General features: G+C 42.5%; 1 protein-coding gene and 1 long non-coding RNA gene across 2 annotated transcripts; one reads left to right on the top strand and one right to left on the bottom strand.

The window, feature by feature from the left end:
- The first annotated feature begins 21,006 nt into the window (after nt 1–21,006).
- Nucleotides 21,007–53,089, top strand: SRD5A2 (steroid 5 alpha-reductase 2). Its single transcript, XM_054062071.1, has 5 exons — nt 21,007–21,311; nt 47,906–48,069; nt 49,930–50,031; nt 51,047–51,197; nt 51,778–53,089. Exons 1-5 carry the CDS (start codon nt 21,028–21,030, stop codon nt 51,842–51,844), a joined length of 768 nt encoding a protein of 255 aa, XP_053918046.1. The 5' UTR covers nt 21,007–21,027; the 3' UTR covers nt 51,845–53,089.
- On the bottom strand, nt 24,323–37,626 carry LOC128851663 (uncharacterized). Its single transcript, XR_008449075.1, has 4 exons — nt 37,509–37,626; nt 37,006–37,074; nt 27,485–27,622; nt 24,323–25,913 (listed from the first exon to the last, which is right to left on the bottom strand). It is a non-coding gene; the product is annotated as an uncharacterized LOC128851663 (long non-coding RNA).
- Nucleotides 53,090–72,089: the final 19,000 nt, after the last annotated feature.

Genomic DNA, 72,089 nt, shown 5'->3' with positions numbered 1-72,089 from the left:
AAATATTGCCTGGATGAAACAAACCCCGTGGAAGTAATTGATTTGAATTGAGCAAATTCCTGATCTTGCGAGCTGAAGCCATAATTTGGGTCAGATGTCTGGGCAATTCACAGCTAGAAATAGATGAGGAATTGTTGAGATTTGTTTTGAAACACACGATGGGGTGAATTTCAATTGTCAAATTTCTTGTAAAGCTGAAGCAGGGTAGGTTCCTGCTGACTAGATATTCATAAAAAATAGCTAGCAGCAGAAGAATGGAAAAAATGAGTGGCAAAATGCAAACCAAGGAATATAGCACAAGACTGAAGAGGAAGCCGAGTCCTTGAGAAACATTTTGACACCCAGAATACGAAGCTATCTTCAGTGGCATCTGCTGTCCTCAGGCCACAGGCACTTTCACAGCAGCAAGGGGTTTACTTTGTAATGCACCAGGAACATGTTGTTGTTCCTTGAAGCAGCACTGTTCCCATGCTAAAAAGAGAGACATATATTGTTAAAGACAATCTGGAGCCCGCAAATGAGAGACATACAGCCTTTGCTGGAATACGTGATGACAGCTGATTGTTGCTTGATTTTGTAATTGTTTGGGACTTTCCAAGGCACCTTGAGTGATTAGATACCTGCTTCTCGCTGGCATCCAAGTGGGATCATGGCGTGTTGCTTTCCTGCACTCTTTTCAACATCTCTAATACTGATGACCAGAAAGAGGCACTTGATTTTTTTAGTGGGAGACCTGTTTCCTTCTGACATGGGAAGGAATATTGACTTAAAAATATTCTCTTCCAAAGGTAGTAAAGCCACATGGGTGTAGGACAACTCAACTGCCATGGATCCCCACTCTCTACTGGTCAGTATGGAGGGCTGTGGTCACTGCATTATCCCGTGTTTGTTCCGGGAACTCAGGCTTGGACAGCCCTGGGACCCCACAGCCCACTGGCAAGGCCACCCACTGAGGGGCTTTGAGGGAAGGGACTAAGCAGGTTTTCCACAGGAGCCAACATGTTGTATCCGTGTTTCCTGAGTCACTGCTCCAGGCCCCCGGAACACAAAGCCAAAGTACCCTGACGCCTCCTCCCACACAGGTATTCCAGCTGGACTCAGGTCAGATTTTCTCATAATTTTCTGAGAATCCAAAAGAAAACACTTTTAAAAGCATTGTAATATCAGAAACAGACAAAAGATGTAAAGTCACCCTATGTTTTACATCTGCTTGTGCTAGGAAGTCTTTCTGAACCTTGCTTGAGCATCCTACCAGCCACATCACAGAAATTACTGAAATTAGAAAAATTAAACTTCTATAAGGAGGAGTTTCTTTAACATTTGACTTGAAACAGTGACCACTAGATGCCAGTCTCTCAAGGAATGACAGTTTCTTTGATGCTTTTCGAAAGAGCATGGAAAAATACAAATGAAACTCTATTCAGCCCATACTGACAGTGCTATAGTAAGGAAAATGTCTTAAAAAACCCAAAGTAAACCCAAGTTTGCTTTCCAAAGTAAAATTCACTATTACTACCCACTGTTACATAAAGAAAAGAAATTCTGCCCTGAAATTGCAATTACATTTAAAACATATTTAAAATTTGAAATTAAACCAATTTAGATTACTTCTTTTTGGCACAATGACAGCCCTGGGTTTCAGTCATCTCTTATTACCTTGTGAAACTTTCTGCTGCAACATTCCTTACTGCCAAACTTGCTTTTCTTTCTTCCACAAAGAAAAAATGCAAAAATGTGGTGATGTTTCAATTGACTGTGCTAATGACAGAAAGGCAAATTCAGAGACACCATGTCTGAATGTGTGTATAACTTCATCTTTAGGAAACAAAGACAAAGCTTTGAATGTAATTGTGCTAAAAACCAAAACACAGCAGGTGTTTAGATATACTATAATTTATTCTTATTAAGTTTTGCACCAAAAAAATTTGGCAACTGGTCCACATTTTTAAATTAGTAAATCAATGGCAATATGTTTATCCATAATGTGCTTAGTGTACTTTTTGATCTCCAAAAAACTTGTAGCATAAAATCAACAACCCACATTGGCTGAATTTATCCGCTACAATAATGTGTTATGGAATAGACTACTGTGTTTTTAAAACTTGGGTTTTGGTAATGTAGAATTAATTTTCAATGCCTAATTTTATGCTGCTTATTTTACACAGAACTCTGTGTCAAGAACTGTTAAGGATCATAGCTGAAAATGTTATCTCTGTTTTCGAAACAAACACACACACATCTGTATAAAATACCTTTTTCTCATTATCTTTCAAGGGTTCACAGGTAAATTCAAAGGAAGTAAAAAAATTCAATCTTTTAATCTAAAAGTTGCAGAATGAGATGGAGGTAATAAGATGGAGTGTACAAGAGTACAAAAAAGGTGTTAAAACTGAAACAAAGGGAACAGGAAATATTATACTGCAGACAGCCTTAAGCAAAGCTATCAAATGATTGATTAGTGTCTATTCTTTTTCAATAAAAAACAGGCAAAATATGTTTTTTTTTTAAAAAAAGAATGATGTATTAGCTATGCTTTGTAAATTTAAGCAGCTGTAGTATTAAAACTATTTTTTTTCAGTTTTTAAATGAAAACATTCTTTTGACATATTTAATTTACTTGACTAATTTTTTCTTTTCATCTGCTTCTTCTTTGTTGAAATACTGAACTGAACCTGGAAATACTAAATGGTATGTTAACAGCACTGTTATTTTGAGAAATCTGATTTTATCTGCTCTCAGGGTGATAGGCTTTTCAGTAAGTGAAAATGTAAGAAAAATATCTTCTGAGATACTGTACCAATGCCTGAAGAATAACCATGAATTCTGGAAGAGAGAAAGAAAAATGGAAACATGTCAGGACATGGCTGCAAGCATTTGAGAAATTTCTGCCTTGTGTTTCCAATGCATATTGTGTTTTAGAAGTTTCTAAAGACAACTGCCTACTCAGAGGGTGGCTGAATAGCAGAAAGCTCTTCCTAGCAGAGTACAGAAGGAAAGAAAGAGAGGTAACTGCTCAGTACCTCCGTCAAGTGTATGGGGATACTTTTATCTTCAAGGACAGGGTGTAGGGGCATTAAATGTACCCATGTACTTCTTCATGCATCAATTGCTGTCTTCAATAGATTGTTATGGCACATTATCAATTTTGAAGCTGCTATGCATATGTTGTTAATATGCTATGGTATTTGTAGTTGAATATGACCTCCTATGACATTGAAAATTTGACTGTCCATCCCAAAAGACATTCACAAATTTTATGAAGGATGAGTGTGCCTCAATAAACTTTTAAATGAAGAACATATGTTCTATAAACAAAAAGCTTTTATTGATTTCATAAACAGCAAGACACTGTCAACCCTGAGCCAAGGAAGCCATTGCACAGCTTACTAAAGTGCTATGGTACGTGTGTAATGGAGAATGGTAGGTATTCGCGAGGTGGGCTAATACTGGTCTCCTTGTCTTGGGGCTGGGGTCAGTGAGACAACTGTCTTCCTCCTCAGCTCTGTGCAAGTTTGCAAGTGTCTCCCTGCATAGGAGTAGGTGCTATCAAGGAATAGGAGCAAAATGGTGCTGTGATCATGTTCTGCATCTTCCCTTCATGTCCTTCTCCTTGCATAGTCACTGCGTAGATATCCTCTTGACAGCTTTTCAGTCATCCTCCAGTTCTTTTGGTTCTCATCCATCCACATGTGTTTCGTCTTCTAGTCTTTTAGTCATGTTCGCCTTCTCCTGGGAATGACTCATGAGATCAACAAGCATTTCTTTATAAGCCATGCCCAGGCAGGGGTTACCAGAAAAGAAAACCCACATAGTTGCATGGCATAACAATGTTAGGCAAGTGCCAGCATAGATAAAATGTTATTTTGCCTTATTTCTTTTTCAGTTTTGAATTTAATTTCTTTTTGCTCTTGCCATTGCGAGGAGTGCCTGAAAATGGAAATGCATTTTTTTCCAGATAGATCTCCCGTCAAACTTCTTGTACCATTGTTATGTGCTCTAGTTTAACACGCCTTTGTCAGATGAGTTCTTCTGAACATGTCATGATTCTATGATTCTATGACATTATCGCTAATTTTTTGCACAGATCTATTGCAATTCACTGATTTTGTCACACCACCTGGTGCATTTCAGGAGTGTTTTTTCCCCCACATATGATTTACTACTCTTCATACATTTTAGCATTCTGTGTTTGCTGGGAAGAAGCCAATGGGGAGGTACGTCTCCATGGAAAGACCCTTCAAAAAGTTGTTATGATAGAGTCTGATCCTCCATAAGTTCCTCCGTGAGCTATTTGGCATATGTCAACAATGTTCAGAGAAAAGTGGGACATTCAGCCCAGCCTGTGCCAGAACAACATGACTAGACAGGCCAAGTCTAGTACGAGCTAAGGCCATGTGGGGTGGCAGAGACAGGAATAATTGCAGCAGCAGTTGTTTGAGCTCGCATATACATCAGCATGGTGTCTTTACATATTTTGCTTTCAACTCTGAACAAAGTAGCAAAGTTCTTTCCAATTATTTTGAGAAAAAATATGAGTTAATCTGGAAAAAAGGGAAAATATCAGTAGAAGTCTTGATTTTTCCTATAAGAAAAAACAAGCCACAGTTACTACTGTGCTCTGTTTCAGTTTCTTATAACATTTCAGCAGTATCCCTTCTATGTTCAGATATTCATATTATAACCTACACGAAGAAAAGTAATTTGCATAAATAAAATAAATAAGTATAGTGGAAAAGGGTATAAATAGACCCATCTTGTTTCCACTATTCCAGAAGACATTATAAGCAGTTACAATAATAACACCTCTGCTTAATTTTGCTGACACATCCTTGTTTTGTTCTTAACTGTATTTTCCCTGCTTGATATCTGCCTAAGACTGATTAAAAGAATAGGTGAAACGTTGAATATTTTTGGGGATATGCTCATATGGGAAGAAAACACACTTAATCCAGTTTTAGGAATGTAAAAATATTTTGGTTTAGTATGGTAATTTAAAGCAAAATCATTCAATAATCATTCTGAGAAAGATACCAGCCTTTCAGAGGATGAGGTGAAAGGAAAATGTATGCATTTTCCTCATCAAAAGTTCTTAAAACTAGTTTCTCAAACAGAGAAAAAAAAAACTCTGTGTTTTAGAGCTGACCATTTTCACCTGGCAGTGATTTATCCTGGTGCCAATCCCCACTGAAAAGTAGTGAAATACAGGAAATCTGAGAAGGGGCTCTTTATCAGGGAGTGCAGTGACTGGATTAGGGGTAATGACTTTAAGCTGAAAGGGGGAAGATTTAGATTAGATATTAGGAAGAAAATTTGTTTACTGTGAGGGTGATGAGACCCTGGAAGAGGTTGCCCAGGGAGGCTGTGGATTTCCCATCCCTGGAGGTGTTCAAGGCCAGGTTGGATGGGGCCTTGGGCAGCCTGATCCAGTGGAAAGTGTCCCTGCCCATGGCAGGGGGGTTGGAAGTGGATGGTCTGTTAAGGTCCCTTCCAACCCAAACCATTCTATGATTCTATGATTGAAATGTGTCCCAGTTTCACACTTTAGATGACTTACATGCTGTTTAGAAATATTTAAAAATTTGCCAGCTAATTCTTCAGACATCTGTCTGTAATGACTATGGCCTTGTCCCTTCCAGCAGGCTCCACACACTTGATCTCCACCAAATGGCTGAACAGCCTCCATCCCATGGCTGAACAGCCTCCATCCCATGGCTGAACAGCCTCCATCCCATGGCTGAAAATTCAGTAGGATCTTTCTCACCTTTCTCACGGAGTTTCCCAAACACCTACGGTGCGTGACAGCAGTGTGGCTGCCTCCATCCCTCCTCAGCAGGCAGCAGGTCAACAATAAGAGCAACCTTCTACTTCTAACGCCAGTCCCATCAACTCAAGCAACAAAGGCGCGTTCTGTTACTGTGCCTCTGCAGACACTGATTGTGCCTATCGCATTTGCAGAAGCTCAGTTAGTTCCACATATTTATCTTTTTCCGTGTTCAAGTTAGAATGTGATGTTTAAATATGATCTTTTTCCAAAGGCTTCCAATCATAGTCTTTTAATTCCGGGGTAATGAACCAGTTCAAGTTCATATTGTGTCCTGCGTGCAGATCAGTTCTCATTCAGTTCTTAATGCAGCCGGCAGCTATCTGTCAGCTGTGTGCATTAACTAAACTACAGCTGACATATGTAGTCAGACAGCTGGCTGGTGACGGAACAGCCAATCTGTGACTGTCCAAGACCAGCAGACATTTCTTTATCCAGTTCCCACCTATAGCAAGGAGAAGGTATGGTTTCCTCCTGACTCAATACAGCAAGTCCACAGCCACTCAATAATGCTAAACAACTATAAATTCAATTGGACTGATGAAATTTGTATTAAAAGAATAAAGCAGAAACACATACTTACAATTTCATATATGTTGGATTGCCTGAGTAGTTGTAAAAATACATGCTACTTTGATAGGTAATATAGGAATTCAGAATGTTTTTCTCGGAGAAACTAAAATTTGTCCTGAGTTGCTTCTGGGTATGCACTAGTTTAAGTGTTCATTCTAGTTTTAGAAACTTAATTTTAGTCCACTTGAACTCATATTCCACTTGTAATTACAATTAGACATTTTTAGAGTTTCTATAAAGCTGTAAGTAGACATTTGCTATGTTTTAAAAGTGTACCAGTCCTGTATGCTTGCCAATATGTAGAACTTCTAAGTTATGGGACTTGGCATATGGCTTAGCACAGGCTTTTTTTATTCCTGCCACTGACAACAAGTGAAAATATTCTCAATTTTTTTCTTTTTCTTTATGTAGGTCAACACTTCAGCTACAGTTGTAATCTAATTCTGTCAGAATCATGTTGATATTATTCTAATTCTCTCATTAAAAGCCATAAATTCTGATTTTAGCTCTAGTTAATAATACTCCTAACTTGAACAAATGTATGTGGAGCTTCAAGAGAATGACAAATGCCACATTTCTGAAACAGAGCCTAGATTCAAGTACTCCCAAACAGCAAGTCCCTGTCTCCAACCACAGAGGAGATACAACTTACAAGAAGAGGTCATGTCCCCTTCTCTTCCCCGAGCCCATGCCAAATCTCAGTGTGCTGTTGTGCTGTGTTGGATTTTGAACAGTCTTACAAGCTCACTGTGAGGGTGAGAGCAGCTGGTAGAGAGATGATGGAGGAAAGCCGCAGATCAGGCCACTGTGACCCGAGAGGAAGCTTGGGAGGAATGACATCCCTGCTCTGCTCAGGCATCCAAGCTAAGCCAGACCTCTGGGGATGGCTATCAGCAACTTTGTTTTACACGGAAGGAAATTTGCTTACAGGGAACAATGTGACTTTAAAGCTACTAGTCCAGAGATGCAATTTTTGGTTCACATGCTTCCTCCCTCCTATTCCTTTTCACTCACCCCACTTTTGCTACAAGTCCTTTGGAGTTAGTGAAAGGAATTGGGCAGTGAACCTTACCCAGGGCTCTGCAGCATGGTTGTGGGGAATATAGGACCCCAATGTGGGGTAAAAGGGCTCCTGCAAGAGTCAGGGCACTTTGTGATTTCCCAATACACAATGGATGGTGTTTCTGGACAATCTCATGAGACATACCAGGAGCCCATCAAACGAAATAGCAATCTAAACAGTAATAGCAATCTAAACACATCCCTTAGGTACAGCCAATTCTTTAGGTAAGCATGCTGAGCAGCTCCAGAAAGTGAGCAACCAGAAAATAATCAAATGCTTGATGTACCCAACATAGAGATTTCTACTTCCCCTATGATTGTCAGAGCAGGCGGGCAAAACAGAGGTAAACAGTATTATGACCCCTCCATCACCACTGTTTGTATAGCAGGCTGGCAAGCACACAAAAGGCAAATGCTGAAATAGAACAACCAGAGCTCCTTATGACATAAGTAAGAATCATGACAAACTATTCCTAAAAGAATACTGCCAGATAAAATAAAAGAATTACGTTTCAATAGTAGAGTCATAAAATCAGTGTGGCCCATGTTGTTTAAGGTCATGCCAACAATATGTCAGCCCCAGAGACTGTGAAGTCAGAAATGTTTCACCACCGGTACAGCTTGCTTTGTGCACTGAGGCACACGTACAGGCTGTGCCATGAAGCACTGCTGCTAACGATGAGGTCTTGCAGGGCTGGTGATGCACACTTCTTTCATTTTAGTTCCTTTGAGTCTATTTTAATTAAGTATCTCACAGTGTTGCACTGTTCAAGAAACCCGTAGTATTGAACACATCAGCCCTCTTACAAACCAGGGGACTGTGACTTTAAATAAAGTGCTGTAGTTACCATGTCACAAACCAGAGACCGAGGGAAAAAGTGATTGAATAACTTACTTAAAACTACCTAATGGGTTTCTGGTAGATCTGAGAAGTAAACACAGATCTTTCAAGTACTAGGTAAAATACTGGAACATTCCTTCTCTTGCTAAACTTCTATTGTCTGCTCAAGCATACAATTAGGACAACAGCGAAGTTTGAAGAAACAATGTGAGAAAATCCATGCCTCCAGGGTCTCTTGACAAATGGTATTGATTGAATCTAAGACAAAATGGTAGCCAATGACTAGTAAAATATTCCCTTGAAATCTAAGAAAAGGCCATATCCAACCTTTCTGAAGTCAAGATGAGTTGTTCCTAGTAATCTATCTAATTTATGGTGAATTTATGGGTTGGGGAGGAGGCACTTAGTAAACACAGATTAAGCGCATGTTAAACAGATGCTATACTGATTAAAATATGAAGACCACAGACGTACATAAAAAAAAAAGCCCTAGTGTTTGGTGTTAGTTTACAGTGCTGGAAACAGTCCTTTCAGCTGCATCATGTCACTTGATAATCCTGTGCTGAGAACTTTATATCAGATACTTCAAACGTTCTGCTTGAATGCACAAACATATTTAATCGTATGTTTAGAACACAAATGCTCTGCTCCCATGCCACACACCTTTCCTTCTTCACATTTGCCCCTTGCAGATCTAGTAGCCACTGCCTCTCTGATCAATCCATGACTAACCCTCATTGTGTCTCTCCTGTAGTTCCCGCTGGCACTTCAGATGCTGCACTGCAGATCTTGGCTGTAAAGACAGAAATCGAATGTAACACAAGGGTCTGAGTGCCTTTTATTAATCAGATTCTTATTACAACTGCCAGACACAACTGATTCTTGTTCTAGAGGGTATTTTCATAATGGTCTATCCACTGCTTATTATATTGACAGAAGTGAAAGTTAGTAGAAATTGGCGAGCAGTGATTCTCCAGCCAGGCTTTTAGAAGTCACAGCACAGCAACATGTGGTGTCCTGTTACTAGGTCAGTGCCAAATACTAACCAAGCCAAAACTAAAACAAATTGTGAGGGTAACAAAGTACACTAAGGAACAATTAGGAGTATAATCAAGAATACCAGCTTCCAGCCAATCAACTCAAATTAAGCTGTTTTTCCAGAATCTACATTGCACAATCATTGCTGTCACCACAGCCCTATTTAAATGAAACACATTCAATTATTTATGAGTAGGTAAATAGCCATAAGCATGCAACAATCCACCTAAGTACATGATCACACAACCTTTCTTAAATAATCTAATATCATGTGGGATGTATCATGGTGTGGGAGGTGTCCCTGCCTGTGGCAGAGGGTTTGGAACTAGAAGATCTTTAAGGTTCCTTCCAACTCAAACCATTCTATTTTCCGACTCTATATTAACTTTACTGTTGCTGCAAATCTAATCAAACAATTCCATGTAGTATGTGAAAAGCTGAACTCTAGAGGCTGGGCTGTTCAAGTGTATATGTTGGTATTATAGTTGCATTGGTGGCTTTGTGCCTGTATTTACTTTCTCTGGCTTCTGCTGGAGAAACTCATCTATGCTCCATATGACAGGCGGAAGTCGCTGTTTTTTGTTAGTGTGTCACACTGTTTTGGAGAGGTCTTTATTCCTAGGCTGTATCCTGACTTCTTGAATGGCCAAAGAAATGACGTCTCTAGTATGAGCAGTATAGCTACATAAGCTCACGCTCACAATCAGAACTGAAGTGGATTTAAGAGATCCAGCAGTGGCTTCTTCTTTCTTCTCATAGGCTTACTTATTTCGAGGCCAGAAAGAACTTAATTCACCTTATATGAATACCTAAGAGAGGTCACTTTATTTTACCCAACTACTAATGTGTTGAACACAGTAATCATACTCACTGGAAGAATACCTTCTGGAAATGCAGCCAGCCTTACTTGGAAAGCATTAAGCAAGGGAGAATCAACTGCTTCTCTTCGAAATTTTATGCTACAACAGCTACCTCCGGCTATAAAAATGCATGACTTTTTAATTGAAGTTGGCTAGTTTTCAATTGCAAATACTGTTTTTTGTTACAGATTTTTCTGATAAGCTAAGGAGTCATTTAGCACCAAGAATTTTACCACTGTGAAGGTACTTTCACATATATAAAGTCACCTCTCAATCTTAAAAAAAAAAAAATCTTAAAATACCACTGTATGATTTTTATATAATTTTATAGCTCATTTCAGCACTTTCGGGAATGTTCTTTACAATAATGTCAATGGCAAATTTGGAAACAGAACTCTCCTTGTAACTGGCACCATCGTCTGTAAATATCATACGGAATTAAAAGTATCCAAAGTACTTTCCAACCAAGGGAGGGTGGAGAGAGTTGAGAAGGTGAAAATAGAACTCCGCTCTGTTTCATGTGAAGTCAGGTAACAAAGGTCTTCATCTTACAGGGCATCCCACTAGGTGTCACCAAGAGAAAGCAGAATTATTTGAAACAGTTGTTTACACCTGCTTTAGAGAAATAAGCAAGATGCTGATTGTATGTGGTTTGTGAAGAAAAAACTTGCAGAAGATGGTAAGACAGAAATCAGCAAGGAGCTATCCTGCCAGGTAGGAGGGAGGATATCCAGGTTCTGAGAGTGGCTCTGCAGAAGCTGAGGCTGGAATGACAGGCACCTATAATTACTCTTTTTGCTCAGATGTAGCTTCAAGGAAAAATTTCTCTTTCACTATCACTGTGCTGATTTCACTTACTAAACTGTCAATTGTCTTGCCCCTTTAAAAACATAACAAACAATAACATGTTGATTTTGTGACTATCAAATTTGTTTTAGAAACTGTTAATGGTGTCAGACTGGTGTAGAGGAATCTAGTCTTTTATTAGAAATAAATACATTCTGGCAACCTTTGGCTGCATCTGCTCTGCTGAATTGGACAATTCCATGAATGGCATTAGTGGGCAACTGTTGAATCACTAGAATGATCCTCAGCATAATTTTGGCCTAAACCAAATAACTCTTGGCTGGGGTAGTAATGCCTGCTTTGGCAGTTAGTGTTGGCAAGGGTCTGTTCCCTACAGATGGCTTGCATGCAAAATAGTTCCAGGAGTCTGCAGACTGCTTGGAGTATCAGCACTGCAATGTATGACCTGTTCCATTCCTATCAATGGGACACATCATACTCTTAAGTGACACTTTGAGATTGCAATTCACGTGCCAGTATTCTCAGTTGCTTCAGTAATTGTTTTAGTCGTGGTTTAGGCAAGACTTATGTTCTTACTCAAATTAAACAACTTATACAAGTGATACAGAATTATCATCTTAATTTTACTAAAATTTTTACTTTAATTGAGGTTTGTCATAATACTCTAAGTATTGGGACTGAGAGACAGCTTTATTTAGCTCTTATAATTCTGGCAGAGAATCCTTCCAGTTACTGAAATAAATATGTTAGCGGCATTCAAGTAGCAAATGGTTCAGTTGGTAGCCTCCTTTCCATTCAAAAGAAATTGCCACAGAATTTAAGAGAGTCACAGAACAGTTGAGGTTAGAATGGATCTCTGGAGGTCATCTGGTCCAACACCCTTGCTTAAACAGGTCCTGTCACTAGGCATCACTTGGAAGTGCCCAGCTCCATCTTCTTTACATCCTCCCTGCAGGTATTTATATGTATTGATCAGATCTCTCCAAGCCTTTTCTTCTTCAGGTTTAATAGTCCCAGCTTTCTGAGCCTTTTCTCATAGAACGGGTGCTCCAGTCCCTTAATCTTCCCTGTGACTCTTTGCTGCGCTCTCTCCAGTAACTCCATCTCTCCATGACACTGGGGAGCCCAGACCTGGACCCAGCACTCTAGATGCAGCCTCACCAGTGCTGAGCAGAGGGGAAGGACCACCCGCCTCCACCTGCTGACAACATTCCTCTTAATGCAGTCCAGGATACCATCTGCCTTTTTTGCCAGAAAGACCCAATTTAGAGCTGACTTGCCACAAACTGCTGCCAGGCAGAATGCTAATGCTGCTGTGTTATCACAGTTCTGAGAGTTCGAGATACTATACAATACAAACAGATGATCATATAGTGACGTTCATGACAATGGTTTTGTGCATCACACTGAGTTACCCCAAGCAGCCCGTTCTGTCTTTCTGTAAGGGTTTGGGTTACCCTGATTTGTTACAGGTTACCTATGGTTTTCCAGCATCTAAAGATTGCAGTATTTCAGACTCCACCTGTGGAGGAGTGTCTTTAGATATGGAGAGCATTCACAAGGTAATCTGGATACTGGAGACAGTCAGAGAAGCCAAAGTGTGAGTGATGCCTCAGTGCAGTGCAAACAAGCAGAATGAAACTGCACAGCCAGCTAGGAAGGTGGTTGCTTGTTGGTGGGAAAAGAAAAGAAAAGAAAACTTTCCATGCCTCCCAGTCACACAAAACAATTGCTAAACATTTAGCAAGCCACAGACCTAAAGTATTCATGGTTTCTTGTTTCTGAACTTAATAACCATCATAAGAGCTCAGAACTGAAAGCCTCTCTAATTTACATGGTTGGAAACAGACCCTACACAGGCAAGTGAAGCATAAATATTTATCTGCAAGAACTGGGTATTCAGAATTTACCACTCAACCAATTCTACTCTGTCCAGGTCCTGCCCCATTCCTGGACTCTCTGTTTCCATGGAGGAGAAACCTGGTTGCATCAGCTGGAAGCTATGGCTCACTCCAGGCCAGTCTCTGTTTTTAACAGGGAAGAGCCTAAGACTCTCAGTGACTGCAATCCAGCATATCCTGAACTGCACTGCTGGCTCAAGAGCATCCACACCATTGAGCCATAGGCTGGGCAGGAAACAACAGTTCTACAGCTGTCAACTCTACTGCTGGGCTTCAGGCAGGAAAACACAGCAGTGTAGGGGCTGCTCTAGCTCATTTCTTACTTCCATACATATCATCTAGGGGGGAAAATACAAGAAATTATTAATTATGTAAGGCATTTCTTATTCATAGAAACATAAAATAGTTTGGGTTGGAAGGGACCTTAAAGATCATCCAGTTCCAACCCCCCTGCCATGGGCAGCGACACCTCCCACCAGACCAGGCTGCCCAGGGCCCCATCCAACCTGGCCTTGAACACCTCCAGGGATGGGGCAGCCACAGCTTCCCTGGGCAACCTGTGCCAGTGCCTCACCACTCTCATGGTGAAGAAATTCTTCCTAATGTCTAGTCTAAAACTGCCCCTTTTCAGTTTGTACCCGTTCCCCCTGGTCCTATCCCCACAAGCCTTTGTGAACAGTCCCTCTCCAGCTTTCCTGCAGGCCCCCTTCAGGTACTGAAAGGTCGCTATAAGATCTCCTCTGAGCCTTTTCTTCTCCAGGCTGAACAAGCCCAACTCTCTCAGCCTGCCCTCATAGGGAAGGTGCTCCAGCCTTCTGACCATCTTTGTAGCCCTCCTCTGGACCCATTCCAACAGTTCCAGATTCCTCTTACATTGAGGATTCCAGAACTGGACACAGTATTCCATATGAGGTCTCAGCACATTGCTGGCTCATGTCGAGCTTCTCATCGATCAACACCCCCAAGTCCTTCTCTGCAGGGCAGCTCTCAATCACATCATCTCCCATCTTGTACTGAAATTGGGGATTGCCCCGACTCAGGTGCAGGACCTTACACTTGGCTGTGTTGAACCTCATGAGATTCTCACAGTCCCACTTCTCCAGCCTGTCCATGTCCCTCTGGATGACATCCCGACCTTGCACCACTCAGCTTGGCGTCATCCACAAACTTGCTGAGGGTGCACTCAATCTCCCTGTCAATATAATTGGTGAAGATATTAAACAGCAGTGGTCCCACTACAGACCCCTGAGGGACACCACTTGTCACGGATCTCCATCTGGGCTTTGAGCCATTGACCACCACTGTCTGAATACAGCTATCCAACCAGTTTTTTATCCAGTGTACCGTCCACCCATCAAATCCATATCTCTCCAATTTAGAGAGAAGGATATTGCGGGAGATCGTGTCAAAGGCTTTACAGAAGTCCAGGTAGATCACATCTGTTGGTTTACCCGTGTCCACTGCTGCGGTTACCCTGTCATAGAAAGCCACTAAGTTGGTCATACTGGAATTGCCCCTGGTGAAGCCATGCTGACTGCCATTAATCATCTCTATGTCCTCCGTGTGCTTTAGCATAGTTTCTAGCAGGATCTGGTCCATGATCTTCACAGGCACAGAGGTGAGGCTGACAGGTCGGTAGTTCTCAGGGTCGCCTTTTCCACCCATTTTAAAAATGGGCACAACGTTACCCTTCTTCCAGTCACCAGGGACTTCTCCTGGCTGCCATGACTTTTCAAATATCATGGAGAGTGGCTTGGCAACCACATCTGCCAATTCCCTCAGGACTCTGGGATGCATCTCATCAGGTCCCATGGACTTATATATGTTCAGGTTCCTCAGGTGGTCACGAGCCTGATCCTTCTCTACTGTGAGAGGGGGTTTACCCCCCTGGTCACCATCTTGCTGTCCCATGACCCAGGAGGGGTGAGGAGAGTGGTTATCAGTGAAGACTGAGGCAGAAAAGTTGTTAAGTACCTCAGCCTTCTCCTCATCTGTTGATACGTGATCACCATTTCCAACCATCAGTCAGGGTATGTTCTCTTTGACCTTCCTCTTCTGATTGACATACCTGTAAAAGCCCTTCTTGTTAGTCTTTACTTCCCTTGCCAAGTTCAGCTCCAGCTGTGCCTTGGCCTTCCTGACCTCATCCCTACACAACTGGGCAGCGTCTCTATACACGTCCCAGGTTCCCTGTCCCTGCTTGCACTGCCTGTGCAGTTCCCTCTTCTTGAGTTTGACCAGCAGGTCTCCACTGAGCCACACTGGTCTCTTCCCTTTCCTGCCTCATTGTTTGGCCCCATCTTACATTGTTTAACAACTTTGCCAGCTCTAACCATATAGTCTGCAGCTCTCCAAGTTTAGTGCCTGCCCAAAGTATTTGGAAAAGGTCAGCCAACAATTCAACTGTTTCTGAAAATAAAGTAACTAACCATGTTAAAAAAATAGCGACATTTTCTTTGAACTGCTCTAGCACTCCCAAGCTTTGGAGCATTCACATGAAATTTGCCAGGAGGTGGCTTTCCCATGTGGGACATGCCAAGCAAGAAGTTTTTGAAAAGATGTGGTTTACAATGACGAGGAAAAACATGCTCGAGTATAATTTCCTAATTTCCCAGGAGAAACCATCTGTAATGACAATGTCCCGGCTTCTGGTGAGCACAGAAACTGCAGTTTTGAGTACTTACACAAGATACCAGATGAGGAAGATTCTCTTGTGCTCCTCAAGCTCCCCCTGCTTTTCATTCTGTGATTCTCTGGCTCAGCTTCAATGAGCCAGACAGTTAACCTGAGTGTCTTACCTCATCTTCTTGCAATGTTTGGTTGTTAGGATGTTTTACTGCTAGCAAACTGGAATAGGTGGGGTAGCGTGATTGCAAAGGTACCTTCCTTTTCTGGTGAAAGAACTGTGCTTTCAGGGATCAGAATATGAAAACCAGACAACACAAAAAGAATGTAACTAGATAAATTAAGACGAATTAAAGGTGAGAACTGGGGATCAGATTCCTACCATGGATGATTTATTTAGGCGGTGCCCAAGAAAATCTGAAGTGAAAGCAGATACAAAATACCTTCTCCCTATTGTCTGTGGGTGCTTATTTTATCGTAATTTTTGTTCATCCCAGTAATGATGCAAACACATTCTTAAAAACAACTTGCTGCAGAACCCTGTGTGCACTAAGTTAAAGTTAATCCCGTGAGAGATTTATCCCCACTTCTCCATACACGCTGGAGTAAGCTGCCCTTTCTTCCTCAAAAACCTATTCTCACACTTCCAACAGGAGTAGAAACAATAGCATCAGCTTATTTATTAAATTTCACAAGCCAAATTAATGCACACTTCTGCACTCCTAATTGCTTTTCTACAGTTCTAATTGGAACAGGCTGCCCAGGGAGGTGGTTGAGTCACCTTCCCTGGAGGTGTTTAAAGGACGGGTGGATGAGGTGCTGAAGGGCATTGTTTAGGGAGTGTTAGGAATGGTTGGACTCAATGATCCAGTGGGTCCCTTCCAACCTAGTGATTCTATGGTTCTATGATTCTAGTTGCTTTTCTACAGTTGCTTGCACTAATCACAGAACAGGCCTTTAAAAATGTAGTTCTACTAAGCACACGTTGTTTGGTCCCTGCTGTTTCTATGCACCAACATCTTTGATTGAAGGAAAATGAATTTTCTCTTTTAAGAAACGTTTTAAATTTCACCTGCTGGATCTAACATGTGATGCAAAGTGACAGTCATGCAGTTTCTTATGTCACTAAATGACAATTCCTGCTAAGTAGTAAAAGACTACTTGTGACTCAGAGAGAGGGATCTGTATTGAATTATTAATTCTGTGCTCTTGTGGCATTAAAAATTACGTGAGGACAGCACAATTAGAAACGAACCACGAGGAAATGAACAGTTTCTCATTCAGCACAGGATACATATGATGTAAACCAAAGCGTCAACGGCAGGTGACGGCTGCCAGAGTTTCCTAACTTCAGTCTAGCTACATTCGTGTCAGCACTGGAAAGAGATTTGTTCAAAACTGCACCAGTACACTATAACTTCTGGGAGATCTAAGGAACTACCTTACGCAATTGTTCATCTTAGTGTTCTCATTCAGAACTTAATCCTAAGGATTATATATGTGCAACTGCAAGGACTGCACACCTCATGGTACTCTCTACACCCAAGCTCCAGGTGCTTTTGGTAAAAGTGACAGATTACTTCTTACTTCCACTGTGCTCTGATTCTGGTTTGCAGGAGCTCACTCAGATAAGAAATTTCTCTGGACTGCAGAAAGGCAACCAAACAAAACTGTTCTGTTGTCACTCAGACCTACCAGAGCAGGAACATACACCATGGAATTAGAGGAGGTGCAGGCATGTCAGAAGGTGGCAGGCTGTGGTTTTGAAACGCTGCACTCCAGCTGTTCTGGGATTCTGCAGTGGGCCATAATGATTCTTGGCTACCTCCTGAACTCAGAGAAGAGACCTGCAGTAGTACCAACCCACCTCAACTTCCGTCTATGATTTTCTTCTGAAAAGCCTCTTAAATCCATAGACCTTCAGATTTATAAATACCTCATGGTTTTGCTCCAGGTGATTCTCACTTATAAATTTACAACTCCGACATACCTCATTTTGTACAACTCGATGCTTCAGCAGAGTTGGATTTTTCTCTTAAAAAAAATAAAATAAGCCAAGAGTTCTGAAGTTTTATCAGATATGCAAACAGGGCTTAGACTGCACACTCCCCCCTCTCCCTTCAAATTCAGTAAGCCCGCAAGGAGTTTTCTGCTGAAGTGTTTTTTCCAACAAGTACTCCCACTGAATTATTTACTGTTGAAACACAGAAAAGCATTCAGAATATCTGTAATTTACTGAGGAGAAAAAGTCTGAATTAAATAGTCTGTGTTTTGTAGCCTGATCATGCTGGCTTGAGATAATTTCAGGGCAAGATTCATTACTGCCTGACGCTCCTTTGCGCTGGTGAAATGAACATCCACTTATGCAGTCATGGTAAAAATACAGTTTGGTTTAAAATAAAGTTTTGGAGACCCTATACAAACTGCACTCTTTCAGCACTGCACTTCCCCACCTTCTCAAAACCCACTGATATACACAACGATTGCGTTGGCAGCACTGCCTTTACCTTTCTCATCACAATCCCTGATGTGGTACTTAGGTAAGAAGAAGGAATTCTCAGGAGAAGATTTGTCCAATAATTGAATGTGATGAATAATCATGAAGTGCTTGTTTCCAACAAGGAACATAAACACCATGGGGCTTACCTGAGAGGAGTGTCTTTCCACAGAATTACTTCAGAGCTCTAATTTATAGAGCAAGAATAGGATTCAGTTCTCCTGACACCTTTGTCTAGACATATTTACTGGAGGAGAGAAATAGGCGTTTTTACATTATGATTAATTTATCTGTCTTATTACCTATTTGGATGAGATGAATCTCACCTCAAAACTGCCTCCTTCCCTCCAGAGACTGGAAATGGTTTCTATGTGACTAGGTCACTGTTAAAGCATTAGAAGAATTCCCATCCCATTTGTCTTCCCCTGTAAATAGGTAGAACCAGGCTCCTTCAGCTTGAACCCAACCAACCAGGGTGATGAGCAGGGGACTACACAAAGCTACCAGTGCTATGTTTGAGCAGCCCCCACTAGTTCTTGTACTGTGCCTCTTCCTTTAGAGTTTTAGTTTGAATCCAAAGCATACTTTTGAAATTATGCCCGCAATCATCCCTAACTAACTACTGAGCTTTGATTTACTTCATGAAACAGTCTGCGTCCATCACTGATTCTCATTCGGATGCAACTAAGCTAGAAGATGCACTTCATGAATGCCCCTAATGTGCTTCTATCTATCTCTAATGTGTATCCAAGTCATGGGATCAAACTAGAGGTAATTTGAAGTAATTCTACATGAAACTTGCGTGTCATGGATTCTGGGTCCTCATATCCAGCTTTTTGCTACAGAGCCGTTTCTTTTGGACTGCACTTTTTCTTAATTCAGATACAGCCCAAGATTTCTATAATCTTTCCTAAAGGCACCTTCCTTCACCGATGGTTCACGGCCAGGAACTGTTGCTTGAACAGACATGCCGATACCACTAGCCTGCTTTTGTCTATACTGTTTCATGGCCAGGATACCTGGTACAGTTCTGGTTGATCTCAGCTATTTGTCCTTTAAGCACGGCTGGGAGATGGCATGTGCCAGAGTCTGTGTCCAACAGACAGCTTGGAGGCAAACAGGCATCTTCTGTGGGGGAAGAGTGCTCTGGCATGTGGCTGGCAGCTATCAGCTATAATATGACATTTATCTCTGAGGCCAGAAAAGCCGTGACCTGTTTTACTTAACTGCAACAAACATGACCTTACACACTCTCGAAGGATAAGGGAGAAATTGGCCATGGCTGAAAGAGCTCTGCTCTTCTGTTTTAAGTAACTGCTCTATAAGATAGCCAACACTAGAGAACAAGGACCTCCTGGACTACAGAGTAGTTTGTAGCCTGGTGGTTTGGTCAGCCTCTGCAGAAAGAGAATCCCTTTGAACAGACGAGGCAACTGAACCCAAGTCTTCCAAATCCTAGATTAGCGCGTTCACCACTCTAACCTTTAATAAAAAACAATCGCCACCTCTGCTCCTCAAGAGCATTTTGTGTGGCATGCAATCCTTTGTGGAGCTGAATCCAGCTGCTTCCTCTGTGAAGCTCTAGAATGACACAGCTGCAACTGTAATTCATGGCCTTGAGGTGATACGCTATAATGGCCAGTGACAACATAGAGTTCAATGTTCTGTTAGCCCTCCTGCAGTAAATAAACACCCTGACAATCCCTCAAGATTCCCCAAATGAAGAGCCCTGAGGAAACAGGCAAAGAAAAGCCCAAATCCTGGACTGTATTTTTAGGCAAACTGTTGTCAAAATTGCTTCACGTGGTTGAGACTGAAGGGTTTCTGAGCATACCTCAAAGCCAGCACCCACATTAGGACCATCCTCACTAAAACATAGGGCACTTCAAACTTAGGGTACTTCAAGAGTTTATGTATGGTTATGCCAAATATGATCCGGAGTTGTCAGACGTGTAGGTTTTGGACTTCTTTCCCGACAGAAGATACCTGTCTGCTTCCAAGCTGGACCCAGTCTCTGGCACATGCCATCTCCCGGTTGTGTATAAAAAAGGGCTCGCTGGGCTGGACCAGAACCATGCCAGATATGCTAACCATAAAACAGCATAAATGATAGTAAGCTAGCAGCATCAGCATGTCCTGCAATAGTTCTCAGACGTGAACCACCAGTGACGAAAGGTGCCTGTAGAAAAGATTTTAGAACTCTTAGTCTATATCTGAATTAGGAAGAAGTACAGTCCGAAAGAACTAATCCTTCCCTGGTCCTACCACGGGCATTTATATCGTTCAATTTTCATGTGGCTTTTAATATCTCTCTGCCTTCACTCTCCTCCTGCTCACAAGTGGAGCAGCGTTTGGTTTGGTGGCAGATAGGAATGGTTGGACTCCATGATCCAAGAGATCTTTTCCAACCTGATGATTCTATGATTCCCTGCTACGGGAAGGCTGGTCTGCCGGTACATCCCAGATCCCCAGGCAAGGCACTGCATAGTATTTACAGTGGCAGAGGCACTGCAGGATTATTGTTTCACAGCCTGCAAGGAGAAAACACGCAGCCACCCTGGGTGGGACTGCCGGGATGAGCCCGGTTATGCCAAACACGAGCTGGGGTTGTCAGACTTGCAGGTTTTGACCTTCTTCCCAAACAGAAGATGCCTCCAAGCTGCCTCCCGGCCACAGTCTCCGGTACACGCCATCTCCCCTTCCAACACCTCCCTGGGGCAGCAGGAAGGAAACACCCCTGCTCCCACCTCACCGGGAGGGATTGCCTCCCGCCGGGAGCCTCCGGGCTGCACGTTCGCCCCGAGCATCCCATGCGGAGGGATGCTCCCCGCGGGATGCAGCTCCCCCCGGGGCGGGCCGGGAGCAGAGGCTGCGCCCTCTGACGAGCCCGGGCGATGGGAGGGGTGACCCCCGCGTCTCTAATAAAGCCGGGGCTGGCGCTGGCCGAGGGCTCTTTCGCCCCGCGCCCCCCCCCCCCTCGCCCCCCGGCTCCCGCAAGGAGCATGCAGTGCTTCCCCAGCCTGGTGCTGGCGCTGAGCTCGCTGCTGGGCGCGCTGGCGCTGCTGCAGCTCTCGCTATACCTGCGGGTGCCGTCCCGCTACGGGAAGCACGAGGAGCGGCTGTGCCGGGCGCGGGGGCGGCTGCCGGCGCGCTGTGCCTGGTTCCTGCAGGAGCTGCCGTCGTTCCTGGTGCCCGCGCTGCTGCTGGCGCTGCGCAGCCCGCCCCGCCTCGAGCCGCTCGGCTGCCGCCTCCTCTGCTGCCTCTTCTGCTGGCACTACTTCTACAGGTACCGCCGCAGGGGACCCCTCGGAAAAAGGGAGAAAGCGAGGGGAGCCGCGGGAACGGGCGGGCGGAGGCGCTGGGGCAGCTCTCGGTTCCCGGTGGGACTGAGTCCGAGAGATCCCAACGGGAGCCGCTCGCCCGCGGCCCCGGGGTGCGCTCGGGACGGAGAGAGCAGTCGGGTCGGAGCGGCTCCCCCGTGCTTGGCAGCCGGAGGGACAATCATAGAATCACCAGGTTGGAAAAGACCTCTTGGATCACGGATTCCAACCATTCCTATCTGCCACTGAACCACATCCCTGAGCACCTCGTCTACCCGCCTTTTCAATACCTCCAGGGATGGGGACTCAACCCCCTCCCCGGGCAGCCTCTGCCAGTGCCCTATGACCCTTTCCGTGAATTTTTTTTTCCTGATAGGTAGGAGCAGGTGGTCCTCGGGCTCTTGGAGAAGGGCAGAGGACGCGCGCTTTGGATTTTTAGCTTAAAATTAAAAAAAAGAAAAATAGAACGAGGTTTCGCTAAGCCGGAGGAAAGTTTTGGGTGAAACTGATCCAAATGTTATGTAAAGGAAGCGCTTATTGCGGGCAGGAGGAGCGCCAAAGCCAACCGTGGGAACACGCGTGAGGATGGCCCGAATGCAAACCCACGATAGCAGTGGGAGAGCGGGAAGGAATGAGCCACATTGCCGGGCAGTTAGCACGGAAAAAAAGCAAAGGCACTGCGGGCTTTCTGCACCACAACAAAAAAAGTTCGTTCTTGATGCTCGATTTGTTGTTCCCACTTCACACCAAAGTACCAATTCGTCTTTTTCCCCCCTTTTCTTTATAGAAACTGCCATATCAGATGTCAATGAATGCTGTAACTAATTATTTCTGTATTTACTAATCAGGAGCTCAAAGAAGAAGTAGAGTCTTGACACACTGTTGCTGATAACTTTGAAGTGACATAGCTCAACAACGGTCACCTGGTTTTGCGGTCGGTGGGACTTGGTTCTGGAGTATACCACCAGAACATACCTTCTGACAACTTGAGCTGAGTGTTTTCTGTCTGCTGCTGCACTTCCATTTTCTATGGAGTTCTTTCACGAGGAATTTGGCTTTTGGTTCTGTCTTTATTGAAAAAACCTGGCTTTTCACAAATGGCGAGTGTATGGTTGTGCCATTAGGTAGCAAGAAGTTATTATGTGGCTTCTGAGGCAAAACTTTTTCTGACTTGGTTTGTCATTTCTTACCCCAATTTCATTTCTAGTTTTTAATTTTGCTTCCTAGAAATAGAAAACATTAATGTAATAAATGATCAATAGTTATTATTTGCAACTCAACCAAAATCAATGTTGAAAATCCAGCTGCAGCACCTCTACAGACGGTTTAGGAATAGAAACTCTAGGCTGTTGTAGATAACTTTAAAACAAAGAATAATTTAAAATGCTAAAACACTATGTTTGAGATGTATTCATTATCACTAACGCATTTTCTTCATTGCACTGAGACAGCTGGAGGACACTACTTATAACATGCTTGGCTCCCACAAAGCCAGATGTATTAATTATATGTAGTTACAATAAATTTAATTTAATGCATTCTGCTACTCTCAAGAATTTCTGATTGTTTCAGAAGCATAGAAATCAATGAGCACCACCAGACAACTGAAAGAGATGTTACCTTACCAGTATGCATGTATCTTTTGAGTCAGTACTTCTTTTTCAACACTAATCCTAAACAGAAGCACTGTGTTTTCAAACATTTTCTTCCTCAAATAATTTTGGAGTTTTCTCATCAGTGGTAGGAGTATGCTTTTTCTCTTGTAAAAATAAACCCCTCATTTTAACCAAGTCTGTGTAACAAACAGTTTTGTTTCTAATACTCCGTATTACTCCAGTATTATTCTTAATAGTGTGCAGCATCTTTTCATTCTGAGATTTTACTGAATCAGTTAGTATTGGAAATGTTGTATTAAATGTTAGTGCAGAAGAGCAACAAAATCACAAGTTAAGAGTTTTTCTGGGTGTCATCTGATGCTATGGGAACAGACAGGTTTTTTCGGGGATCCTTGTTAGAATGGCCATTTGCCATGGGGTTGTGGTTACAATTAGAGCTTTATTATTACATAAGTTTTTTCACAATCAGCATAGCTTATTGCTATCTGCAATTTCTAACAGAAAAAAACAAAGTCACTGCGGGCTTTCTGTACCACAACACAGAAGTTGGTTCTTGATGCTTGATTTGTCATTCCCACTTCATAGCAAACTACCAATTTATCTTATTGTTACACAGATTTTTTTTAGCAATTAGCATAGCTTGCAATTAAATAGAATTTCTAATAATACGCCAAACTTTCTCATTATCTAGAGCTTTTCCTAACTAGACTTTTTAGTCACCTGGATCCTCTGCAGATCTGATCATATTCTTAATGATCCGTATGTGATACAATAATTGTAATCTAGACTCAGACTTTACCTAAAGGAACATAATTTTTCACTTGGTGCTTGGAGGAAGAAGACAATGACAGTGGAGGCATCCCTGATGACCTGGAGATCATGAGGTTTGCCATCCAGCAGCAGCTCCCGTCTTAGCCTCCTTGCAGCTGCTGGATTTTGTAGGCTTTTAAGCTGCTGGATTTTATAGCTGATGGATTTTATATTTTATCTCACGTGCTGTTACGCTTCCCTGTTCCAATAGTGGCTGCCACCACATCCTGGTGACAACGCTGGTGGGCAAACCATCCTAGTGCAATGCTGAAAAAGGGGTAGAAAGAAGCATGGGGGTGTGTGATATGTGATCAGTGTGCTTTCATATGGCTGTTTGTATAGAAAATGTCATTGGTTATGCTAACCACGTTACGAGGTGTTAGGAGCCAGGGGTACTGGTCACACTGGTTTAGGGCATTTTATCAACATATAGCATTTGAAAAGAGGTTCAGTACTTCAACACAACAGCCAGACTTTATCTTGATATTTTTTCAATTTATCTTTACTAGAAATTAACAGCAATTTGAAATACTTTCATGGTTACACTTGACTGCAAGTATGATGAGTAAAACCTAAAATTGATCAATACAGAAATTACATTTACTGAATGGATATAGGCTACTGCAATTTTTCTGACTTTAAAATTTTGAAGTGAATAACGCTGTTCCACTTTTTATTAAAAACATATTTTGTTAATCTACTCCTACTTTTAATATTTATCATCTGACATCTGTATTTAAGCATCTGTTTATGTTTGTGTGAAACAGAGAGAAGTTTCTTCATATATTGTTGCATAATTTAGTGACTTCTTTCTCTCCACAGGGAAGCTTTTGTCATTCCTAATTTTGTCTCATCTATTACACCAAACATGCATGCAGAAGGGAAGTTTTGATTAGAAGTGTGCCCAAAAGGACAGTATAGTCCACAGTAGAGAAACTTAGATGTTTAAAGGACCACTATGCTAGCAAATCTGCCTTCCTACATGTTACAACTCACTGTGCTGCCCAAGAAGCTTGTGTTTTACTGAAGGATGTGTTTCAGAGTAGCTTCAAGTCTTGATCTGAAGACCCCAGAGGATGGAGGATTCACTATATTCTACGGAGAATCCATTGTTTTCTTTTGTAGTGTAATCTAAAGTCTTTCACTATCACTTAAATAATGTGTTTAAAAATTTGACTAGACTTGATTTCTTCGCAGACGCGCTTCTCGCTCTGTGGTAATTTAAAGTACTCCTTGGTATCCTTTAGTTTTTTTCTTACCATTGTTCCACTTATACAGTAATCAGTTCATCTTTCAACCTGCTTTTACTGAGCTGTCAAGCCCTCCATCTGCACTAATGTGATCCAGATAATATAGGAGCACATGATCATATTTCTGATTAATTAGCTGCTGCACACGATATGGTGTTCATGCTAGATTTATGGCTTTTGTGGTGGAATTATGCCAGCTGCAGGGGAACAGACATTACCTGATCTGACATAGAGTTAAAGTGGTACAGACACACGATACTTCATCGAGCATTAAGTTGGACAGGATAAAATTACCTTTTCATAAATATAGGAACAAGTTTAAATCAGCAAAATCAATTTGTCCTTCTTTTGGACACTGTGTCAAGTAGCTGCAACATTTTTTATTTGATGTGAAGTATCGTAAACCATGTCACTGAACCACAGCTGAAGGTAGTCAATAGAAGACATTTTTTCCTCAGATAATTTCATGAAGACATCAGTGTTGGATGTAGAATACTATACCAGAGTTGTAGTAGCATATCTAGAGACAGCATCACCTTCCTGTCTTCCACTCCTGTGCTTACAGATCAGAAGACTGCTTTTTCTTGTGGAGTCACATCAGGAAGCCCTATTTCCAGGCAACTTTGAGCACCTTGGAGCTGGTGTAACCACAACTGTAATCAAGGTTACAGTCTACCACTCCTTAGGAATAGTTTGTATGGCAATTTTGTATTTATCATCAGGTTGTTGAGGAATATGCTGGAATGTTGTAAGGACCATACTAATCCTTTTTTTTGGAAACTCCCGGCGTTAATGCTGATGTCTCCATATCGGTTTGTAGGACTTCTCTGCTTGCTTGGTGGAGCCCAGTGAGCCAGGTCTGGCAGGAGGGGTGCTCCCATCTAGCCCACTGCTGAAAAAGAAGAGAGATGGTCATCTGAGTACCAACTGCCAGCCAAAGAGCCAACCCTCTCCTAGTGCAAATACAAAGATTTATTGCCCAAGAGGATGCAAGAGGAAGGTGGACAGAGCTAGGAGACCTTCCTCCCTTCCTGACTTGGCCCAAGAGCAGCGATCCAGTGGCTTGTGGTGAACTGTGACAGCAATATGCTCTCTTTCCTGCCACCACTAGGCAGCAGCCTCTCTCTTTGTGGCAAGCACAAGATGGTGCATTCCCTGAAGGTTTCATGAGAGGCTAAAGGCAGACTGCTGCTGCTGGGGGGGGGGGAATCCCCCAATCCCACCCGCTGCCTCTTTCCCTGCTATCCTTACTCAGCCAATTCTGCACTTCTCAATATGCACATTATTATCGCAGCATGGTGTGCTTTAATTCATCCAAGTGCCCTCTGGTCCTAAGGCAAGCATACTATAAAAACTGAATGTATCACATTTTTTTTTAGGTGAGTTAATGGCATCTTCACTTTCATGAGGTAGGGTCTGTGATGATAGGGCCTCCAAAACTGATGAAGTGGGGAGGCAGAGAAAAGAAGGAAAGAAGTGAGAAAAGCACTGACTGCCACGTTTATATGCAATCTCTGTGAAAAGCTGTCTATGAGCTGAAAATGATGAGTGGCATAAGATGTATGTACAGGAATACTCGTCATGATAAATGACTTGCAAAGTAAGTGGCAGGCTTCCCAGTCCTTTGATCATCTTTGTGGCCCTTCTTTGTACCCGCTCCAGTCTGTCCACATCTTTTTTTGAGTATCAGGAACCAAACTAAACACAATATTCCAGATGTGGCCTGGCAAGTGCTGAGTAGTGTGGGATAATGAGTTCTTTTTCTTTCCTGGTGATGCAGCCCAGCATCCTATTGTCTTCTTTGCTGCAGCAGCAGCACATTTTGCTTATATGGAGCTGCTTGTCCATCAGGACTAGCAGGTTCCTTTCTAGAGAGCTGCTCCACGGCTGGGTAGATCCCAGCATATGCTGTACTCCTGGATTATGCTTTCCCAAGTGCAAGCCCTTACACTTTCTCTTGATGAACTTCAATTTAGAAAGTTCTTGTTAGCGAACTCTTCCAGCCTATCCAGATCTTCCTGCAGGATGGCTCTCCCTTCCGAAATGTTAGCTTCCCCACTAAGTTTAGTATCATCAGCAAACTTCATCAGGGTACACTTGATCCCATCATCCAGATCACTTATGAAAATATTAAACAGCGTTGGGCCCAGTATTGATCCCTGGGGACCCCACCTGTCACAGGCTGCCTGCTGGAAAAAGAGATATTTACCACCATCCTCTGGGTGCAACCTGTCACCCGATTCCCCACTGTTTTACCACTCTCTGCAAACCACAGAGTACAATCAGCATAAATGCTCAGACTCTTGAATACTATGTGAAACCAAGTTTTACTTAAGTTATTAAAACAGGAAAGGTAACAAATGATTACTAGTGATTAACAAGTTAACAGTAGCAACTTTAAAGGCAATGCATCTAAACATTACTATAAGCGAGTAAGCATAATAATTAAGAAAGATACATCACCAATTGCTCTATTATGATCACCCAGATCCGCAGTCTATGTTGAGCCCCTAGTTGCAATGAGAATTTTGAAGAGCCTTTCCCCTTGGAATTGGGAGGTCCTACGCAGTGTGTCCATTCGCAAATGAGGTCTCCAAGTCACTGCAAGAGGATACAGCTTTTATATTATTAAATAAACAACTTGCATCATTCTAAGCCAGGGAAGTCATGGATGCCCCATCCCTGGAGGTGTTCAAGGCCAGGTTGGATGGGGCCTTGGGCAGCCTGGTCCAGTGGGATGTATCCCTGCCCATGGCAGGGGGGTTGGAACTAGATGATCTTTAAGGTCCCTTCCAACTCTTAATATACTATGATACTATGATAATTGATGATTTCTTGTATTTTTCCCCCCTAACTGGCATGTATGGAAGCAACAAATGAGCCCCTACACTGCTGTGTTTTCCTGCCTGAATCCCAGCAGTAGGGCTTGCCGCTGTAGAACTGTTGTTGCCTGCCCAACGTTCCTGCATATCTCTTCTTTTTTTTTCACACAGTGTTCATGCTCCATGTCTGCCTTGCTTATTGGTCATCCAAGGTGTTGATTGCCAATCCGAATGGTGATCACACACTGCCCATGAGCTCAGGGACTGTTGCTTATCTCTATGATGATGTACCTTCTCATGTCCTGTATATACTGAAGAAGCTACAATTAAAGTGGCACAGCCCAGTTCTGCTAATAATGCGGCTATGACGCATTGTCTTATGCTCTATGCATTACAAAAATAACACAGCACAAGTCTACTGGTAATAGTAATGCAAGAAGTTACAAATTACCCAGCACACATGCCAATGCAACATGAATCGTACATGGGTCATCTGTTGTGTTTTAGGCCTGTTGATCAGGCTCTGTCACTTCTCCCATCCACCACAAAGACCACTTGTCTAGATTGTAACACATCAGTTTCTCTAGGAGGAGGCTGTGGGAAATCATACCAAAAGCCTTGGAGAAATCCAGGTAGACAACATCTAGATTTGACCTCTATACATTCAAGGTTCTCCTTAACATATAATGCAACTTCTCCTTCTCCGCCTGTTTTACAAAACACCCTGTAGTCATCCATCACAATCCTCCAGTTATTTGTGTTGTCCCATCATGTTTCAGTTATTCCTACAAGATCATAACTTTCTGTCTGGATGAGGAGCTCCAGTTCCTCCTGTTTGTTTCCCCAGACTGCGTACATTGGTATGCAAATACTCAAGGTGGTTGGTCTTCTGGTTCTCATCTTGGGAGGCAGCTAAAGAACGTTTGTTGCTGCTCTGGTTGGCCTGGTTTATTCCCCAGTTGGATGCAATGGCGTGAGTGTTGCCACTTTGGACTTTGCTCCTCTGAGTCCTTCAGTTTAAAACTCTCCTCACCAAACTCGCTAGCCTGCTGCCAACGAATCCCTTGCCTCTTCCATACAGGTGGATCACATCCCTCCTTAACAGGCTATAGTCATCAAATAATATCTTGTTGAGGGCAAACTGTCATGACAGCACCGGCCATGAAGCCAGAAGCTGATTTGCATTATAACTCTCTTTCTGGCCTCACCCTTTCCTCTAACTGGTGAAATGAAAGAAAAAATATCTTGGACATCAATACTTTTTGCTTGTACCCACAGGGATTTGTTGCCTTCCTTGATTCTGCCTAGGTTCCAGTTTGCAGTGTCACTTTTGCTCACATGGAAGAGTTTGCTGCATTTCCATTTTGCAGTCCAGCTTCAAAACCTGAAAGTGGAAAGCAAAATACAAGATGATGAGAGGAAGCCATCACAATCAGATTCCACATAAACCTTAATGCTGCATTTCTCTTAGAAGTGAGAGAAAGTGGCGAGGGAGCAGAGGAGATGGCACCATGTGCGTTAGCAGGGGGTGAAGGCCTTGTCTCACTGAGCTACAAAGCCAGTCCTGAAGATACTGGTGTAGAAGACAAGGTGCTGCGTTTGCCCCACACTCTCCTGCCTCTAGTAGCTGAGGCACCAGCCATTTACAGAGGCATTTCAGCTTCAAACACCATCTAGAGTTATGGAAAAAGAATGAGAAACCAGAAGCATTATATAACAATATCCCTGCATATGGCTTTACACTTCTTTTGGTCAGTTCGTCTGTCTGCAAAACTAAGTTGGGAGGAGAAAGAAAAAGACTCTCCCTCTCCCCAGGCTCTGCAGAATGTAGCTCGTGTGGTCCCTTTTACGGTCATCCTGCAGGTGAATGCAGACCCCAAAAGAGTAAAAGTATTTCATAAATTAATTTGATCATAATTCTTCAAGGATTTCTGTATTGGTCCGTAAGGAGTTTTAGTTATGGCTTTTGAAATTAGATTAATTTTGCAGAGCGTTTCTAAGTGGTATTCTCCACTGTGCATGATGAGACCATATAAAAATCCCCAGATTCAAGCCAGAGATTAATATTTTTAACCCAGAGAAGTAGTTATTTTATCTTTTTGTCTTAAAAAACACCATCATTGTCAATAACTGAAGACACGTTCATTATTGGCCTTGTGAAATCTCTTGCATTAATATTCCAGTAGAAAACATGCAGATATTTGGCAGCTTACAAATCCTATTCTCTCTCTTACTTCAGCTCAATTCTTTGCAATAGACCCTAATCAGATTCCTTTTGGCCTTTGCGAGCTACACAGTAATACATTGCATCCTCTTTCCTGCTGGCTAGACTTACCAGTAACTCACTATCTGGTAGGAATTTTTAGTTTAAATTTTTGTGATTCACACCAGTGAGTTTCAGTAATGCAAATATATAATTTATTCTCTTCAGTGAAAATACTATATTCATTGCTATTTTACCCAGGGTCCTGAAATTAATGTATGAATAGCCAGCAAAAATATCCCTTTGTATGCTTTGTCACAGAAGTGTAAAATGTTCACGTGTCGTGTACTGGTATGGAGTTTGCTTTCTTGCAGTCTCCTCTAGAATTATTAAATACCTTCCTTAACTACGTTCTCATAACAGAATAATAGCTGATTGCCTTCCTGACTATTACCAGAGATAATCCTATACATACATTCCTTTCCCATCGGAAAACTGGCTAACATTACAGAAATTTATAGTTTTTGCCCAGCCCAAAGTGTACCCACATAATGTTTCCTTTTATCTCTTGGACTGGTAGAATTTTTTCAGAGGTAACTTTAGAGTTTTAGATCTTTCTTCACTTCTTTTCAAGACAACATGCCTTTTAACAATATATTTATATCTGATGCCAAATAATTTGTGCTGTTTTGTCATTACCAAGCAGCTTTACAATTCTTTATGGTTTGTATTTAAACTTCAGTTTTTCTTCCCACAAAGGCTTTACTGTGTGCAGTGCTCCTGCTCTCCAATTTCCACCATACCCCCCAGTCCTATTGTGCCATCTAAGGCCATCATTTCCTAATGTGGTTATTCAAGAAGGTTTTGTATGCTTGTGTGCCACACAGTATTGCAATTTATAATTCCAGATGCCTTTTGTTGTCTTGTGGTTAGTCCACTGGCTTCAGCTCCACATGCTAAATGTCTGTTCTCCATAAGTAAAGGGAAGCATGGTACATGCAGGGCGGGTCACAGAATTGTTTCCTTTGCTCCATCTCTGCTATCTGGAGTAGGGCCATAGTTAAAGTATTCCTGCTTGCTCTAAAACTTTTCTGTCACTCCTATTTGTCTGTCACCGATAAATACAGAAAGGCTTGGTGGGTGCTCAGTCCCAGCTGATCTGCAGAGAGCTGTTCAAGTTGCTGTCCCAGGACAGAGACATGAAGTCCCAGCCATGAGGTTGTCACCAAGGCACACGTAGGTCCTTCTGGCTTCACCTACGTGAGGTTTGGGCCCAGCGGAGAAGTTAGACCGCTTGATATCCAGGGAGCGTAAAGCCTTATTGGAAGATATATTCTGAGCAGAGAGCTCCACTGAGCTTTGATAAGACTAATGAGGATGTAAAGATCTGGATTTGCATCACCAAATTCCTGCTGTTGATATTGGAAAAGCAGGGTTATAAAGGGCCATGTTAAGACAGTGAAAAAAAGATTACATTATATACAGGAGTTTCAGTAAAAGCCTTTACTTAAAAATAATAATGCTTTTACCAAAGTAGTAAATTACTTGTTTTACTTATAGGATGTCTCTAGTATCCCCTTATTGGGGATGCTCTTTTAAGTAGGAAATAAAAAGCAAGGGAGAAGTGTTAAAGTTTCATTCCATATGTACAGTGAGAAATGTATTATGGACTTGCTCTTTTAAGGTCCACAAGTCTGTTTTCTTTATTTCTTATCATGAGAGAGGCAGCCACTATAGGGGAAGGTAGCACTTTTTCGTGGAGCCAATAAGTATAGTTTGACAAATGGACACATTTTCACAGCCCCTTTGTGTAGTCAAAAGCTTATACAAATAGGTAATTTCTAAGTTTTGGGCAGGTCAATTAAGAATAAAAATCTATGAAATAAGTTCCAGATACTGCACTTATTTCCCTTGGTGTCAGCTATATTCTTGGTATCCCCTTCAGAATTAAAGTAATTTTGGTCAATTAGAATTATGATAAATACTTTAAACTAGTCTTAAGTTACACATGTTGAAGTGTCCTTCTCTCCCTTTTGATGTTGATTTAAACGTGTCGGACTGAATTTAGAAAATAATTAAATTCAAGTACATCTAGTCCCATTTGAGCATAAGAGCTGTGTTAATTTTTGCTGACCATTCAGCTGACATTGTATTTATTTTTGGAACACCTCATAGAGACAACAATAGCAATGAAAAAAAAAACCCAAAACTAAAACTGCGCTAGAATATTCAGGGCAGGAAGATGGGAAAAATCAAGAAAAAATAAGATAAGAAAAGATAAGAAAAAACTGTATGTATTTTTATATAGATCCAAATTCATTTTAAGACTCAGCTAAACTCTTATATAGCTGTGAATTTTGGAAACATCAGTTGCTACTGTATTGACAGCTAAGGGTGGGGAGAAAGTTTCACCATTCCTAGAAAGGCGTATCAAAATTTGACCTGCAATAACAATGAAAAAAGGTCACATTTGAAGGAAGTTTGTTTTGACCTCCTCCTTCCTAACTGCTTTTTACAAACCTGTAATAGAGTAGCAAAACCCACAAACATGTAATAGAGTATACCAACACCCACAGTCAAACTTTGCCCTATATAAGGTACTATTTTGCTTATAACTGTGATAGAGTTCACCGGGTTAATTCAACACTTTTTCTGTACTGGGAGACTGATTCCCAGAATTGCTTTTGAAAATGTCACTGTATCAAGGTTTTGTGCAAAGATATGCATTGTCTACTAGAGAAAGAGGATTTGCTTACCAGAGATGTTAAAGAATGGATCAGTTCCCAGGCAGGACTGTGCTGAGGCAGATCCTGGGGTGCAGTGACAACCTGCAGCGCTTTGACATACTGGTTGAGATGGGCTAGATGGCTTTCCTGGAAAGCCAAATCCCCTTGAGCTGGGCCTTAATGACATCATTTGGTATGGGGCTGGAAGGATAAAGAGAGCTTTACAAAAGGCAGATCTTGCCAAACTAACCTGATCGCCTTCTATGACAAAATGACTCGACTACTGGATGGGGGAAAGGCTGTGGATGTAGTCTTCTTGGACTTCAGTAAAGCCTTTGACACAGTTTGTCACAGCATTCTGCTTCAGAAACTGTCAGCCTCTGGCCTGGACAGGCGCACACTCTCCTGGGTTGAAAACTGGTTGGATGGCCGGGCCCAGAGAGTGGTGGGAAATGGAGTTAACTCCAGTTGGAGGCCAGTCACAAGTGGGGTTCCTCAGGGCTCGGTACTGGCTCAGTCCGATGTCTTTATCAATGACCTGGATGAGGGCACCCTCAGCAAGTTTGCGGATTACACTAAGCTGGGTGGAAGTGTGGATCTGCTGGAGGGTAGGGAGACTCTTCAAAGGGATCTGAAAAGGCTGGACCGATGGGCTGAGACCAACGGCATGAGGTTCAACAAGGCCAAATGCCGGGTCCTGCATCTGGGGCACAACAACCCTATGCAGCGCTACAGACTGGGGGAAGAGTGGAGGGCTACCCGGAGGAGAAGGACCTGGGGGTGTTGGTTGACAGCCGACTGAACATGAGCCAGCAGTGTGCCCAGGTGGCCAAGAAGGCCAATGGCATCTTGGCTTGTATCAGAAATGGGGTGACCAGCAGGTCCAGGGAGGTTATTCCTCCTCTGCACTCGGCACTGGTGAGACCACACTTTGAGTGCTGTGTTCAGTTCTGGGCCCTTCACTACAAGAAGGATGTTGAGGCTCTGGAGCGTGTCCAGAGAAGAGCAATGAAGCTGGTGAGGGGCTGGAGAACAAGTCTTATGAGGAGCGGCTGAGAGAGCTGGGGTTGTTTAGCCTGGAGAAGAAGAGGCTGAGGGGAGACCTTATTACTCTCTGCAACTACCTGAAAGGAGGTTGTGGAGAGGAGGGAGCTGGGCTCTTCTCCCAAGTGACAGGGGACAGGACAAGAGGGAATGGCCTGAAGCTCCGTCAGGGGAGGTTCAGGTTGGATATCAGAAAAAAATTCTTCACAGAAAGAGTCATCAGGTACTGGAACAGGCTGCCCAGGGAGGTGGTCGAGTCGCCTTCCCTGGAGGTGTTTAAGGAACGGGTTGATGAAGTGCGTAGGGATATGGCTTAAGGGAGTGTTAGGAATGGTTGGACTCAATGATCCAGTGGGTCCTTTCCAACCTGATGATTCTATTCTATAATCGGAGCTCTGCACAAGCTAGCTAGGCTACTCAAAGCGCTCTGTAGTCACCTTAGTGTGGCCTCCTGCTAAAGATGCACATCAAAAAACCTCTGAACACTGTCGTCTAAAGCAAAATTTCCAGTGACTCCAGTCAGACATCTGGGACAGGACAATGGATGTGCATCTATAAAATATTTGATACTCCTGTGGGCAATAAAGGAGGGGGGGAAAAAACATTGTATTTACATCATGCTATCGAGTTCTTTGTGTTTGTTTGGGTCTCTTTGGAACTTTTTTACAAAAAAGTATCATTAAAGCATTCATGTGTTCAAATTTGGCCTGAGGTTAAGATTACCAGAGTGTAGAGATAAGTCTCTGGCTGTTCTCAGGAAAAGCAATTTAAACTTGGCAGAGTTGTTTCCAAGAAATATGTTTGTATCTGCTTAAACATAAAGTTTTTCAGCTAACCTCTTTCGAGTCAGCCCATGCGGAGCAGTTCCTCTGGTTCAGCTGAGGCTATAAGCAGTATCGAATTGTGTAAGCCTTCAATCCAGCCGAGTATTGCCCAGGCTGGCACTGCAGTGCCAGAGCAGGACTTTTCATACATTACTGCCTGGCGGGGTACTCAGCAGGGAAGAAGCGGTCTCCTAGCTGGAGTCCTGGCAGCATGGATTAGGGAAATAGAAATTGAATGCAGAGAAGTGAAAAACATTGTGAGGCTTACAGTCAGGGCTAGAAGGTAGGAAGACAAAAAGGTCAGGTAGCACAGAGCAGCACAGGAAGGGACAAGTAGGAGAATTGTAAAAAATATCTGGGGCAGGATGTGGGGCAGGATTGAGAAGGAATGGAAGGGAAAAGGAGATGATGTGAGAGGGCAGTATCAGGGTAAATCCAACGATGAAGGGATATTATAATACTGACACTTTTTCTGTGTGTTGAGTGTTTTGCTTAGCAAGTTTCAGTGTTAGGAAATCTTTTGACAGATTTTGGGAAGGAGCAAAGATGACTGTCACTCAGAGTCAACCCATGGCAGCAGTTTTCCTTAGGGTGAAAAAAAAAATATATATTAAGTCCTCTGAACATTTTAATGTGAGCATGAACTCAGGACCTGACCTAGCGATTTGAAGTTCTGTACCTCTGTGTGTATAGACTGCTACGAATGCCATGAGGTCACTGTGTTTACACATGTAAGACAGTTCAATGTTCTTCAAAATGGGAACCTAAGGATATAGAAATCTTAATTTTCATCTCTAACAGTGTTTACCATTTGCAGTGTTTCTGGCCATTTCAGTCTGAAGAAGACTACCTCAACACATAGGTCTGAACTGCTGCAGAGGTTTATTGTGGGATCTTTCAGTTTCTTAGAGTCTTTCTTTGCATAATAATAGATGAGAAACAAGATGACCTGATGCTGCACTTCTGAACTCTGTGAGTTGTAGTGAAATGGTTAAAAATCCTTCTACCATTATCTTCTTGCATATCAAAAGAAGTACTCCACCATGGTTTACTCCCAACTGGCAAATGAACAACATACAGCCACTTGCTCACTCCTCCCTTGCAGCTGAATTGGGGAGAAGAGAATTAGAAGGGTAAATGTCAAAAAACTCAAGGACTGAGATAAGAGTTTCATAATTGAAATAAAATAAAATAAATTGTAATGGAAAGGAACACAAAAAAAAGAGAGAGAACTACAACTCAAGAAAGACAAATGATGCAAAAGGGAAAAAAATTGCTCACCATCGAACAGCCTATGCCCAGCCTGTCCCTGAGCAGCCTCCCCCCTCCCCAGGTTTTAGATGCTGAGCGTGATGTCATGTGATGTGGAATATCCCTTTGGTCAGTTGGGGTCATTTATCCCAGCTGTGTCCCCTCCCAACTTCTTGTGCATCCCCATCCTGCTCACTGGTGGGGTGGCATGAGAGCAGAAAAGGCCTTGACTCTGTGTAAGAGCTGCTCAGCAGAACTGAAACATCCTTGAATTATCAACGCTGTTTCCAGAACAAATCCAGAACACAGCCCCATACCAGCTGCTACGGAAAAAGTTAACTCTACCCCAGCCAAAACCAGCACACAGTTTCAGCAGAGGCATGACTTAGAACTACTTTTGACAGGAACATCTATAAAGCAGAGCTATTTAGTTCACAACCTCAGTTTTCTCACAGATTTATTTGGGTTTTTTTTCTATAGCAACACATGGTTTACAATCTCAAACTACTTCATGTAGCAGAATAAACCACCCAGATGTGTCAGGTCACATGTGCTGAGTGTAAGACTCCTGCAACTGGCTGTCACCTCATGCACTCCTGTCCTGAGGTGTGTATCTTAGTTTCCTGCAGCCTCAAAGCATCCCTCTTGCTGGCTGCTTGGGCTTGGGCTTCACTTGACCAGTGAAGCAAGTAGGAGCCTGCCAGCTGGGAGAGTGGGATGCTGAACATGTTGCTTCTGACTCTGAACACATGCTCAAAAGTCCTGGAGGGTTGATGTGCTCCCCAGCTAGAGACTGGTGTCAGAAATCCTCTGCCACCAGGTACCTGGCCTATTCCTCCCTCACACAAACCATTTGCATGGGCACTTTGGATAGAGGAAATCCAGGGGATCTGCACCTTCCCTGATATCCACAGGTGCCCAGTATTGCTCTGGAATGAACAGCCTGCTTCTGTTGCAGCAACTGCATAGATTCATGCTGTCATAAGTCCCAGTTATGCAAAGAGTTTGTAGTTTGCTGAAATGTGGCACTATGGAGGCACTATGGAGTGTGCAATTAAATAGTGTATGAAGCATGATGCATTTTCGTGTAAAGGTCAATATAAACCATACTAACCTTGTGTCATTGTTGAGTCCTTTCCAGCTGCAGGATCCAGAAAAGCTGCTGCAGGGACAACTGTTAGACCTGTTAGGAAGCCCAAGAAGAGCAAATTTGTAGCTAAGGATACGTAAATGCAAAGGAAGAGGGACAGAGGTGAGACAACTACAATGAAAGAGGGGCAGAGTGCGGTGTTAGAGCAGTGAGAGGGACAAGTCCTATGTGGAAAAAAGGCACATGAAGAGCCATAAAGCACATGAAGAGCCATAAAGGAGGTGAGAATCTCAAGGAGGAAGCACAAAGAAATAACAAAGGCAGGAAAGCTAGAATTGCAAAATGGAGCCAGAGCAGTAGCTTAGACATAAAAGAAGAAGGAATTACTAGAGTGGAAGAAGACAATCAAGAGTATTTTAAAGACTGTTAGCAATATATCTTGCAACTCTAGTTTCAACTCTAGTGTTTAATGTATGTTGGTCAGAAACAGTCTGACCAAGATTTAACTTTGGAGAGGGGTAGCTTACCAAATGTCTGGCTTCCTTTGGTCATTTCTTAGCCCCATGTGGATCACTTATGGAAAATAATTACATTTTCTGTAAGTGTAGTTATAAGAGTACAGATTTCTGTGTCTGTGGATTTTGTACCATTTTTCATGTAGATGTGTCCTTTTGTTCTGTTCACACTCAGCCTCTGTGAACTCTTTGAACTCTATGCTCCAGTGGAGCACTGTGCTTTTTGACGTGCATAGCATAGTATCTAGTTAAGCTACTCTGGCACATATTTCATGCTTTTGGCAGACGCCCACAGTTTAGCAACAGGAACAAAGTGATCTGTCTTCGTAAATATCAAGCAGATATTTCTGGTGAAGAACAAGAATGAGATACCTTGCTGAAATGTATACTTTGGCTGGCTAAGCCTTTGACACATGATTGCTTAGATAAAACATAGTCTTTAAGTACTGCTGCTCTTTAGATACTATCAAGTAGTAGAGGTAAGTATGAAGCACCGTGGGATCTGTACACCTGTCATCATCACAATCCATATAGTCGTGTTGCCCCCTGCCCTGTCCTCTAATCTTCATACAAGTATAAATCTGGACTAAGTTTAGTTAGAGTTTCAGCTGAAATGGCTGGCCTGGCATTGAGTTCAGTCTGCAGCCTGAGCAAAAGGTTCTGCTTGTGCTGTTTTTTTTGCTCAGCTAATTCCAAATCTTGTCCCTGTACTCCAGCTTCTTGACAGAGCCTCTCTCTCACCAAGATAGCTCAAAGTTCCATTCCCAGAAAGTTACAGACCACATGTAGTCCTCAAGTTTTCTTCTCAGTGTTTTGGCCTGCACAGAGGGAAGAGATCCACGAGCTCCAGTGCTCTGTTGTGACCGAGTCTGCAACAGCCCAGAATTCCAATGGCTGGGTAAAATACATTTAATAAGGAAAGGTGATCTGTCAAGGGACTATGTAAGCCAGTTCTGATTGATGTTTGTCTGGCCTGTCCTTAACAATTGCCATCGATTGAGATTATTCCTACCTTTCAGCTAGCATGTTCCGGTGTTCCTCTGTGCTTCCCTAATGTCTAAGCTGCATTTTCTATGCTGTTATTTAGGCCTGTTACTTCTTATTGTATTCCCAGTAAACAAAGAGAATGTTTGACTCCTTTCTCCTTTGCATTAATTTTTATACAGTCGTACATTGTTAGAATGTCATCCATTGCTTTTCTCTTGCTTTAACAACTCCGAGTCCCTCGGTCTTTCTAAACATCACATTTCCTAGACCACAGTTTGTTTTCTCTGAGCTGCTTCCACTTTGTCCTTGTCTTTTATAAAGTGCAGAGTTCAGCTGGACACAGTATAATTTAAATTTCTGTTAGCACCATGCAAAGAAGAAAGACTACTTCAGGTGTCTCAAATAGCACTCCTGTTCCTACTTTATGTTTTAACATTTACCTTTTTTTTTGCAACAGCTTTGCATCATTATCTCATGCTCAGTTTGCTATATAGCAGCACTCCCTCTACTATGCAGCCTGTTCTCTAGTTTGTCTTTTACATTTGGTTAGTCTTACTGAAGTGTAGTATTTTGTCATTATGTTTATTGAATCATATCTACTGTTTTAAACTATGAAACCAGTATTTCAAGATTGTTGTAGATAATAGCCCACAACCCTGGTGTGCTTAGCATCTCCAATAGCTCTGCCAGCCTCAGACATTAGAAATATTATTTTTTTTCCCAGAGGCATATAATTTCTGAAAAAAAAACCCTGACCAGCACTAGAAAGGTCTTTTGCAGATCCTCTCAAAATATCCTTCTAGTTTGATAGTGAACAATTTTCAACTATCCCTTGATATAATTTATCAATCAGTTTTGCAGTCACTTTAAAATAGCATTCTCTAAACCACAAAACCCCACGTTACTTACAGGACTGACATGTGAGACGGTGCACAAAATCTCACTAAGGTCAAGACACGGAACACTTTCTCCTGCTACCTTCCCTCTCCTATAGTATATGAAATTTTTGTCAGTTACTTCACTCAACAGACCTATTTTAAGAAAACAGGATTAACTAAGTTAAATATAGAAATGAGTCCTGCCTCCTACTGTTGTAGATATATAGCACTTCCAGTCAAGGGGGCTGTGAACAAGCACTAGTGTTTAGTTTTTTAGACAAAGGTCTATCATGCCGTACATCCCAAACTACAGGATCCGGCTGTGTAGTGTCTGCAGACAAAATATGTGTCTGTATGGGATGGTACTGATTCCAAGAGGGATCTGTAAGGAGGACAGATTGCCTTTGCTCTATTAGCTTCACTTTACCTTCTTTGGCTATAAGAGAGCAAAACATTTTAAAAACAACCCCCTGTTTTCCCAATGAGTTTGCTTAGTTTAGCAGGTGATGGTGGGAAAGATAGCAGCTGTTTGTAGGCTCTTGCTTCATTCACCCTTGGCTATGAGCATTTGATCAAATTTTCCCAATATTTAGTTCAGCTCTCATTCAGACCCCCTTTCCACATTATTAAGAAAAAGGAAGAAATAAGTTGTCAGCTAATACCAAATATAAATACAGTAATATTTCATAATAAGCTGTATTTAAAATGTACTTGGTGTTTGAAGACCAAAATGGAAATATTTGAGTAACAAATATACCAATATAAATGTATACTGGGTGTAACTTGCTGATGGATTGTGACTTACTTATGCAGGTTGTTACTGCATTAAACCTGACAATTCTATTCTTGGTTTCCCTTTAGAAAATGTGTTAATAACTGAAGTATTGGAGTTTGTTCCTATATCTGCTAAAGCCAGTAGGAAACATCAATGCTTTTCCTGATTCAAAGCCTTTTTTACCAGCGACAAGGAAGAAGGATGCTTTGTTGGTTCTAACTGAATGCTGGTAGTCACTGGGAGATACTAGATTTTTCCAGTGACAGTCTCAGAAATAATGTAAGAACAAGAAGAGTAAGGAAGTAATTTACAAACAAACTTGTGAAAAACTTTTGAAACCTGCCTGCTTTTGTAGCTAATTTAGAAGAGCATTTTTTTTTGCCCTGGAATCAAGCCTACACAGTTCTTCTTTACTAATTAAAACCAAATACTCAGTCTTAGGTTCTGTTCCTTTTGTTTTCCTTCCTTTTTATTTCTCAATCTGTTATATTTTATTAAGTATAGCACTCTAATAATTACTGTATGCAATATAAAGAAGACTCAGTTTCATCTCTAAACTGACTACAATTTGTAACAACCAATGAGGCACTACTTCCTAGTGCTAGATGCTCAGAATGACCAACTTTGGGTGTTTATAGTGTTGGTACTGAGCGTTACATAGCTCAGATTCCTTAAAAGGAATTTTTGACCCCTTATCTGGGGTCAAATGTATAATTTTTTTTTAGCAATGATTTACAGTAATATAGAAGCAGCATTTTATTTTTAGCCATTTGCATTGGATACACAGGGATTTGCAAATATTTCTGGGGTTTTTTTTCCTACACTCATCCTTGTCCTCATCCTTTGTTATAGTTGTTCCCTTTGCATCCAGTAAGGACTGAATATTCTCCCTGGTTCTCCTTTTACTATTAATGTATTTATAGAAAGAATTTTTATTACCTTTCACAGACTTCGCCAATCTGAGCTCTAGTTGGGCTTTAGCCCACCTGATTTTTCCTCTGCATGATCAAACTTCCTCCCTGTAGTCCACTCAAGACGCCTGTCCCTTCTTCCAGAGTTCATAGACATTCCTCTTCTTTTTGATGTCCACCCATATCTCCCTGCTCAACCAGGCTGTTTTTTTTCCCTGTCAGCTCCTTCTCCGGCACACGGGGAGAGCTTACTCCTGTGCTGCCAGGATTTCCTTCTTGAAGAGTACCCAGCCTTCTTGGGCTCCCTTGCCCTTAAGGACTGTCTTCCATGGGTCTTTATCAACCAGCCTTCTGAACAGTCCAAAATCTGCCCTGTGGAAGTTTAATGTGGCCGTTCTGCTAACCCCCCTTCTCACTTCACCTCAAACTGAGAATTCTACCATCTCATGATCACTTTGCCCCAGGCGTCCTCCAACCATCACATCCCCCACAAGAAGCTGATGGTATTCTGTTGCCCAGGGCAGCTGCTGCCTTTTGCCTCTCTTAAATGAAATACGATTTATCCCCTGAAATATGGGAATCAATGTACATTCCAAACCTTTAGACTTTTCTTCCTATTTATTAAATGACCTGCCTGTGTCTGTAACCTGTGGTTATCACCCTTCTTCTCCCAGCCCCACCGAGCTCTTTATTTCAATGTTATTTCTATATTACATTTAACAGGCATTTATTTTCATTGTATTCAAACTTACTTCCTTTCAGTATAATGAAAACTCCTTGTCACAGCTATTTAGCTCTCCCAAACAGATTATTTTCTAATATTGTGTGTTGTTTTTTATCTCTGATAGGTTTGTTCTAATTAATCTCCGGTCCAAATTCAGCACCCCAGTGGTTCAGTATGGAAGTCTCTTCCATGCCTCTTCTTATTTTGCCACTAAATCCTTCTGCATTTCTGCTGCCTTTGATTCATATCAGCACTGCCCAAGCTTTCTGGTCTCTATTGCCCTTCTTCTCAAGAAGTCCTCAAACCCAAGCATGGTGCCATCTGTCCTGGGGGTTTCTCAGTCCTTCTCCCATCCCTTGATCAGATGTGTGCCTGCATCTCTTGCACAGAAAAGATGAGTCTGCTTCTGTTACTAATAGACCACAAAGAAAGAGTGTCCCTACGAACAGGCTTCAGGTGGTATGAATTTAATAAGTGGGCCACAAACAGCCCAAGGATTGTAAATTGAACACAGTTTTTCAGACAGAATTCTCAGAAATGATCCTGACATGACAGATTTACTATTGTTTTATACAGGTGAACTGTAAGCTTTTCAGTAATTTGTATATCTTTCTTCTTCCTTAATTTATAGTAATCAAAAGTTTGTCCGAAGGTCATTGGAGGAACATGGATGTAGGGTGTTTTGCATGTGGCTTAGAAAGGAAAGCTAGTTCCAACTTTGTGTTAATCATGACTAGTTCTTTAAGTCTGCATGACTAAAATAAAAAGGGAGTTCTTTTTCCCATCACAGACACCAGACAATGATTTAAAATGAATTTTCAAGCTGGGCTGTGGACCAGCAAGATATTACAGTTATCTGATGGTTTCACATAGTCCCAGTGATGCAGGAATAGGGCATGAAGCAGCCTCCTGCCCTGGTGAGGATGATGTGCCCTGCAGCTGTCAGTCACTCAGCAGTACACACAGCCACTGGACACCCTCTGTGCTGCCAGGCTCCAGAGGCAGCTGCAGCTAGGCATCAGCTCCAGAAAAAAAAAGCTCAGGTCCTGAACTTACAGCCTTCCTTATATCAGGAGATGAGACAAAACAGCAATACTGCAGTCAAGAGATCTGCCATCTGTCCCGTACCTGCAGCAGATATTGCCATAGACTTAATGGCCAGTCTGACATTGCTGCCTGCCAGCATTGCTGGGGTGTGTGACAGCTCAGATTTTGTTCCTGAGGCTATGCCAGACCATGTCTCGCTGCGCACGCCTTCTTAGCAAAAGGGACAAGGTCCACTCTGTGCAGTATAAGAGGCAGTTAATAACCTACTTTCTCTTCTTGTTTAATTATTCCTGGCTTGCTAATCTTTTTGGGGTACTGCAGAGTCAGTAAGAGTAAGCGTGGAAGGGCAAAACATATCAAGGTAGGATGCTTGAGGAGAGGAATATGAGGGATGAGAAGGCTCTGCAGACATTTTGCTAAGGAAGGGTTAAAATGCCTTATTTGACTTTTGAAAGTACTTTGGGGTATTTTATTTTACTTCCCAATAGCAAGTTTGATGGCTGTTTGGACTGAAATTTTAATGGTTTAATTTCTTTAAACCCAGTCTAGGATAGCTGAAAAATTTGGAATTGGGCACAGGAAAACTAGGTACCAGATTGTGCCCTGGTGTTGACTATATATGGAGAACAGATTTGACAGTCTTCTCTTATACGTATTCAATGAGGATAAGTGTAACACAACTCAAGAATAGTAAAAGTTAAAAATTACCTCATAGTGTAATCCACGAATAACCTACAGGATTTGGCTAAAAAAGAGGAATTATATGCAGATTTTAGCACAGACTCTTCAACAGCAGATTTCTTTGGGACATGTCATTTGACATCCATAAGTCTTCAGAATAATTAGAGGTTTTGAGCAGGACACCACAGATACCCAAGGTAGAAGTCCATCATTTTTGTGAACATCTTGAGCCTTCATCCAAGTGGTCAGGTATGCAAGGGTGTCAGCAGCTCCCTAGCAATGTGATTCCCGTGACAACCCAGGGCAAAGACTCCTGTGCTGTCATTGTTGGTGCAAATAAAACTGGCTTGAGGTAGTGTAATCTCCCCAGGTTTGGACACCAATCTTTTCAATCTGTGCACAACTCAGAAGGAAACTCTCCTGTTTCATAGTAGGGAAGTCTTTTCAGGTCTGAATAGTTAGTGTAAAACAAATCACATAGTTTTGATTATCACCTGGGATACATGTATTTGTACAAACTAAGAAAACTAAAAACACACACCTAAGAAGAGAGCTGTAGTAAACAGTCTGGAGTGGGAGGCCTTTGGTCAAGAAGGTACCAATAAAGTGGTGAAAACTGCAGACAGCACCTCAGCAAAAAGTTTTCAAGGAGTGAGAGAAGGACTGTGATGTGCTCTCGATGTAGCAGGTTGTCTCTCCCCTGCAGGAGGGGCATGACTTACCCACCTGTGTGACTCCTGTGACAACTGTGCCCATAACCACTGCTCAGCGGAGCGTTTTCCAATGCATGGCTCTATCCAGACATGGAGTCAGCACAGTGTGAGCGAGAACTGTGAGGCTCTTGAAGGCATCGCACTCACAAGGGCCTGGTTTTTCGCCTCACTTGAACCACCAGCCCTCCTCCCCTTCTATGTGTCTGGATGGGACAAGCAAGGAACCAGAGCATGTGGAACATTGGAATGTGTGGAAATGGTTCTCAGGCACCATTCAGGGTGTTGGTTCATCCTCACCAGGGATGCAGGGCAGGCCGTGCCCCCCATCCTGCAAGGAGAGAAGAAAAATCTTTTCAGAGACTCAGAGCAGCCCTGGTCAGGAGAAGCCCATAACTCTCTCCTGGAGGCTGACAGGGATCACAGAGGGTGGGCCAGGGCATTCAGACAGCGCTCCAGCATGGGTATGGATTATAGCCAGCACCTGTCTTCAAACGGAAAGGCACCACATCATCCCTCATCACCTTTACAATATCTGTGATCCCTAGCCTCTAGTTCATCTCAGGTATACCCAGGAGAGGGCTAGATGGGCAGATGCAGCAGTAGGCTGGTGGCCCGCAGGGTAGGAGGGAGCCAGGGTCCCCTCCATTCTTAGCTGCCAACCCTGAGCCCTTGACCCAGTTGCCCAAGGTATAAAGCACCTCATGAGCACTGGAAACACCTCAAATTTCCAGACTGGAAAACTTGAGCTGCTACTGTCTGATCTACTGCATCCGGCCCTTGGAGAACAGAAGAAACACCAGCAGCATAAACATTTCCAATTAACAAACTGTTGGAGGAGGAGAGCCCACTCTTAGTGGATTAAGATAACATATGTGAAAATTTCCACCCTCTGTGGAAAGAAGAACAAACGTATAATTTCCCCCCATTCAGGTGAGGGTCTCTGGAGTTTTAAGGGAGCTGGACTAAAGCTGGACTTTAAGATGAAATTTGATACAATGACAAATGATTTTCTCTTCAAAACCTGTTCTTCTGGAAAATGAATGATGGGGAAGACGATGAATAATTTATTACTCACTCATTTAAAAAGAAGCTGTTGGCAATGGTTTAGTTAGATGCAGTGCCTTTGGCCAGTAAAGATAATAAGGGAATAAAGGATTAGTCATCAATAGTGCACTGAAAGAAAAAGGTCAAATTTGTCATTGGCCTAAATCCAAAAGGTCAGTTTTTGTTCTGTTATTCTAAAATGGTGGCCTTTAGTACCCCTTTGATTTTCACACTGCAAAATAATTCCAGTTGAGATGCACACTATTCCATGGAACAATTAAACCTATTAAATGTCTCTGCTTTATCAATGTAGTTTTTTCAAAACCCATCAGGAACAGTTTGTGCACCCTCAAGTAGCTGTGCAGTACAAGCTAACAAATGCTGTATTGAAACAAAGACTTAGGGCGTTGTTCAGATACCTAGAACTGAATCTGGCCTCTGGATTTACAGACACAAGGAGATTTCCTTGGCGAAGTTGCTCTGCAACAAAGATTCTTGGATGAAATCCTGACTCGGATTTTCAAAACTCATATGAGGCAGGATTTCAGCAATGCCAGGATTTCAGTCCCTCAACAACAAAAGTTGATGCCTTCTGGCTCCCCTGTGACTGTACTTCTACTTCGCATGCACATTCTTCCTGTCCTGCATCCACCATATCCAGGGTAGACAGCTCTATGGCTGGTTTTTGCCCTCCTGTTACTGCAGGATAAGTCATCTTTTGGGGCCTATAACCTTTATCCTGCAACAGCAACATCAAGAAGCACCATGGCAACAATCAACTTTGCTCGGAGCTGAGAAATGCCAGGTCATGCTGGAAACTTCTGTTTGCATCAGCTGTAAAAATTAAGAGACTCTCAAACATAACTGGTTTTGACAAAGGATAAAGCAGTGCAAGTCCCACTCCAATCTGCTATATAAATTTCCCTCCACTTTGTGTGGTTTGATATCGTGCTCTCTTCTATAAAATCTGCTTTCTCTGAGCTTCCATTTGCAAGTTTCTCACATCTTCTAATAGCTGTTAAGGTCCAATTTGTCACTATTACTTCAACAGGGAAGTGAGAGTGCTAAAGCTGGCCTCATGTACTCATCACTCCAGCATCCCATTCCCGAAGGGCAAAACCAATGCTTATTGGTAATGTTGCTCCAAAGAGCATTCCCTTCCATACTGCAAAAAATATGACGAATGTGATGATATTGTATGAAAAAATACTCTCCCTGCCTTCCAGGTTTCACTATATTTAGAAATATTTAGCACTTCTACACCACAATTGTTTTGATTGCTGGAAATGTGTCTTATCTTGCTTTGGAAAGCAGTGACTATATTAACATGTTGGTGCTTGTACCCTGCTTACTCATCTTCGGATGTGTTCAGTATGATTTAATCTAGATTTATGATGTTATGACATTTTATGTCTCATCTTACTTAAGTTGATATTGGCAACCAGGAACATGGATTACTTATTAACAGTGCTTATATATCGGTATGATGAGCACTATCCAAAGGCCAAGAAGGCAAAAGGAAGAAATTGAGAGGGTAGATTTTAACCATAAATAAAACCTAATTGGCCAGGTAAGAAAATGCCTAACAAGTATGAATATAGTTTCTCAATTTCACTCTCCCTAAGACAATATGGATTATCCAAAATGACAAGAGGGATACAACTACCAGAACTAAAGATATGTGAAAATGAGAACTACAAGCACTATTTTTTGACTCCTACAAATGTCAATGCTAGTGTTAGCACAGCTTTTGTCTAAGGAAGACCTAGTTTCTGGAACTGCATGGAAATTTTGATGATTAGCTTATTAAACTTAGATTTTTAGCTCTTCTTGTTTTAAAGAAAAGTTTGAAAGTGTGGAGGAGAGGCAGGAATCCTCCTTCAGGCAGCCAACAATATTGCTCTGCCTCTGCGTCAAAGTGCTTGAGCAAAGCAAGGCACAGCTGCTGTATGTCAGAGATGAGCAGAGGCCTCTAAACAGAGCAGGAGAGACTGGGAAAGGGGATTACACCTCAAGCTATACACTGCAGGGAGTGAGAGATCTGAGGGGTTTCTACACTGCATTCAACTCCATCTGCCACTATGGACTAAAGATGTCAGGATTGGTCCTCGTAGTGGGGTCAGAAAAGTCTTCTCCACAACAAAGCTCCTTCACGGTGCTTGTGGCCCAGCAATGCTTATTTGGTAACCAATACTACAATGGGTACTGCCCTGCAATGCTTTGGTTTGAACATCAGAGTACCTCTGTTCATCCACAGCATCCTTGGCTTGGCTCTCTGCAGCATTACAGCAAAGGGCAGCCAAGGTCTTAAAATGAAAATTATGATTGTGGGCACGAGTTCCCCATTTTACCAACAAGGGAGAAGGAAATTGGGAGAAATTCCTGAGGTGGCAATGACTCTGGATGAGATTTCTAACTTCTCATCATTATGTTCACTCCTGAAGGATCATAAAAATGTGGGTATCTGCAGTATTTCATGTTCTCATTAGTTACTGATCTTATTTTGTTACAGTTGCTTTCCTTTATTTTATCTTTATTGACTTTTTTATATTTTGTGTTTTGTTGAAGTTTTCTGTCCTATAGTAGAGAAACTGCAAATACAATGTTATCGTGAGTAATGTGCTGACTTTGTTTTCTTATCTACCTTAGGACATTTATTTATCCCTTCTTCACTAGAGGCAGACCTTTCCCACTGCAATTGCTTTTCTTTGGCATGTTATTCTGTATCTATAATGGCTTCCTCCAGGGGTACTACCTGATTTACTGCGCTGAATATCCAAACAATTGGTGCACCGACATCAGATTTACATCAGGTAATTACAGCTGCAAGATTCCCAAGATCTAATCTCCAAGCAATTTGTAACCATTTTGAATTATGCCCTAATCTTCACTGAACATAGGAGTCAAATCAGTTGTGTTGGAAATCAGCATAAAACCTGCCTGCTGCTGTCACAGATAAAACAAATAAATGCAAAGTGACTTTTTTTTCTGGCTAGGCAGCCACCTTTGGAGGCATGCAATGTAACGTGCTAGTCTCAAATCAGCAGCCTTATTTCACAGACGCCACTCTAGAGCCTCCTGCTCCTATGGGCTGCAGAGCTGTAATCTCGGGCCCCAGCTGAGTGGGGATGTGCCCTTGCTTAGACAGAAGTGTCCACCCAGCAATGGGCAAGTGCAAGTGCAAACCACGTCTTTCTCTTCCCTGTCAGTGAGCTTTGCACTTGGTGCAGCTATTCCAACTAGGAGAGAAAAGAAGGGCATAAGTGAGGCTTTAGGCTCTTTTTTTCTCATGTGAGACACCTGGGAAGATTAGAGGTCGTGCACAATCTTGTATGGTTCCTTTACATTCTGTAACTTAATAGCCTAGCAGAATTTCACCCTGTAAAATCCCTGATACAATAACAAAGCAAGAGCAGCTAGGTGGCATTACACAGTTGGTGCTGTGCAGAGGATTTTTTTACACGCGCACATCGAAATGAAGATTAACATCGAGGTCTGAGGAAATGTTTTGCATATGACAAGTACAAAATAACCAAGGGAGTTTCTGTACCTTGCTTCAGACTGTGGATGAAAGTTGTCTTTTCCCACAGCATCGCATTTTAAAAATCCTGGGCGCTGTTTAGTAAGATCTCCCATACACTACATCATATAATTTGCATGATAAATAATATATATATTTACCAGAAAAGAAATGAAATATGCATTAGTAGCATATATTAATATACTTGGAATATTAAATAAATAAACGAAGAGCATATTCTTCCTTTACAGACTCTACCAACTTCCTGTTGCTACTGGAAGTGTTGAGGTTTTATCAGCACTTAGTCTTTTCTTTATACTTCGTAGCACACACCACCTCTGTTTCTTTCCTTGCTTCTCAGTTAATGTCAGAGGTGGCTTTCTCAGTGTCTGATGTGCCGTGAAATGTAGAGCATGTTATCGGTAGTTTCCTCTAGTTTTTCATATAAATGGACTACGGTCAATGAATTATTCTGGCCAGAACTTGTCATCAGGATCCTTTTGAGAGTAACTGCTCCACGCGCATGCCCATAGCACTGTCCAAGCACCCTCACTGTCAGTGGACTGAGCTGTGCTGAGATGTATGTTCCCTTTCTGCCTCTGATGATGTGCTGGATAAGTCTGTGTTCACTGTCCTCCTCTTTCCCCAGCTGTAAAATTGCCTACAGTTCAGTGGTTGCTCTGCAGTTACCTTCACAGCCATAGGAGGCTGCCATTGGCCAGCAGTGGCAGTTCAGTACTTTGTCCCCAAACCTGATGTTCAATAAATGATGACTATGGCCAACTGGGAAGTTCAGCTTTTTCTCACGTCAGCTGAAAGTGCTCTGGTCTCACCAACAAAACAGCGTGCTCAGTATGGTCATTGTTCTGTCAGCACTTGCTCTCCACATGAAGCTATCCAATGCAGGTGACCACAGAGGACTATGATCGCACAATGGACACAGAGATATAGGGTTGTTTGTCATTAGTCATCTATGCTTCTCCTGTTCAGTAGCTGTCTCAGTAGCAGCACGTCTTTTGATATAAAAAAGAATCCACCCACCTCACATTAGGTCTCCTAACTGCCTTCTCCAAAGATAAAACTTACCTAAATCCTTGAGTGCGGATAACTAGGCAGAGCTATTGTTCTAATCCATTTCTTTTCTGTTCCTTAGGCCTCCTCTTATTTCTGCTGGGAATGGGAATCAACATTCACAGTGATCTCCTGCTGCGCCAGCTGAGAAAACCTGGGGAAGTCACTTACAAGATTCCTCAAGGTATATTCTCATCCTTCACCTCGGAGAAACTAAGGCAGCAGGATAGTTAATGTTTTCTGCCTGGATTCACAGCAAAGCGACAGCAATAGCGGAGATGCCAGTATTGAATAGATATTTGATCCAGAAGCCCCTCTGAGCTGCAGGGATTATTGTGAGCTAGCTGCAGACAGTCCTCAAGAAGCAACAAGAATTGTAAAGAATGAGTTGTGAGGAGAGGTTTTAGGAAATGGGGTGGCTAAATTAGAGTAGAATGGATATAGAAAGAGGATTTTAGTCTTGTAAAAGGCAGCTGCAAAGAAGGAAATATTCTTCACCATGCTCAGAAAGAAGTAGTGGATTTCTCACACTGCAAAAGAGACATTAAAATTGTCAGCTTTAGGGGGAAAAATAACACCATGGATGCAAGGTGCAGAACTTCCTTCTTATCTCCTTCAAGGTGGGGCTTGGTGAGGAAGAGTGGCAGTGGGCCAGAGCAGTGAACCAGGAAATGTCTAGCTCTGTGAAGCAATTTGGATGGGGATCCAGGAGCTTCCTTGTTTTGGTGTTGACTCCTTCTGCTGGCTTGTTACAGATATCAATATATCTCCCCCAGGGTTTCTCACCTCCAATACTTATCTGCCTCTTGTAGATGATTAGCTAAGATGCAAAACTGAGATCCAGATTTTGCATTCCCCAAAGGTAGTGGAGTTGCAAAATATTTTTTAGGGCCTAAAGACCATGACTAATGTTAAAAATTTTAATTTAAGTCTAATAGTGGGCTTTCCTAAGTCTTTTTCCAAAGGAAATGATTTTGGAAGTGCTGGAAGCCTCTGGATTAGAATCACTTTTGATTTTTGTGCAAGACTCTCATAAAGGATCCCCCTTTGGCTCCACTGGCTTCAGGGCAGTGGGTTTAGGTTGCTGTTATGGGCTCTGAATAAGAAAGGCAGCATATTCTGCTGCTGACTTTATGAGGAAGAACATTCCATGTGCATTAGATGACTGTAAAAATTATGTATGTTTTCTGTCGATGCAGGGGGACTGTTTACCTATGTTTCTGGAGCCAACTACTTTGGAGAAATTGTGGAATGGTTTGGTTTTGCTATAGCAACCTGGTCCCTACCAGCCTTTGCCTTCGCCTTTTTTACTCTTTGCTGCATTGGGCCACGTGCTTATCACCATCACAGGTATCAAACTGTTTCTTGTCATATGCTGTTGCTTGTTCTTGGAGTGCAGTTTGCAAAATGCCAGGAAGGGGCAGAGAAGCAGGGCCGGGATTCTAGATAAAATTGAAGTTTAATAGTATGTACAAGAAGCGTATAGGCTTATTTATGACTGTGTGAAAGTAAGACAGTCAGCTGGAGCTCCTGTTCAGTCAAGTGGGCCTGATAGTTGTTTAATCTGACATGAGTTACATCACTGCTTCTGCTGTGCTAAAGCCTCTTTTTACTGAGCCTTGTAAATGTGAAGCTTTCCTAAGGATTCCCTTGCAACCTCTGCAGTCCTTTGGAGTAGATATGGTCCCCTGCTCCGAATTCCTGAGGTTTCTACTTAAGTTCTGCTAGAACTTTAACAGTATTATCAGCTTTCACTTAATTAAATAACCTGGTGTAAGTAATTTTGGAGCGCTCTTTTGCAAAGTAACAGAGAGAAGTTATAAAGCAAGGCAGTTTGGAGGAGTTTTAGGGTTCCTCTGCTGAGCTGTATTGATACTGTGGAGTTCCCTTCTATGTATGCAGGTTCACTCTCTTGCATGTTTTCTTTCAGGTACTATCTCAAGACATTTACGGACTATCCAAAATCAAGGAAAGCCTTGATTCCTTTTGTTTTTTAACAATTAACAATTGAAATATGGACTCTGTGTTCTGTTTTTAATAGGGCTTTTTTCAATTCCTAGTTTTAATGTTAGATCTGACTATAATTAACTGTACAAATCATAACCCTGGATTGTAACAGACAGGAAGGTAATTTGGATCTGAAGTTCTTGTTTTTAACTGTGGAGGATATTGCAGACAGTTGTGGGCAAAGGGACTCCCCAAACAAGATGTTTGTTTGTCACTGGAATTCTACCTATGGAAAATGGTTATACAACTGCACTGATATCAGAGAAAATGCATTGGCTAAAAACGGATGCAGAAAAGTAGAAAGCAAGCCCATGACTTCAGAGAAAACCTTCAGCAGCCACTCCAGTTTATATTACCTCTGCAGCTGCCTCTTCCTGCCTCCATGCTGTAGCAAATGCACCATTGTTCTGCCAGCTCATCCATAGGCGTTACCATCCTTTAAACTGGAGTAGGAGTCTCCTTTGTCCGCAAAATAACTCAGCCTTTTATGTTTTGTCTAAAAGCCAGCTTAGGTCGCAGAACCATAATGCATCAACAAGATGTCAGCACAAGGCTGGGAGCATTGTGCCATGGCACAGAGGTGATGCAAAGTGTGCAGAGATGGAAACATCTTAAGTTGGCGTTCACAAGCACAATGTCTCTGTTCCTCCCTTAAGCAATACTCTCCTCACTGTCAGATGATTAATCCTCAGCCATCAGGGCTTTTTTACATGTACTTTGTTAAAGCAATTGCAGCTCCATTAGGATTTTTTTCCCTCTTGCAAATCCAGAGCTCTTTTCAGAAGAAAAATTTGTCCACTCAAAACCCACTAAATTGTTATTAATAAAAAGGCTTGAGATGGTGATGTATGACAAAAATTACAACAAATAAAGAGCTCGGTGTTGAAGAAAATGTTCTCCAACACTGGCAGTACATTTTGTCTGTGGAGAACATTTGCAGATACTCATATCAGGAAATGATAGAGAAATTATTGAATTTTCACAAACACAGAGTGTCCTTTCCTAATTTCAGAATATAGTTAGGAATTTAAAAAAAAATGCCATTAACCCCAATAGGAAGAGATGTCCCTGTAGATACTGATAGTTTTAGTTACCCTTTAGAGCATAAAATCCTGCTAAGATATGCTGAGTAGCTGGAAAGAAAAAGACCGGATTGCACATACTAAACATACTACGTGCTGCTGGAGTAACCTGATTGACTGTACACAATTTTCTCCCAAACACAATAAAATTTATGTAAAACACACAGCTGTGTTAGCCTATAACTTACTGTTTGCAGAAATAAGTTTCTGTGATGTTGCTTACTGAGTGCTGCTCACGCGGGCTTCCTCCTTCTGGGCAAACCTTCCCCTCTTTACTCGTATTATTAATTGTCTTCATTACCATAGAGCAGAGCAGCCAGATGAGGCTGAGTCCCATTGCACTACTCCCTGTACAGCACACAGGGGAGCTGGACTCTGTCGTGTGTAGGCAAAAATAAGGGAGGAATGAATGAAATAAGGAACAAGCAAAATTGTCATGGCATGGGCTGAGAGTTTCACATCAACAATACAAATGTATTTTCCTTTTGTTTCCTTATATAAATCCTCCATGTGGAAACACACTGGGAAGGGGGTTGCTGGGTATGAAGTCTAGGACAGAAAGGCTGGAGGTGACAAGGGCTGGAATCCTTCCCAGGTGGGAGTGAATGACCTCTTCTCCAGGGAGTGGATGCTAAGTGTGAGCCAGCAGCTTCTTCCTGATGAAACCTCTTTGTGTATTTTTTCCCCCAAAGCCTTGCAAGTGAGGAGAGGGCAAATAGCCTGTGCCAATGACCACAGCTGCTATCTCCTCCATCCATTGCTGAGTGTGATGAAGAGGCGAGGACCAAGCTCTGCCTCACCCTTTGGACCAGAAAGGGTTTGTGCAGACTTCTCCATCCCTCCAACATACCCCTTCAGTCAGAATAGCACTGTTGTCTGTATTTATTTCCTCTTGCTTAATACTCGCATCAGATGGACCATTATTATTGCCACTATCTGTCCCGACACTGAACACCTGCTGCAAGGAGCCAGGGATCAGGGTGGGAGAACTAGTGCTGACCCTAAGTGGGGGTTGGCTTGCCTGCAGGCCCAGAGTGCCACAGAGTGCTGGACATCTTGCAGGAGCAACTCCATCCTCTTTGTCACAGCCCTTGGCCATGTTCCATGGAAACAGGCTGCAGGTAGGAAAGGAACATATCTTCATTCTGCCCTACCCCATGGTATTTTTGGAGAGCAAGATGTGTGCTTTTAACCCCTTATAAGCAACAATTGCAGTTAGTACTGATGGAGAGGATTCACAGGCTCTCCCTGCATCGAGTTCCCCCCTAGAGTTGGTGGTTACTGCTCCCCACTGCAGGGACACCAGTCTGTCCTGGGGCAGCACATCTTGGGGCACAATGTTGCTGAGAAATTTCTTTCATCATCCCTTAAATTTACAAGGAAAAATATATTCCCCATGTCTCTGGGGGAAAAACACAGCTGACATTTTCATATCCCTCTGCTCAAGCCTCTGGAGGCTATGTACACATAGGGTTTCAGAGCTGACTGTAAAGTGTTTTGAAAAACAGCACTTTTCTGACTTTCTTTGCAATGTCCTTTTGTTCTGCCAGAAGCTAACAGAAGTGGTAAGCATTTAAAATCAAAACTCATTCCTTTTCTCCCATTTTGCAATACTGATTTTTCTCTTTGGCTTCCTCCCATCATTCACATTTATCTTTTAAGGATATTTATGTTTGGGTGCTGTTTTCCTGCAGAAGGCTTTTCTGAGGACAGCTCTGAGTGTTACTCCTCTTCTAGAAAAAAACTCTTTTATGTGGAGCTGATAACCCAGCCTTCATCCCTGCTGGAAGCCTGCTGGGAAAATTAATCCTTTATCCCCAGGACTCTGGTTAATTTAATTATTTTTGTATTGTTCAAATGCTTTTTTCCAAAGCTGACTTTCCGTAAACATGCATTATACTGCTATGGTAATACACAAATGGCTTAATCGTGTATCTGACAGTTTCTTCTGTGAAACATGCTTTCTGAATCTAAGTGATCAGACAGACCACTTATTGATACCAGATTTTAGATATCTAATCTCCTGTGACAACCAGAAACAGAATTAAATGCTTCACTGGGAGGCAAAGAGGAGAACAATGGCACTTGCCAGCCTTCATTCCCATCTCTATGTGCCACACATACTTCAGCCTTTGCCTGGCTTCAGTCCATGCTTTAGATGAGAGGTCACTCAAGACAATAGAAAACTGGCTCCGGGCAATGTGGGGCATTTGTAGCTATTGTTTTAAAGTACATGTTTTACATAATATATTTATACAACAGGCCAATCTCCCCCAATTTTGCCCCTTGAGTGACTGTCTTTAGGAAAAGCACTCATCTGGGAGCTGCACTCCTGCTCCCATTGCTCTCCTGGAACATGAAGACTGTTATGCTTGGCCAGAAGTTCTGAATATTCTTGCAGAAATACACCGTGTGCCCTGGAACTACAAATACCGAGGAACCCTACCTAGGTAGGTAGAGTGCTCTAATGGCTCAGGCTCAAGAATATCTGTTTTGTACTCTTGGCAGTGACATTGATTGACTGTGCAAGTTACTCACCACTTTGGGGGTTGCTTTCTTTTCTATTGCTTGTCTCTGGAAATGGTCTTGGAAGCCAGGATTTGTTTTCACAGTACTTGGCAAAGCAGTCTCAAACTCATTTGAGGCCTGCAGATACCAATATAACACAAATAAGATAAAGCCTGTTGCATATTCTTGGGAGACATTCTAATATTGCAAAATATTCTAAAGACATATAATATATCCAAATTCACTGAAATGCATCTTAAGAAGGTATTTCTGTGATCTTCACCACAGAAAAAGGCAAATACAAGTCACCTATTGAACCTTAGGATCATTTGCTGACAGCAGAGAGATTGCCTGCTTGTATTTCATAGAATCATAGAATCATAGAAATATAGAATAGTTTGGGTTGGAAGGGACCTTAAAGATCATCTAGTTCCAACCCACCTGCCATGGGCAGGGACACATCCCACTAGATCAGGCTGCTCAAGGCCCCATCCAAACTAGCCTTGGACACTGTATTTGATCCTCTTGTCAAATTAGCAAAGTCTTTCTTAATGCAAATGACTGTAGTGTGTCATTTAAATCCAAGTATAGTCCTGGAAGGCTGATATCCTCTTGTCTGTCACCTCTGGGGTCCTCCTGAACTGGTCTAATTTCTCAGAGAAGGCTTTTCTAGAAATGTCTCCTCTCAAACCCAAACACTGCTGTCTCTGCATGAGTAATGTGATGAAGGAAACACAAATATCTGACACTAATTCAGGTCCTGGGCCCACCAGTTCTTCATGAGTAATGCCATACTCTGTGATTAAAGGATTGGTGGCTACTAAGCCACTCAAGAATATGCCATTGTTCACTACAAACAAAGGTAACAAGTTTGATCTCTGTGGGAACAAAGTCAGGATGCAGACATCAAGAAGTCCCTAATGGTAACACTTGGAAAAGTAAAGGAAGATGATCATGTCTGGTTCTGGTTTATGGTACCACAAGTTACAAGTGCCCTTCCAACACTTTAAGTCTAAAAGGTGAAAGAAAATGACACAGTTTTCAGAAGTTCATTAAGTTAGTTTCTTTGCATATTCAGAAGAGAACAGTCTGACCTCAACTGATGCAATATTTGGGATAATCCCACCGCTATGCCTCTCAACAAGGTGTTGAGTCCTCTCACTCCAGCACAGTCAGTGAAGACATTATCTCCTCCAGGCAATGATTCACAATACCCAAGGTGGAAGCCTACAATGCCACATAGGAGACTGGGATGCTAGAAGTACGTTCCAATGAGCCCATGTCCATCCATTAATGGCATATGCATCATTTACGGCCAGGAATGAGACAGCCATGTTTGGACGCTCTGACCTGCAGCGTCATTCCCAGAACCTGTGTTATCCTGTTTGAACATGTCTCGTATCAGCTTCAGCATCACAAGCACCTGCCAGACTGCTTTCTAGTCTACTTGCCTACTTTTTCCAAGTTTGCCTTGTGAGATTACACATAATATTGTCCCAGCGAAAATTCCCTAGTACACCAAACACACACTGTGTGTTTGGGCTGAATTTTTTTCACCCTGCAGTGTTGCTACTACGAGAAAAAGCCCTTCACTATATAGGGATGTGTTGCATTTTTACACTACATGGTAAAAGGCGAGGAGGCTGCCAAAGAATTAATTTTAATAGATTCACAGCAGCCTTTCTTGGACCTGAACTGAGACTAGGTGGAGTGGGTTTCCTCTGGCCGGTGGAGTGGTGAGAGGAGGAGCAGATCCACAAGCTCCCTGTTCTCCACACTGTGCTCACCAGCCCTCCAGAGCAAGTCATGGGCTCCCTCAGCCTACAGAGCACTGGATAACACACCTGTGATACTTTACTCTCTGGCAATCTCAGGGGAATCCTCCTCCTCATCTTCCTTATCCTCATCCTTTCTGATAGAGAACTGCCACAACTCAGGATGTTACATCAGAGCAAAGCCATCCTCACCCAATATGTCACACATAGCCATGAGTTAATCTGCTTTCTGTGACAGAAACTCCTGAAATGAATCCCGTCTTCCTAGCAAGAAAGCGGTTCACAGATGATTTGGAAATCTGCCTCTGCCAAAATAGTATCTCTGCCGTTTGACCAGAAAATCTGTGTTTCATATCTCTGCCGGAACAGAAAACCCGTCCTTTCATCAATTACAAACTTGGAAGGTATTCAAGTAGAGGAAACCAAGAAAATGTTGTTCACGGTAAATTTCTATAGATGTGGGAAGCTGGCTCTATGAGGCCTACAGACAATTTTAAAATACCAGCAAATATTTCTTCTGGGACAAAAAGCTGGTTTGGAGAAATTAAAACACATTTGTGGCTCAATGGAGCCACCCAACCTAAACCCTCTCTTCCCTCCACTTGGAATTTATAACTGGCATTTCGGTAGTAAACAGGAAAATGTGTATTTCAGCACTGAATGTACTAATCCTGCTTTCTGTAAGGCAGGGTGAAACCTTACCCTTGTGCGTCCTGGCAGCATCATACACCAAGAAATATTTCTGAGGGTGTTAACTAAGCTATGTTAGTTAGCCCTTGTACTTGTGATACAACTTTGGTTTCACAACCAGCAAGCTAGAGCCTCGGTCCAAGGCGTTGTTAGCATATCTCCAGACAAAGTCATAAATAGCAAAATGCAGTGACTGTCCCAAAACCGAGATCAATGCCCTGGATCTATCTTAATAACACTGGGCTGAACTCAGGCTTGGCAATCAGCACTTTACAGCACAGCAAATGGTGAAATTCTCCCGGACTTCATCAAGGCTCGGGTTTTGCCCATGTTTTCTCTGTTCAGATACATTAATGACCTGTAGCCAGTGATTTTCAGCACTACTCCTACTCAGCATCCAGCCATGTGTTAGCCATTACAACTCAGGCAAGCTCCTTTTCATGAAGCAACGTTTCCCCTGTTTCTGATGGAGATACTGTTTCTCAGTTACTTTTGGAATTTCTTCTCTGCCTCTGTCTTGGGCTCTCCATGCATTACTTACAAGGGAGTGTAAAATAGACTGAAGTTGTACCACTATGCCTTTCCATTCTTTTTGTGACAATAGCAATGCTTTCTGGTCTGGTTTAGCCACCAGCTCAGGTACAGACTGCCACTCCTGCAGCCCAGCTGAGAGAATCTGCCCTTCTGGCAGATTTGATTAACTTACAGTTTGCATTGATTTTCTCTTGTTCATGTGATCAGAACAACCTTCTTGAACAGCTTCCTCTCCTTCAATCCCCTCCAAAGTTTCTAAAGTCTTCTGAAATGTGTACTGTGTTGTTTGGGTCTGTGTGAGCAAGTCCAGCATCACCTTTCGGACTCTACCAGGGCTGGCAGTCCTTGCTGTGTCTTGGCCCTGCCACAGCTTTCCATGCTTTCCTCTACTGCCTTTGAAGTGGATCTCAGCATTTGCTTTCCATTTGGGGGATTTGAGCTTCAGGCCCCTGGGATGCTGCAGCTGGAATTTTGCCACCTTGGGAGATGCAAGTCTGTACCCTGCATACTTCCGTTGTGCATCTACCCAGCATGCAGCCTACAATCTCAGGTGGGGAATACATGCCAGGAATGGAAACTAACAGAATTTCCTGCTCTGAAAGCAAGTGAAGTTGGAAGAGACCAGAAAATGTCTGAATTCCCACTTTTCAGCAGGTCACAGAGGAGGTGAACGCAGAGAGGAAAAAAAGGGTCAGCTTCTGGACTGGGGCAGGGGGTCTGCAGCAGGATCAGCTTGCTGGGGACGTCAGTGCAGGTCAGACAAGGAGCTCCATATAAAGTTCAATGACAGTAAGAATCAGGAAAGCTACATGGGAAGGTCACTGGGGACTTTGAGGAGGGAGTTCAGGTTAATGTGAAGGCAACAGCAGGACCAATGCTCCATGCCCAGAGAAGTCACCACCCAGACTTAGCTCTTTAGGCTAAGCATGAAAGAGCAACTTTACCATCAGCTCTGACAGATAGCAGTGGATAACTCTGCATATTCAGGGTGTCATCCTTGCTCTGAGTAATGTTCCCTGAAGCAGGGTGATGCTAGCTGTTGATGATGAGCTGTGACTCCCCTCAGGCTCTCTGTTGGCCAGGGCTCTGATTACACCCCCAGTCTGAATGAATGACTCCTAGCTAGAAAGGCTGTGAAGAACAAGTTTACTAATTGGGCATCCTTTATAGCATAAGGTGGATTCTGATGCTGCCCCAAATGTATGCGTTTGTCTAAATTTCTTCTGTTCTTGTAATCCAGATATCACTTGATTATAGCTAACTAATTGTTATCATTAATTTGGCACCAATATTTAGTGAAACCAGTCCATATCACCTGGCCAAACCCTGGCTTTACGGGGCAGCTGATGCCATAGTGCCATGTTTCCTTGGATTTTCAAACTGTGAGCACATCTTGCCTGAGGTCTACTGACACTGTCACTACTGCTGCTCAGAGATGATGAGCCCTTTGCTAGTCCCAGCCACCCCTACTCCCCTGGGTGAAGCTGCGACTGCAAACTGATTAAAATGGATTTTGGGTAAATAAAAGGAATTGTTTTGCTTCTGCCAGACTCCCTGGGAAATTAGTGAGCCACAGAGAGGGCAAGATCTTAACTGCAGCAGTAAGTCTGCCCGGGCATCCCCCAGGAGGGTTGTGAGCATGTAATGTTTTTTGATGAGAGCACCACACTTCCTCTACTTAACACACTTTTTTGGGGGGATTTTCTTCTGTGCTTAAACTCTGAGAGGAGGATCAGCCAAGGTGGGATGACTCACAGTCATGTTGGAGACCAAGACTTAGAGGTGGAGCTGGCTCACAGGCCCGCTGCAGCCTTATATCACAGGGCTGGCAAGGTTGGCTTGGGCGGTGGTGGGGCTGGAGAGACTCCCAGCACACTCTCCTCACTAGCAACACCAACAAACGATGCAGTCACTTCTTATTGGCACCTTCTAGCTCATTCTTTGCCAAAGAATGTCTCAAATGTTCACCTGCTTCCATCTGACTTAACCTTCCCCGAATACAAGTGACCAGGCTTAGTCAGGGGATGGTGGGCCAGGGCTCATCCTCTGCCTTTACACAACAGCATCAGAGCCTACTGCAAATGCCTGGCGTGACACATCCAACAACTATGTTTATGTTGTTTCCTGTCTATATCACTCTGAGGACTCATCATTGTTCTGTGCTTGATTGATGCACCATGGTGGCCATCCATGACATCTGCTCCAGGGATCTCAGTGGGACATGGAAGGATCTCCTGTGGAGGCTTCATCCAGTCTGCTCAGCTTTAGCAGATGATCCTTCCAAGAAGCAGCTCTTGGTATCACCCTCCAGCCAGAGCTGTTGTAGGGAAGCTGTCCTGAGATCTGTGTGCACGCTTATTCTCCTGAGGTGGATGCAATGCCGTCCCTGTCTTGCTGAATACAGTCTGTCTGTATGAAACCATGTCATCCAGGTCCTATCATGGAATATGGCAGGAAGGGCTAAGAAACACATTCAGAAGAGCTCAGAGTAAAGCAGACTCCTTCTCCTGGAAAAATTATAGATACTCAAGATAGGACACAGATTTATTTCCTTTGCTTTCAGTTGAGAAAGGTAACAGAAGCAATGATACATTACCCTGAGTGGTAATGGCAAAAGCAAAGGTATTTTGGGCCTGTTCCTCTCTGAGGAGCAAGGAGAGCAGAGGGCAGGTGGCTGAAGGAGCAGCTCATTCATAGCACGTTGCTTGAGCTTGGCCAAGCACTGTGTGTCAGCTGCTCTTGATGCTGGGTTTGAAACTCTTTGGTATTGTCTTTCATTTCTCTTTACCAGAAGGATTTCTCAATCCGAGAATATTGTGTTTTGGTGAGGTTTTCATCCCTCAGTCTGAGGAGATGTTGACAGTCTCACTTTCTACCAAGTGCAATTCTGTTATTGCTGAATGCAGAGTGTTGTCTTGCTATTAGTTTCTCGGACAGAACATTACAAGTTTCTAATATCTCATTCAAATAATTTGATGAAACTAGGATTGTTTTATTGCTATAGCCATAAACATCTAATGCTGCACAAGTTTAAGTCTAAAAAGCCTAAACCTCCATTTAATTCAATAAAATTATCATGACTAATTTGTATCTTTCTCTTTGAGAATGTGTTCATACATGTAAGGGATTAACTATTTTCAGATAAAATTACTTATTACCAGTAAATGACTACTATTTTGACTTGCATTAACAGTTCCTAATAATGCAATATGGGGAGGGAGAGAAATGTGTCTGTAGCAGCTGTTGTCTCACTCTTATCCAAAAAGCATGAAGAAGTTGTTCGTAGTCATCACAAAAAGATTTTCTTTCTTCCTTTTCAGGCACAAGTGTAACAGCTGTTGCCTCTGGCAAGTGTAATTTTTTCCCTATGGATGCTCATCCCACACAGAATTTTATAACAGACCAGACAAAAAAAACCCCAACATAGAAAAAAAAATAGAAATAGAAAATAGAAAAAGTTGTGCAATGAATCAAACTAGTTTCCCATGGTTGGCACCAAAACAAGAAAAAAAAGAATAATCTGGCCACACGAATACATAATAGCCCTGAAAACAGACCTATCCCTTTCAATAAGTTAGGAAGAAGGGCAGCAGCACAAGAAATTATCACCTGATGACACTCGGCAGGGCACTGCCTCAAATTTCCTACAAGTCCTTTTCTATTGCTGCACCAACAACTGCACTCCTCCTTCTTGGCAGCAAGTCACTTTCCTGATAGAAACTTTATTTATTTACTAGTTCTATGTTGAGCCATAATAGAATGCCTGCCAGGTGATAATTAAACAGCAGGTCAGGGCTCCTCTGCCCGTGGGTGCTTGGCTGCTCTGCTCTCTGCTGCTGGCAGACACTTGCAGACTCTGTTCTTTCTGGTTCAGAAATGTGATGGCTCCTTACCAGAATGGACAAAATAGATGGAAACAAAGCACTTTTGGTGGTGGAAGTAGTATTTTCTTATAATTGTTCAGTGTCATAGCCACAAGAACAGTTTTCTCAGAGGAAGCTTTGTCAAGGCAGCCTGGGTAGTGTAGCTACTAGCAACCCGTATAGTGCTAGCCCTACAGGGCAGCTAAAACTTTGCTGAGCAAACCCAATCCCTATTACTATGCATCACAGAAAAAAAATCACCTTCTCAGCACAGGCAACACCTCAGTTCTGATTTTTCTTCTTTTTTTTGCTGCCAAGATGCTCAGTTACTCTCTTCAGCAACACCCTTGATATTCCTCAGCTGGTGGTGGGGTTTCAACACCAAATGTAACCTCTACAGTCCGGTTCCTTGCTTCTCTCCTTTTCATCCTAAGGACCTCACCTTCGTCCCTCTCTCTGTCTCACCAGTACATTGCACTGTATCCTGGTACTGTCCAAAAAGGCTTCAGGCTGAGGCGAAACAATTTGGATCAGCTGACTGCAAAATAGTCTTAAAAGAGATTGACTAATATTAAGGACTTCGAACTCCTTTATTAAAAATGCAGTGGGTTAACCACAACAGAACTCTTAAGTATATAATTCTAAGTGCATGCGTAGGGATCAAGTGTATTAATCTCCAGGGTTATACTTCTTGAGCTACAGCAGTACTTTTTTTCTGGCAGACCTAATGGAAAACACAATCAAACCCAAATTCTAGACCTAATCCTCCTTCCCGGGGAGCTGGTTTTGATTGTAAAGCAGAAAGTGCAGAGCAGCTAGGATTGGTCACATATGCAAAAAGCTAAAATAATTTTTGATACTTTGGGACAAACTACAATCACTCAGAAGGGCAGGGGGGCTTGGGAGTAGTATTCCCGCTCCATGGTTTAACTCCAGCTGAAGTGAGAGTTGTTCAGCTACCATGCATATTCTAGCAGTATAATTTGTCATTCAACCAAAAGTCACAATCTCCATGCAGAAATGACCAGATAAAATCCAGTAATTTGTTCTTATGCAGAAAGAGGTATTAGAATACAGAATTAGCCTCTTATAGTTTGAAAAATCTACACATCTTTATTCTCCAAAGCCAGGGCCAAGTCACAGCAATTGTTTTTAGGTAAAATTCCCTCTTGAAATCGAGAGCGAATGTCACTAGAAGTTAATGGTGCCATGTGGCCCTTTGATAGGTCCTTGCATGCTATTAGCTTTGCAAATTTCAATGAAGGTGATGTTAATCATCCAGCACAAGCAGCTGCTGCCGGAGCTGTTCCTTGGCTGAAGTGTTGCTCAGCCAAGGGCCAGCAATTCCTCCAAAGCATATTTAATTCAGCAGCATAATTTCTTGAGCATATTTCTTAAGAGGCAGCAGCCACTGGTATGAATAAATACGCAGATCCACCTGCTACCCACTTTGAAAGCAGGTCTACTTGAACAAGTGAAAACAGAAACTGAGATTCCTGTCTGGTGTTTTGGCTCACCAATTTTATCCGTTGCGTGAATTTTAGTGAGGCATTTCTCATTTTAGATGCTTCCCTTCCAGTCTGTCAAGTTGCAAGCACTTTGTGAGACAGACTGCATATAATCCTGTCTTTATATGCCACCTAATGAAACAGTCCTCTGATCTCAGCCTGTGCATCTAGACCAAACCTGTTGTACTTAGGTTTTTTTAGCTAGGTACATCTGATAAAAAAGGTATGGCTCAGTGACATATCCTTCCGCCTCTTGAAGCTGCTCAAGAGGGCTGCTGCTTTGCTGAGCCACGGGGTGGAGAGGAGGAAGATGGAGGTCTGGTGGCCACTCCATATCAGTGGCCACTTCAAAGCCCACGTGTAGAGCAAGGGTGACTGGGGGAAAATGAGCTAGCCATTATGTCTCCGCCATTCGCTTGCCTATCAGGATGACCAAACTGGCCCCTGGTCACCCCCTCCCACGTATCAACGCAGGTATGTAGAGTTACACCATAGCCACGGAACAAAGAATCAGAGGTGATCATGAAAACAGAAGTATAAATAAGATTAATGAATTGAAACCAATATATGTTGCACCTGGATGACTTATGGATGTGGAAACCGTGAGTTTTGTGTGTTGGAAATGGCTTGATGTATGACCCTGGAGTTTTTCGGATTCTACACATTGGTTGTGGATCACACAACTGGTGATGTTTCTAACAGGACACATCTAGTGGCTTTTCTTTCTTGCTCTGGAAATCCCTGCTAGCCTTTAAATGCTCCATCCTTTACCAAATGCTATGAAATTCTGGATGGAAATAACCATCCACAGGAAGAAACTAAATACCATGCAGATACCTGGTACCAGGGTGCCAGCATGGCATTCCAGTGTGGCCAGTCCCACACAGACGTGCTGAATGTGGTGGCATCCAGGAGAATCTAGCTCCGCTGGGGGCACTGGCAGTAGGGAGGCAGCACCCTGCCCTTTGTCCCTATTCTGCTACTGAAATAATTCCTAGATTTGTCCACTGCTTGAAGCTTAGAGTGTGAGGAGAGGGCAAAACCCCAAGAAAATAAATTACTGTTTTGTCAGCATTTTTTCAGGCAACTCCCATGATTTTCCCACTGTCTCATGCTGGCAGCCATACAACCCCGGGGCAGAAACGTTTGCTAGCACAAGAGAGGGAATAGCAAATATACCTGTTTGTTTCCTCACTTAAAAGAAGTATTTCCTTGCAATCAGCAAAGGAAAAGCAAACACAAGTTGGCAAACAAATTCATTTTAAATGCTCCTGGTACAATATCAGCATCCATTTTGTTCCTGAAACCTGCACTGATGTGTTTGATTAGCATGGTACAAGCTGCTGGTATAGTTTCTAGTGAAGCTGATCCAGCTGATCCCTGCCTCTGGTGATGTGTTTCAATGGAGCTGGTGCTACATACAAGCTGGGGCCCTCTGGCAGGAGAAAGACCCCTTCCTAGAAAGCCCTTAGGAGCCTCAGGCAAAGAACAAAGTTTGATGCAGATCAACTAGTGCCAGCGCTGGGAGCTGCCCCAGTCATGCCAAGGGCATGATCCCAGCACAAACCAACCCACGCATGCAGGCAGGGGCAGCCAGGCAGGAGGGCAAAGCACAGAGGCTGGCTTTCACAGCTGACCTTGGAGCCCAGCTGGGCATTGCCCCATACCTGAGGCTGCCTGGGGAGACCCTCAAGCTGGTAGCACTCAGTTTATTTCCATTATGCCACTTTCAGAAAAATATTTTCTAGCTTTGAAATGAAGGAGTAGGAGAAGCTAAAAAGACTGTTGATTCACAGTGAATTTTTCTTCCGGCAGCTAATTGGCAGATTCAGCAGACTGAGTGATGTCACCTTCTCTAAACTGCAGGTCATAGTGGCTCTTGTGAGGGCACTGGATTTGTGTTACTTGTTTCCGTATGCAGGAGGATGGTTAACCTTTATTTTTCAGTACTTGTGGGTCAAACCCAACAAAGTACTGATCACTTTCTGCAAGGTATCAAGCACCCATTGACACCGCTCAGGAGGTGCTCAGCATCTGGCAGAATGAAAGGCTGCAGGGTTGAGCTACTCAGACAGCCCACACAGCAACAGACTAGACATCACAGCGGCTGTGCTGGCAAATCAGTCTCTCACAGTCAGCAGTGCTTCTCACACAGCTGGGCACGTTGACATTAGGCATTACCTGCATAGGGAAATGACTCTTTCTCTCAAATGTTTTCAAGAACTACTCTGTTGCAGATAGTTCAAGAAAATGCAGGATGTCCTGTGCTACCCTGCACGTGGCCATGAGGAACTTTTATAATTTGCTTTGTCTGCTTGGAGAAAAATTGCTGGATACTGCATGGTTTTTAAAAATCTGTACTTGAAAGTCATTTCAACATTTCAGCATTCCCTATGAAAAGAAGTTTGATTTACTTTTCCTTTCCAGTTCATGTTTGCCAACATTCAGGTTTTTGCTGTGTAAATTTGGATTTGATTACCTCCAAGTCTTCTATTTTATACCTTTTGGTATTTTGCCATAGGGTCACACATAGAGATTACAACAACCAAAGAAAATGCCTAATACCAACAATCTCAAGTTGATGCCTTCTCAGCTCAAATTGTGTTAAAGTAGGACACTCAAAATTTGAACATGGTATTAACCACCTTACACATGCAGTATTTGCATAGCGATAATGAACTGCAGTCAGCAGAGCAATTTCGGTGCCAATGAGGCAACATCCCTCTTAATTTTTGGAGTGTTTTTATTTTAGACCTCAGAAAGCACCTGCGGGCTAGTTTGCAGCAGCTCAGCATAGCAACCCACTGCTCAGTTGCAGCACATTGCCTGTTGCTATTGTGCTGCATAAACCTAGTTTAAAAATCCCTCTGCACCAGAAATCATGGGGAAATTGTATTTCAAAGTTAGCTTTTAAGACCTTACTCTTTAGGAATAATTTCCTTTTTTTTTCCAAATGCACAAACTCATTATTCCTTTGTTTCAATATGAAAGGTGATAGGGGTTTGTAAGGGCTGTAAAAGAGACCAGAAATGGAACCTCAGCTCTGAATAACTTCTCTTTCATGGGAAAAGTTTGATTTTGGACTAATGACCACTGGGCTTTATTAGCAAAACTGTAGGCATAAAAAACATCATGCTCAAACAGCAAAATTTATTCAGCCACATTGCACACATGCTACGCAGGAACTGCTTTTCCTTTCTTATGTAAAGGAATATCTGTTGTTCACATCATCAAGTGTAAACTAATTACCTCAAGATGTGCAATGTGGACCAAGTGCTATGGGTGGAATGTGAATGTCCCACTTTCGTTGTGTGACCTTCATGTTGCACAATGAGAGACATCAGTCATCAAAGCGGGTGGGCAAGTGAAACACTGCTGGAGAACTTGGGAATTTCTTGTGTGGTCAACCAACAAGAAAAATGAAAAGAAGCTGCCTGATGTGAATTAGCTGGTGTAAGGCATATCCACGTTAGCACAGCTTACCCTTACTTTGTTTTGCTGTGTTAGTAATTTTAGACACGTTGAAGCAGTCACCTACCTTCACACCCAAGCACCTACAAAGAAACATAAAATGAAGGGTAAACAAATGTGGGCCATGAACTTTTCTATAAAGAACTGTGACACGTAATTAGAGACTTCTGCATCTGGGGAGTTATTTTGCCTTTCATTTCACTATGGATAATTGCAAAGTCTTAGGGCAGGGTAAGAAGGGCAACACATGGGAGAAGCCTGCTTTAAGATTTAATTGGCTATGCACTAAACAAAGTGTAGCATGTAGCAGCTTCATTGATGAACAGAGTGATTCGTCCCAGCCACTGGTAGGTACCTAAAAGTGAAGCACCCCTCCCTGCAATTTTTCTAGATTTCCTCTAACGTTAGAGGGATATCCAGGCACCCCAGAGGAACATCCGTGTTGACCTACTCAGGTGCCTCTCCTGTGATGGGACAAACGAGGTCCTGAAGTGCATACTGTGTCTTCCAGCTACAGAGGGAGCCGAGACGACTTCTTTAACTTATCGGCAGTGGTGCTGTAGGTGTGAGGGTGCAAAGTCCAGGGCACTGCAGGGCTGTAAGTGTGGGAAATCTGATTTATGGTTCGGTCAGAACAGCTGAAGAAAAACAGTCTTCTGGGCACACTTAAACTAGATATTCATCTTTAATACAGCTGAAGTTATATAAGATAAATGCTGTCATAATGACCAGCTTGTTTCTAGAAGCTTCTCCCTGGAAGGTGTATCTGCATTCCTTTTCGGCCTTGCTGTTAGACAGAACAATATATGAACTTGGGGTTAACATGAAGGTTATTGCATTGTAAAGAAATGCATGTGCTTAAAGAGAAAACACCCTGCTTTTGCGGCCAATGTAAAATATTTGAAATCTCTCATTTCCTCACTTCTAATTGGCTGCATTTTGTAGATTTTAAGTAGATGACAAGGCGTCCCTACGTTATCAAATGAAAAACCTCAATGGCATTAGTGAAGCTATTAATATTACTCAGAGGTTCCCACCTCCCTGAAGCCAGACCTTACAGTGTTTGTCTTCTATCTGCTGCTCTATTACGAACACATGTATGCAAACTAAGTATCAGAGCAAAGACAAGTCTTTTCAGTACCACAACTCACACCAAACCTGCTAACTACATACTTCTCCAATTGCAACGCACAGCAGAGAGGTGACAGAAGATCACATCCAGAAAGCATCTTCCTGTCTCAACTTGATTTAAGGACAGAAAAGCCGCATTAAATCAGCAAGAGGAAGACGTCTAGGCTTCAAATAATTACCGCCAGTGGAAAAAAAAAATTAAAGCTTCATAATATATAACTTTGTAATGCATAAAATGCAGCTGGCAGTAGCTCTGACAATCAAGCTGTAACATTTTTTACAGATGAAATCAAGATGCGACCAATACACAGTGTGCTACTCAAGAAAGCAGTTTTCAAGGTCTCCTGAGGTCCCTTTTTCTTTTTGAACTGAAATGCAGACACTTCTCCCTCTCTCTTTTTTTTTTAATGGCTGCATGACTCTTCAGCAACCACTATTCCATTTTCTCTTTCTCTGGGAAATTCTGGAGTGCCTTGCTTTATATTAAATTATTGCTGCTCTAGTGGAGAATAGAAGAGATCCCATTATGCTATTTTTGGTTCATTAAGTTTCTAATTGCTTTGGTTTTGATATTGAAAAGCACTAATTAGTGCTTTTAATGTGTAATGTTAGTAATGCCCTACAATTCAATTAATACCATTTTAAAGGACAAATAGAAAATATTCCCAATGAAATACATAGTCGAATGAAAGGCTGAGAATATTTAAAAATTGCTTAAGAATAAAAAATGTATAGGACTAATCAGTAATATCTTATAACTAGGCATTCTGAATCTGGAATGTTAAATTGAGATTAGTTGTTTAAAAAACACGAAATAAAATTCTCAATTGGAACAATTCACAATGAAACCTCTCAAACAGCCCAAACACTTGTTTCTTGCATCTGAGGCTTTTTAATATTTGGCTTTAAAGACATGGATATGTTTTCCAAATATATTCCTCCTATGTAATTACTGGAACGCAGTATTTAATTCTTGTTTTTAAACTGGTATCCTTGTAATTACATATTTGGATAAGTGTAAACACATCCCTGAGCATCCTGTGTTTATAAACAATCCTGTGCTTGAAAATAATTACTGTATCTCTCCAGCATTTCCTTTTTTGTATCACCTTTACACTCCTTATATATACTTCCAGTCTGAACTTCATTTTAACACAAGGGCTTTGTTCATCTGAGGATTTGATTAACTTTGGTACAGATTACAAAAAAAATCAGATGTGATTACCACTAAGAAGCGTTTGTAGAATATGCTACTGTATTATCTTTACAATTATTTGAAATAATTATTATCAAATATGCATCACATTCCATTTCAGCTTTTTGAGGGAGACTCACAGATACATGAAAACAACATGAAGGCAAAAGTGGATTCTGACTCATTACACCAAAGTGACACCCACACCTCAATGCCAGGGTGGAACAAAGCAGGAGACCATGGTAGTGAGTCTCAGTTGTAATTGAAGATGGACTTACTGACTTGGAAGGAAGATTGTGCCGCTCAGGATGCCACTGAGGACTCTAAGTCCCACCTCCAGCTCCCCTTAAATTTGAAAACTGCTTTGGGTCTCTTCCCCCAGCTCTCCCAGAGGAGAGGGTCTGCGTCAGTGAGGGAAGGCAGTGGTGCTCCAGTCCTTCCCCTCACCCAGTGCTGTGGTCCAGATTGCCTAGTCCTTTGGGAACCGTGTATCGCCAGGGCTGGGTACCCCGTAGGATGCATCAACACCGAGCACCCAGGCACCTGCAGTTGTGACCAGCTGAGTTAGTGCCTAGGTTTCAAGGACCCCGTTTCAGAACTGCTTCAAAGCTGACTCTGCTTGTTCCTTACTCAGCCCTAACTATTTGATCTGGCAATCATTAACGTATCTAAATAAGAACATTACATTTCCAATACAGCTTGTCCACCAGGTTTTCAACAATCTTAACTGCACAAAACCTGACATCTTGTATGCCAAGCAGACTGATTTTTCCAGCTTAGCTGAACATTTTCAATTTGCATACAATTTGCATACAATTTCAGTTGCAGCAACTCCCCTCTTCACTGCATCTTCCTTCATTCCCTCCTTCTCTGTTTTCACAGGATCTCACCATTTTCTTTCAGTGTTTGACTCTGGATCCCCATCCCCTCGGTCTCGTATCCACTTCCACTTATTCCTCTCCAATTCTTTGCTGGTGCCATAGACAAAGATTTCTCTTCCTTGTTTTTGTCCTCTCACACCTCTGCTTGCTCCTGTTTCCACCTTCTCTCACCTCCCCAACTGTCTCACTCTCATTTTATCTCTTTAATCACTTACCCTTTTCTAGGTCTTCATCATTTCAATAAATGCATCTGTTAATCCTCTTATTGTTTACAACCAACCAAATCTTTGCCCATCTCCCCCCTCCAAGTACTTTTTACACATTTTCTTTCTTTTAGCCAACATGTACTTCATTTCTCTTTGCTTTGAAAGTTCAGTGAAAGCCCGGAATCCTCCTCCTGAGGTTTCTTCTCCCTCACCTGGCCTCTGCCCCAACATTCAGTCAGTGTTGCTATTGCAAGAGCCTTGAATGACCTCCTCTTAGACAGCTCCAGCTTTCCCCTACATCTCAATTTGCCCATCAGGCACTTGCCATAAGTCAGCCAAGCTTCTCTCCCTGAGTGGCTATTCTCTCTGCCTTTTGCAGCTCTACCTTTCCCTTCTCTCACTCAAACAGCATGGCTTTTGCAAGTTCCTCTTTATCCAGATTTCAATGCAGGTGGTATAAAGCTCTCTCCTTGTCCTCTTTTTTTCTTCAATGACTTATCTCTAGATAATCCCAACTGCAAATATTTCTTCTGAGTAACTTAAAGATCCAGTGCTCTATTCATATCCGTGTCTCAAGGTCAGAATAACCTGGACCAAATTCAGCTAATCCTACAGGATGTATCTAAAGCACATCAGATGAATGGCAACCAGGAAAACCCTGTTCCCCTCACCTACCAAAAAAAGGGAGCCCAGCTGAGTAGTTCTGATGCTGATAAATGCACTGTAGATATTTAAAACTGGGCAAGATTAATGGTAGGGCTTCTTTCCAAACAGCCTTGCCCACCTTTTTGATGCTTGCCCAGATAAACCTCGCTGTCAGCTCAGGCTCAGCTAAAACAGACCACTTCATCATTATGCTCTTTAATCACTGTTTAAGCCAATGTTCATGCACACATATGACCAGAGAGGGGAGGAACCTCTTTGGTCCAGGCCTCTTCTTGTGTCCTTATTCAGGCCATGTCTGAGCCTTGCAAGGTTTGCTCTCTACAAAAATTCCTGACACAAAGCCTTTCTGTTTCCATCCATCCAAGATTGTATCCAAGCTATTTTCACTTTGAATCATGCTTATGGCAGAAGTGCTGGTCCTGCCCTTAGTAAATGCAGCCCTGTCCTGCACGTAACCACTCTAAATGCCTGGGTGAAAGATATGGCTTTATCTGGTTCTCTGGTGCTGCCCTGCTAACTTGTGCATTTCTCCCCTAGCTCCCTATTCTCTGTCACATCGGATGAGATGCTTGTCCTCAGTTTCAAGACCTTTCATAGCCCACCCCAGCTCTGCCTGTCTCATATATGGCCTCTCATGCATAACAGAGTCAGTCCTGCCATCACCCATCAGCCGCTTGTATCACCCGCTCTGTACGTTCTCATACACAGCCCTGTGGGCATCATGC

This window comes from Cuculus canorus, chromosome 3 (assembly GCF_017976375.1).
Source record: "Cuculus canorus isolate bCucCan1 chromosome 3, bCucCan1.pri, whole genome shotgun sequence".
NCBI classification, from domain to species: domain Eukaryota; kingdom Metazoa; phylum Chordata; class Aves; order Cuculiformes; family Cuculidae; genus Cuculus; species Cuculus canorus.
This window is presented reverse-complemented; position numbering and strand designations above follow the sequence as displayed.

Bases quoted from the DNA above. Each gene is read 5' to 3' on its own strand.
- SRD5A2 (XM_054062071.1), top strand. From the start codon at position 21,028: ATGCAGTGCTTCCCCAGCCTGGTGCTGGCGCTGAGCTCGCTGCTGGGC. The intron at 21,312-47,905 runs GTACCGCCGCAG...TATCTACCTTAG, and splicing joins TGCTGGCACTACTTCTACAG to GACATTTATTTATCCCTTCT. The intron at 48,070-49,929 runs GTAATTACAGCT...TCTGTTCCTTAG, and splicing joins CGACATCAGATTTACATCAG to GCCTCCTCTTATTTCTGCTG.